Source organism: Anopheles funestus, chromosome 2RL (assembly GCF_943734845.2).
Source record: "Anopheles funestus chromosome 2RL, idAnoFuneDA-416_04, whole genome shotgun sequence".
NCBI classification, from domain to species: Eukaryota; Metazoa; Arthropoda; class Insecta; order Diptera; family Culicidae; genus Anopheles; species Anopheles funestus.
Genome location: NC_064598.1, coordinates 72,835,631 through 72,907,719, shown reverse-complemented (window position 1 = coordinate 72,907,719; position 72,089 = coordinate 72,835,631). Strand labels below are relative to the sequence as shown.

Genomic DNA, 72,089 nt, shown 5'->3' with positions numbered 1-72,089 from the left:
TAAAATGAAAACATCAACTCAAACAAAAAACCAAAACATTTTTCCATTTTACTTCCATCCATTTTGGTGAACTTTGTGGTGCTTATTACTTTTCACCCTTTTTATGGTGGAATGGCATCGTAATGTACGATTCCAAGAGCAGGGACATTGTGGGTTAGTTATAAAATGCACATTTCTGCAACCCAATTCATCATTCAGAAATGAAAACTACCTTCCTCGTATGGCCAGTGACGGTAGAAATAAATTGAAAAACTTTAACACATTCCTCCGTTCACCGTAAGGTAAAAATCCTTCAACGTTCCATAAACGTTCCAGCACATTTGAATGATTCTATATTTATATATACGTAACCTTATCTACAAAAAGACTCCCCATCACTGGTACGGAAACTCTTCACCAGTTGACGATAGGAGAAAAATAATCTTCTTTTCTCGCATATGTGTTTTACCACAAAAAGGAAAAAAACTACGAAGCAAAAAAACACACACAAACCAAAAAATAACAAAAAATAAGCTTCCCTTTCTCGCTTTCCATCAGTGTGGCGAGCGTTAGTTTTCGCCAGTGCTTGATCTCTGAAATGAGATAAAGTTACAAATTAAAAACTTTCCACCAAAACCAACACACGAATGCATTCACGGTGTCATGCTTTATGTTAGTGCTTACCATCCGAGTCCACTGGTATGGATTTTTCCCGTTGCATAAATGTCCGGGAGATGGGGAGGAAGGAGTAGAAGGGAATGAGCAGTAGAATGAGGGGTATGGTGTGGATTGCAGTGGTAAAAAATAAAAATAAATTTTGAAGCTTGATTTCTCGGCGTGGAGAAGATGCTTTATGGTGAGGGAGGAACTCATGTAACATGAGAGAAAGACACATATAGTTTAGAATGAACTATTTTAGCTCCATTTACCTGTATGTTGAGAAAATTGAAAATTGAAACTATTTAAAAAATGTAAGATAAATTATGATAAATGTAGCTCGAACATTTACAAATTTCACGTGTACGCCACGTGTGTGTTCATGCAAAAGAAATTTGTTAAAAAAGATCATTTTTAAAAGAACAAATATGGCCCGGTGGTGAATGTGATAAACGGCGTCCACACGACAGGACTATGGGATATCAAATCCCATTCAGACAGTCTTCGCGTAGAAAGGACTGACTATCCTGCTACACGAGATACGTTTTGTAACCTGTTTTTGTACATTGTTTACTTTAAATTCTATAAAACATTCAAAACTTGATTCAAAAATCATAATTTTCTGGTGAGATCTTGAAATCAATGGAGTTCTATCGTAAAAAGATTCCATTTTAAAGCGAAGAAATCTTCTCACAATTTTTTTTTGCTATCATGCACATCATTTTGACCCTTCCACTACACCTTTCCCTTCAAATGTTTCATTTTGTTTTTAAACCTGCACAACTGATCAAAAACCGTGCTAAAACGTGCGATTTGTGTTTCATTCCAGAAACAGTAACCGCGGTGACAGGTGGACGATACATTAAAGGCGATCCCCTGAATGGCTACTACGATTTCGTGATCAGCGAAGGATCGTACAAGTTTTGGGTGGTGATGCAGGTAGCTATATTGCACTATGAACAAGTTGTTCATCAACAACCATGCACATTCCACCAACGCCATTTTTATTTCTGTTCTTTTTTTCTTCTTTTTGTTTCTTCACTTCGCTTGTGATGCCACAACTTCCAACTCCCCTTTTTTGTGTGGTTCCGGAATATCCGTATGTCTGTCCACACAATAGCTCTTCACCGCCGGGCTTGTATTGTACGCCACATTTGCGGCCATTTACTACTCGAAAGTGAGCCCGCTCACGTCGGATTACGATTATATCGATTACCTGAACGGAGCGCGTTCGTTCGCTGGCGGACGTACGACGATGGTTGGACCGGCAGGCGGAAGCACACTGTGGGATACGGTGGCCAACAGCCGGTGGTTCGGACCGGCGGCCCAAACGTTCGAGATCGTCCTGCAGGCAATAGAGAATGCACCGAAATAGTAGCAAACGCGTTTCGGAAAAGCGCATTGATATGAAACATTTAATGTGTTTTGCTGCATCGTGTTGAACGTACCCTTGAATGTTTTATCTGAATGTGTGTGGTTTTTCCGATTTTAAGTTTGTAAGCAAAAATACTTCGCTAAACTATTTACTTTATAAGTGTAATCGTCAGAATAGAGAATAAATGGAACACAGGGTGACACAAAAAAAGAAATGTAATAACATGCATGCAACGTCACAAATGATGGAAAATTATATTTTCATTTCTCGACTCATCTCCACAGCTACCGTTGAGGGTCGCTACATAAAAGGAGATCCCCTGAACGGGTACTACGATTTCATCATCAGCGAAGGTTCGTACAAATTTTGGGCCGTGTTTCAGGTGAGTAAGAACGATGATGCGCATTCGATCGATTCGATTGAACGATTTACGGTGGACGGTGGTACTGATGAGAATAAATTGCACATTGCAGCTCGTGACGGCCGCGGTGGTCATTTACTCTACGCTAACCGCTATTTACTACTCGAAAGTGGCACCGCTTACGTCGGATTACGATTACATCGATTATCTGAACGGTGGCCGTGCGTTCGCCGGTGCCCGATCGCTCGATGGTGCTGGCCGGCCAGGTCACACGACCGGTAGACGAACGTCCGGATGGAACTGGGATGCGTTGTCCACTAGCAGCTGGTTCGGTCCAGCTGCCCAAGCGTTCACGATAGTGATGGATGCGATCGAACGGCAGCCTAAATGATGCATCTTGGAAGCGAGTTGCGAGTAGCAAGTGCGGTTAAAAATAGTAGCTTCAAATTTCTATGAAATATCCGAACACGGTTTGTAAGTGACAGGTGATGCCGTGCAAATGCTTGGATATTTCATTGCAAATTCCGAAGCATGCTGTACGTGTTTTCACATTCGTTCAACTGTTTTCATACTCATAATAAACGAACGGGTATTGTGGTATTTTGCCCCGAGAACTAACTGAAGGAAAAGCGGTATGACGCAAAGCAGCAAAATAAGATAAAGCTTTTAGTAAGAGGAGAAACCAATGCGAAAACTATGAATAAAAAGTGCATTTTTTTATTTTTATATCCAAAATATGAATAGGGTTTACTTAGAAGCGAGTTGACAGGTTCAATATTTCAAAATTTGACAATTTCGTCTGAAATTCCAAAACAGCTAACAAAAGTCCGTCTGGCTGATCCGCAAAAAAAGATGGCAATTAAAGAGGAGCAAAAAATAATAATCATGAAAGCTTTCTCGTATCGATAGATAAAGGATAAAAATTGGCACTGTCAGCAGAGTGGATGTTCGCTGTACGGGAGTGTAGATAGTAAAATTTACATTTTAGGTAAAGAACGCTCTTCTGTCCGGCTCGCGTACATCAGTGCCAATTACAGCAGTTTCCAAAGCTTCAAACGAACCAAACCCGAACAAACAAAAGTCAAAGAAGAAGGGACGGAACAAAAAAATTAGAACATTGTTTGTCAAGAACGTACACGTGGAAATGAAAGAAATAAAAAAAAAATACACATACAGTACATACAGGAGAACGGAACGGAAAAGAACGAGAGTAAACGAACGAATAGTAGTTTTTTTGGGGTGTTGTTGTTGGATAGTACGAGATCCTAGCGACGAAGGGCCGGACCGATGTTGGACAAGAAATTAATTTGATTTTTAATTGGTTTTATAATCGAACCGAACACAAACAATCGAAAACGCGATGTGCAAAACCCGATGTGCGGCGATCGTTTCATGTTGGTATGCGTGCGCTGGGAAGTGTCGGTGAGTTGGGCGAGCGCAAGAACGAGCGCCGAACCAGCGAGCGAATGATCGTCGTGGTGAAAAAAAACGGTGGTGGTGGTGAAAGTAATGAAGTAATAACGATTCTTCCGCGGTAAACGAATGCCGGCGGTTCCAAGCTTGACGGTGCGATTGGAATTTGACGAAAGAGTTTTAATTATTCTCGTGCGTTCAAAGCGGGTTTTCCACGTGGGTAGTTTTCTACCGGCGGCTCGGTAGAAACGGTCGACATAAAACGACTTCCACGACAAACGACTGCAAGCAATCACGCGGTTTCGAAGTACTGAAGTGGTTTTTTTTTCTATTTTCCCTTCTACCCTTGACGGGCAAGAGGGACTATGTGGATCAAAGATCTGATAAATTTGCACCAATGATCAGGAAACTCGGCAGGTCGCGCGACGACTCTAAAAACCTCTTCATCCTGATAGGGTAATGGGCGAATGAAGCAGTGAAATGGGAGTTCGTACAAGTGTTCGGTGAAGAAAATAGATTGCTGTAAACAATTATCCCGATTTCTGCCCCACTGCACCGTGCAATCGGGTTGGAAGTTGACGAGAAAAGGGGGGGTGCTAATTGAATTGGAGCTAGATTGAAATTGCGGTAAATGAGTACGACACGTGTTTCCGCGAACAGGCGCTGGGTGACAGGCGTTCGGTGGGTTAAAAGGTTAGGTAAAAGGGCGTCAGATTGCGAAATGCAAAATGGCACCGTTTGGTTGTTTTGTAACATGCTATTATTTGTAAGTTTCCGGGGAAAATAATTGATAAAAAATATCACTGATTTTACATCGAAGATATGAGAAACATTAATCAGACGTCATTACATAAATTATATTTTAAACAATATTATTTTTGATTTATTTGCGCTTTTGGTCACAAACAAACGGATGGTAGTGCAAAAAAAACAATTTCAATTGTGTAATTATAAATTTAAACCTGCTTGTTCTATACTGTCGTGACCGTTTTCGTCCATCATCGACAAGTTGTTTGTGCGCGGACATGATAGAAATCTTCGCCAAAGAATACCGCACACAACCGCACGACCTCAAATTCGTCCCAGATTCGTCCTCTCATCTTCATTCCCCCAAAACAGCTAAGACAGCAGAAAACCGGGAAATACCGGGATGTTTTTGCAATCAGCTTGACTTTTCAATTAATCAAAACCTTGTTAAGTCAGGCGACGCGCTCGGTAACCGGAGCGCCTTCATGCGCGTAATGAGAGAATTGGATTAAAAATTCGCACCCTCGTCAGGATTTGGCGGTCCATGGTAATGGGGCGGGGGAGGGGGTGGAGGGGAGGACGGTGGTATTTTTGTCCCGCGTCTTACAAAACTTTTAACCAACATCACCGTCAAAATTAAGCCGAAGGAAGGTTTTTTTTTTGCTTGTTGGTGGCTTTTGGTTGGTTATTCACTTTTTATAGGAAGTGTTACTGACAGTGTGTGACTTCCCCCGCAAATGAATCGATCCGGGTTGCCGATGAAGATGCCGATGATAACGACACCGACGATAATGATGCGAGAGTGTCATCGCCGTTGAGTGTTTGCCGGAATAAATTGAATCACTCGCAGGCAGATGCGCTTTTGCGAGGCCGGCTGGTGACATCTAATTTGTTATTTAAATCATTTCCACCCGAATGGGGTTGTTTTTTTTTGAGTGCCTCCCTTCACAAATACTATAATTTAAAGGATTTTAAACATTCAAAGACTGATTCCGAATAACGCTTTCCGTGCTGAACCGTTTTTCGATTGTTGGGCGTGGAATGGAACGAAATTTTGACAATACTTCAAAGTAGGAGTGATAATATTTGCTTTGTTCCGTCGATCCCCGAGATGATCCGAGAATGGGTACTGGCCATCCTGGCCACCATGACAAACAAATCTATCATTTAAGGAAGCGAAACAAAGTCGACCGAGATCGACGATGGCGGGAACATGAAATGCATAAGCGATAGTAGTTGCCGGACTGGTGTGCAGAAGGCCATGGCCATGGGTTCGGTGTGGAGGTTGCTCTAGCTATCCTTAAAATATTTACACTGTCAACATCCGGTTCCGATGGGATCGGGCGCAAAAGGAACCTCAGCAGGTCTCGTAAAATTTATGACCATACCAACGGATGATGACCGGCGGCTAGAGTTTGTTGCTCGGGCCAAAAGGTAAGGTTATCATCGGCCTGGGATAAAATCTACATTAAGGGATATTTTGTCGTCGGCTTCGTTTGCTGACCGGGATTTTGGTGGTACCGTATTCCGAATGGTACCGTACCGCGGGTACGTCTAGTGACAGCCAGTTTCCTATACCTGTTCCTTCCCAGCAATGGTTGCAATGGTGATTTATACTCGAACGCTTAATGATAGCTTCTTTCGTTTCGGGAAATCATCATATTTTAATGAATCACGTGGAAAATGAAGTTCCAAATCGGTTACGGTAAGCATATTTGCAGCTAAAACACATAACGCATAACCTACCGGACACAAACTCACACGCACAAAGGTTCGAAAGGCAGGAAACACCTGACTGGTACCGGTGACACTAATTACTCAAGCATGTATATTTATTTACTTGCAAAAACCGAACCATACAGTTACGGGCCCCGGCCGGGGGGTTTCGGGGTAAAGCAACGAAGCCCTACCTACGACCAGATGTCACGGGATTTGCCGATGGAATCCGAGGAAATTTAGTGCAAAAGTATGTTAATTGTTACGGTTCGATTGTAGCTGGAATTAGAATGAAAATTTGATTGCAGCCCTGCTTCGTACGGGCTCGAGGCCTGGTCATGCCCCCGCAGGGATCGGCCATGGTCGTTGATGTTGGTGGAGAAGGTGGAATTTGTGGTTTGCCATTGCCGAGCATCGAATTATTTTAGTGCTAGTACGATTTCGAGCTAAAACCACAGCTTCCCGTTTTTCGTGTCCCGTGTTCGAACGGGCAACAGACGGATGCATTCTGCCAGTGCTACTACCAGAAAACTAATTTCATAAATTTCCGAGCCCTTCGAGTCGAGTTGATGGTCGTTTGGTTTTTGGCCGTTTGCAAAAACGGACGTAGTACGGGACACATAATGCTATTTTAAGTATGTGCAGATTGAGGTTTGTTGCTGAAGTGAACACAGCGCTAGGATTGGTAAGCGAGAATGCTGCTGTGATTGGTAGCCTGCAAGCTGCTTTCGGGCCACGACAGGTAAATGGTGTTGTCAAATTATAATCAAAATATTAGCGGGAACTAACGTTTGGCTGTGCGTGGAAAACCGTGGGGCATCTTTAATTTTATGTTTTGCTCTATCACATTACAATATGTAAATGAATTCGTGTTTTGTCCAATTTATTAAATTATACTAATTTACAAAATATTTCAACATACAAAGTGGCGGAATTCACACAATTTAAAATATATAGGAATAACAAAAACGGGTTGAATATTATATGTTTTGCAATGTTTGAAATTTACAATTGTTAAATAAATTAGGTATTAAATTTCCATTTCTCTCATTGAAACTTTTACATATTTTTTACGGTGATGAATTCAATTTGAAGAGAATTAACATTTTGTTATGTTCAAAAGAATATTATTTTGTTATGCTACGAGTGTTTTAAACACCTCCATAAGATTACTTTTCATTTTAACTAATCCTTATAAAATTTTGTATAGATATACACACCATAGAATTTATTTCTCCTGTGTTAATTAATAATTCATTGATATTTTATTTCAAATTCGCAGCGATCTTTATTCCTTTCGGAAGTTTTGTGTACTTTGTGCTTTTGGCCACTGCTCTTTTAAGCCACTTCGTGCTTGAATTTCGGAAGCAGATTTCATATGCTCTTGATGCGCTAAAAAAGATTACACTTAACTACTACCTTAATCCGGAAACAGAACTCACTCCGAATGTAGGGAGCACTGGTTTCGATAATGATTAGGAAGTGGAATGCGTAACTGTACGTATGAATGTAATGTAGCGGACACCAGGCAGCGAAGGAACGATGCTGTAACCAGATCATGACGGCCCTAACCCATGCTTGTGTTTGTTTTCCTTTTTTTTGGGATGAGAAACTACACTGCAACTGTAATTTTGAACCTCCGCAATGATTGGATGTTTGAAGTGTCTAATCATACCAGCTGAAGATAAGTGATCATATCGTCAACGAGGTCAAACATACAGGTCTCATATTTAATTTTTTGAGAATGAATTTAAAGAAAGAAAATATCCATACTTAATAATCTATTCATAGTGTAACAATTTAAATAATTTAAATATAAATAACCCCTTCGTGACTATTTGTTTTTTGTTTGTACAATAATTGTTTTGGGACAACCTTTAAGCAATTATTGTTTGGCCCAAAATGCAAATTGATTAATAAATTAAAAAAAATTAAGTAAAAATACTTCATTTTAAAAATCAAAATTTCTGACATATTTAAATTTATGGCAGATGATGATATGAAGGTGCGCTGCATGAAAGCTTCACTCCATGTTTCAATAATGGTTGTTTTTGTCAAAGTGCGGGCCAAATGGAGTGTATAAATAAAGCTTTAAAAATGTTTTACTTGAATTTAAGATAAAATTACTACAACGGTACTAAAACAATGGTGCAAAAGATGTTTGCCATGGAAAAAAAAGAATCCAATAAATCAAGAAAACCGGAAAAATTAAATTGTATAAGTCGAATTACAAAGATTTTCAAATGAATAAATTTCCACACGTTTTTGAACATTTCAAGATGGACTAGGAAGTTTCATGCCAATTCGATTGCAACTTTGTAGCCCTTTATGAGTTAAATTCCCTCATAAGGCCACTCAGTTACGTTACAGTAGAATGTGTGTACGAAATTGCAAATCACTCAGCTAGTTTAAAGTAGGGCATTCTGAATAAAGAAAAAACAAGCTCTCGCTTACTCGTAAAATTCCGTTATTGACACGTGACGTCCAGGAATTCTATGTAGTGTTCGTTCTCGCTTACCACATACCTATGAATGGTAATCTACCCCTCAGCATTGGATCTCTTTCGCGTGCTACATTACAAAAGGTACCGTTCTGGGACAGTTCTTCAAGTGGAGAGAATCATGCAAAGCGGAAGCATAAATCAAGGCAGCATCGAATCAAGCGAAGGCAACGAAGTCCCACGCAATCGCCATCCCTGATCTTATTGTGCACGAGAAACCGTTTTTATTCATTCAGCTCCCAGCCGGACGAGAACCCAGCGAGCTTACGCGTAACAGCCTACCCCCAAAAAACTTACCCCTGAGCAAAGCTCACCGAAGGGCGAAACCAGAACGATCTCGGTCGAACCACCAACATCAAACGAAGGATGGGAACGGTGCCAGTGTGGTGTGCGGTGCTGTGGTGTGCAATCATTCTGCATCAGATAACAGTTTACAACAATGGAATATTGTAAGAATTATGGGAATAAATTAACTCGTGCTCGGACATTACGGGACCACGCTAACGGGTGGTGCTCGTTGAGTATCATCGGTCAGCAGAATCATGGCTCCCATCACCTCCCCCCCCTTATGGAGGCTACCGTGGTGAATGAACGATCAAGGGCATCCGAATTCGAACGCTGGGAGGACAGTTTCGGATGAAACTGAGATGATGAATTTTTCGCGATAACGATAACGGCGCCACGGTACGGGTCTGATCTATCAACCATCAGACGTGGGGCGAATAACGACAGCTATTCGTTCCGGGAGCAAATCCGGGTAGACGTCATCAGTGTGGTGCGGAAACTAACGGAAGATGAATGATTACTTAGCTGAGAAACGAGGTCAGATATTGTGCAGAGGGTTGATTTGTCGAAACGAGCCGATGATAGTATGGGAGGATAATATTGTAGATCACGCTTTTTGGTCAAAAGTAAAAATAACAGACTCTGGTCGGCCTGAAAAGGGGCACAGGATGTAGAATGTCATCATTGCTACTATCGGACAGTGTCGGATGAAAAAATAATAGTATTGACATGATGCAGGAAAAGACGACTTGTGTTAGAGCATCTCATTCCATCTAAAAATAGCTACTTCATGTAAAATTGCATTCCAAACGATTCTCAATGATTTATTCACCAGAACTGGTACCTGGATCGTGTCGTTGGGCAAAAGATTTTCCACAGAAATGTTACTTTTCTTGCCTGTAAGTTACATTTTCGTTCTCATATCCTCACAAAAGTAGTTTTCATTGGAAATTGCACAGCGATGCGTTTGATGTCGTTTGCATCTGAACATGCTACACACGTTGAATGCAACTGCACAATGCTTGTCCCAATCACAGTGGCAATGCTTGGAGAAATGCAATTATGCTTCAGGATGTGTTTGTGTGTGGGTGTGCTTATGTCATGACCCACATGCAAATAGCTTTTACAACTAAAACGATGTTATTTTTTTCCCTTTCACATAATTTCTCTTTATTTTTCACATTTTTATTACATCATCACCATTCCGTGCTCATCGACATTATCATGAGCAAAGTCATCACTATCGTTGTCATGTTCGTTTGTGATTAATGATTAATGTAATAATCAGTATACCGAGCATATGTTCCATCAAACGGTAGGCAATTGTGGTATAAAATGCTTTTACAACATTCCAGACATGTGGAGCCTGGATCTGCATGGGGACGGAAAGTTGCGTGCTCTGCAAAATAAGAGTTTCCTTCTCAGACGTTTCCGTCCCCATTTTGCGGGAATCCTTGCACAAAGTTCCATGACTGTCAATGATGTAAACCCTTGAAAGTGAACGCACTTTAAACGAACGCGGGTTTTTTGTTGCTGCTTTTCCACCAGTCTGATACACGGTAGAAGTTGACGCGAGAGAAGTTGAATGCATCCGCTCGGTTTGACTTCGTCGGCTTCAGATGATAGTCCACCTGCCCCACACGGGTATGCCAGCTGGCCCGGACACACCTTCTAGAAAGCGAAGCGGTACTCTAGAGTTGCTACTAGACATTGGTTTAAGGCGTGCAGCAAAACCCTTAACCGGCTGGAGCTGAGCTTTTGTTTTACCAAATCCCTTTGTGACGGCTATTCACAGTTAGGGCAGAGAGGGTGGCGCGTAAGAAAGTGTGACTGTCTGGTGCGAGTCCGCACAAGGCACGATGGTACGGTTTCGAATCACCGCGTTCGCGCTCGGTTGATTCTTTGCGTTCTACACGATACACGGTGCATGTGTGGCACGGGCAAACGGTGGCCACGGTACTAAACGCGACGAATGATGAAATCGGAGACGATACAGAGCTTAATCACTTACGTACCATCGCGTCTGCCGGGTGCCGGAAAACGGTGAGCAGAATAGAACCGCGCGTTGGAGACGTGATCTATCGCGCTAGTGTTGCTTCCGGTAAGTTGTCGGTCGATTTCTTCACCTTACCGTGACGTTGAACTCGGTGCAAACGGTGGAAAGTAGCATCTTTAGGAAAAGCAGGGTGGTTTTTTGTTTTCACTGCTTCCTTTTACACTCTTGCAATTTCTCTGTAAGGCAACATTGTGACGATAGCAATTGTTACCGATAAGCAGGAAAGACAGCACAGCGAGAATGTAACTTATTGATGCGTAGTCGATTAAAGAACACTTTGCTCTTTTGGGAAATGGATTCGAAAAGCTTTAATGGTTTAGGTTAAGGAACGCATTACATTTAGGGTAAATTATGTTAATGTACTCTGTTCAACCGAGAAACGTTACACCTCAATATAAAGATAATTTTACCGAATAGATATTATTTACCACGAATAACTTATACTCTGAGCAAGAATAACTGGATAAGTTATACTTAAGAACTCAGAGATTCGTAGTGAATTTTGATATAAAATCGTCACGAGGCAATTATAGGAATCCTTTTGTGCAATTATAAAAATGACAAGGAAAAAGTAAAAGGAAAAGTATAAGGGGATGTACTTAAAACAAAAAAGAAAATATACAACGTTAACATGTTTTCCAGCAACATGTAGCTACAAATAGACTGTAGACGTGAGTATATCAAAAACATAAGAGGAAAGTCTACTGACGGAATTCTTTTTTCCGTAAGATCGGTCAATTAGGAGATGCCAAAACGTACCTAGACAAGGCGGTCAATATTATACAAATAAACCAACTGAGGCAATCGCCTCAGATGACCCAGAAATGTACGTATTAACCCCAACCGTCCCCTCGTAGCAAGATATTATTATCAGGCTACGTGGAAAAAATAAGTCTAGAATATGGCCTACCCGGTTTTTTTACACAAAAAATAAGCCAACTGAGGCACATCACATCAGAGTCACAAGTAATCTCCTAAAAGAAACGGCTAAACGTGCCGAAAACGAAGGCTGTTTAAAACTGGTTGGAAATGATTGGCAGGTATTTTACGTCCTCTATTCAGGAGATAAGCGTTGACAACTTACGACTCAAATTCCCGATGATGATTCTTCTGGGGAATCCTACACCTAAAAGGGGATAATTTTTTTTGGGAGAAAGGCAATCGTAACAAAGATGTATTACTCGATGGAAGATGTGATCTTTCGCATAGGCCAAAGTTCTTACTTCCCTCAGAAGCGATCGACAAAAAAGTTTTAGTGTCTATAATGAATTTATTGACACCTCGATCGCTTAATTTTCAAAATTATCGATTTTAATAGATCTTCGTATTCATTCGATCTAGGAATCGATCTGGAGTCTTGTAACAGCGATCGATGTAGCAGTGGCAATGAGAGTAACTTCGATCTTAAAAGTATTGAAAAATATTTTGGTTGTAGTGAGACAACCGGCTTGGTATATTTTATGTTTTGAAAAAAAAACTAATATAATTAACGTATTTAGAACTTGTTTCGTGAATCGTGTAGATGGTCAGATTTTTCATAAAATTTTAATTCTCTTTAACTATCTAAGAGTCATTCAAATAGCACCACCACTTCCAATTACTACTTTAGACATTGCTAAATATTCCATTTAGATAAACTCATAATTCCATTCATTAGTTGGTGCTGCAGATGATTATTAAAAATTACTACAAATTACAGCACTTCCAAACACACGCTGTTAATGGGAAATTGATCCGACCGATTTGCACCCTGCACTAGCGCTCATTGCCCTCATGTCATTTCCGCTGTTGCACTTTTGCCGCCACCACGAGTGTTTGTGGTGATGATATCGATATCGTGGAGTATATATATTGTGCTTCCCATTCAACCATTTGCATTAGCATTGCTCCCTGAAGGGGTTTTTACCGCACGATGAAAATAGTGTGCACCGAATTGGGATGAAGGTGGATGTGTGTATGTGGGCGCACCATGTTTCTACCGCGCGTTAGTAGTGGATACTTACCGCATAATAAAGTTCTCCCAAATCAGTGTGGAGGACTAGCGGATCCCGGGGTGGAAAAATTACGCCAACACTGATTGCATAGGGCATCCGGACACGGAGGGGAAAAAAGCAAGGAAAAGCGAATGAGGGGCAGACCACTACGTTGCAACGCTTTTATCCCGAGCAACAGGAGCAGCATGGTATCGTCACGATGGTAGATGGAACACAAGGTGGACGATACCTAGCCGGGAACATAGAAAGACCGCGACAAAACCGTGCGGTTCACGTACACATTCTCGATGACGGTTGTGAATGCAACGAACCGCAACGCAACGCGAAGCCAGTCATCGGCTAGGCACGGTTGAGTTGCGCGTTCCCCATGACAACGAAGAACAGCAAACGAGGGGGTTGCAAGCGCTCGGTGACGGCCACAGTTCCAACGGTACTCATAATTTGTTCCCTGTTCATTATGTTATTTATTTTCGCTTCGACTTTTTCGCTTCTGCTACGAGCAGGTAGTCACCGTGGAGCTGTATGAGGTCTCGTTCCTGGCTCGATGGTTCGATTGGAAGTGCACTACAACAGCCGATCGCTGGTTGTGGTCACCGAGGCCAAACAAGCGTCCCGAGATCGGAAAAACATCATCTATCGTAGGTTGGAGGGGCAAACTTTTATCAACCATAGCAGCGGATAGTGGACTCTTACGGATTCTTTGCAATGCAAAGAAGATTTATGGCCGATTCTAAAATTCCAGTTGCATGTACATGACCGCACATGCCTTTTTGAAGATGTTGTCAACGATCATAGTTTGACGTTTGTCTTTGAGTTTCAAACTCCTAGCTTAACATTAATCATATCTAACCCCGTCACTAAACTAAACGTTTAGCAATTGTGGCGTTGGTGAACGCGATTCATAACATATTTGCGAAACTCCATATAATTGCGAAAAGTGACTATTCGAAGCGCGACTTGACGCCATGACAGTTTTTTGCAATGGTGGCCAGGATAGCTCGAGTTTGTTGGAAATAACAAAATAAACAAATACAAATTCAAAAATTATTTGTTAAGTTATAAAATTAAAAATTATTGTAAAGTTTAAAAAAATCGAATGTCCTTTTATTTTTTTAAGTACGTATGTGTTGTGTATAATTATTGTGAATGTAAATACTATTTTTAAAACACTAGAATGGCTGGCAATTCAAAAAATAATCTCAGCTCATGGACATTTCCCAAAAAAATATTCTATTAATTTTCCAATCTTCTAAATTTAGCAAAATTTAAAAATTGATGTATTTTAATGCGAATTTCTCGAAGTAAGTTTCTTTTCACTCAAATTATGCTTTAAATATAAAAAATTATATCAAAAATAAAAAAAATTAAAAATTTCCTTAGGCTATAGCCTAATCTTTTTTTTTGGGAAATTTAGCAAAATTTATAAATGGATGTATTTTAATGCGAATTTGTTGAAGTAAGCTTCTTTTCTCTCAAATAGTGCTTTAAATAAAAAAAGGATAAAAACTAATATAAAAACTAATAAATAATTAATATAATTAAAAAAATCTATTAAAGTGAAAATTTCCTAAGGCTATAGCCTTGGCCTTTTTTGAGTAATTTAGCAAAATTTGTAAATTGGTGTATTTTAATGCGTATTGATGTATTTTGATGCTAGATAAACATAGCCCACTAAATGCAGGTGTTCGATCCGTTTTGGATACTGTGTCGGAATAGTGCTTATTATTACCGCGTATTGATGGTACGGTGAGGGTCATGAAATGAGAAAAAAGCTGGACAAGTTTGATTTACCATATTCAAAGATTATTACCTTTATGCTACCAGAAGCTTTTGCCCGGTGTATGACGCGGTGGGAAAATCATCTTCGTTCACCTATTTATCTTGTTGCAATGTCTTCTGGTTAACGGAAAAATTATAACAAGATTTTCCAGCGCCAAACACTTAAGAAAAGAAAACGTACAAATCTGCAAGACGATGGTTGTCGATAATGCAGTACTGTTAGCAGCATCCGATGGTTGTATTACAAGAGTCAGCAGCATCCGACGACAAGTTTTTTTAATGGTTCGTTGTTTTGAAACATCATCACTGGGCTTAAAAAACTTGCCTTTCTCATCCACTTCTTCTTCTTGGCTTAACGACCTTACAGGTCACGCCGGCCATTTTTGGCTTACTAGACTTATTTTACCACGTAGCCGGATAGTCAGTCCTTGCTACGGGGGACGGTCCGGATGGGATTTGAACCCGGTCCGGCCGTGTGGACTGGCGCCGTTTATCATATGTACCACCGGGCCACCCCACTGGTTTTGGTCTGTACATGCTTATAAGCATATAGTGACGGGATAAGATTAAATTTAAGGACTAAAACCACATGCTGTATGTACATACCGTGAAGCGTATTTTCCAGTGTATACCTTGGAACCCTGGTATGATAAACGGTGACGGTTCCACACGACAGGACCGGGTCCTCTGAGGTTGTGAAGCTGACCTCTAAGGTTAATGACCTCTAAGGTTGTTAAGCTACGAAAAGAGAAAGAGATAGAGAGAGAGAGAGAGAGAGAGAGAGAGAGAGAGAAAGAGAGAGAGAGAGAGAGAGAGAGAGATAGAGCGTGAAGCAAAAACTGGATTCTAATAATATTAAATACGGATAAAGAAATATCTTCTAAAAATTGCAATATTTAATTTTTATCTACCAAATGTATCTAGCCGAAGATCTAGCAATATATGTATACATAAAACATGTTCGATTGTCTGGTGTCGTTCTAATGACATGATCAACATTCCTAAACTTGGATTGGGACAAGTTGTAAAGAACATCGTTTTAGCAGTCAATCTTCATTGTCTTTGATCTAAGATTATGCCTCGAACTAGGCTAAGAATTTTTGGAGAGATTTTTCCAATGTCCAAAAGGTACTACTGATGTTCTGTTTATCTCTGTACTGATGTATTAAGTTTCTGTATCAATAAAATAGTAGACATAACTTTGAAAAGTTTGAAGTAAGCATTCCCTACTTGCATTGGTATATAGGTTTTTTAGTTGGGAAAGAACCATTACACAACCATTGCATAAGTAATTTAAATGCATCTTGATGTGGCTTTTCCAATACGCCCATTCCAATTTCGAATCTTGCTTCACCTTTCTTAAGAATACTGGTGGAATCTGCTCCTAATCTTATTACGCCCATCCGTACAGGGCATTTTTAACACGCGCGTAAAACACGTGTGTTGGGTGTGTCTTTGCTTAACTGTGAGTCCGTGTGAAGCTTCCTGGTGAATGGGTTATGCGCACAGCAGCTACAGAAACCGACGCACCACCGAATGCTTCATACTATCGAAACGACAATAATGGTTAATGTGCACCGACAGCAAACCAACCAACACGGGCCGGGTTGTTCATGAGTCGGGCAGGCAGCACACTAATGGGCACCCGTTGTTGCGGTCGAGTCCTGCATCCTGTACATGGGACCGATGTTGATAATGATGTCAGGAATGCTGCCACCACTGGCCACCATGTGAACCATGACCTACCGAGTACGGTATGACCTCACCTGCACAGTTCAGGCTTTAGCTGAATAAGAAGCCTTTCGTTGGCGTGGAGCTAAGTTCGCACACATACCCAACAAAAAAAAAAACGGCATCCTGCTCCCAGTGGCGTACCGGTACTCTCTGTAACAGAACCGTAGCTTCTCCGGTATTTATGATGATGGCTTACCCGTCGGTCGTCTTTTTTATTGCCTTACTTCAGAGGAGCTACGGGCCATTAGTGAGCAAACTGCAACATTATTCAAGTATTTTTTACCCTTGTCCGTCGGTACCAAGGATTGCCATCCGGGTGTAGCGTGTAGCACACACCGGCAAACAACGGTAAAGCCGCCCTCTCTAACGTGCAGTAGATCCAATCCCTTTCAGCTCCCGGACGTTTCGTCCTTTTGCGTTAACTTTATAGAATCCATTTCGTCGTGTGTCCATTTCGCTTTCGAGCGTAGCGGATAAACCAAGGGTTGACGGGTTGACCGCATCCACCTGATCGTGGGTTCGGTGGTTTACAGCGCGAAACTCACCGGGTTCGTGTTTTGCTGCACTCGGCACCGTTTTCCAGAGCGTAGTGTGCAGAAAAGAAAAACGGACTAGCCTGTCATTGGGATTGCTACGGACCGACCCGTGGTGGCTTCCCGCTATCGGCTAGACCCAGCACGACCAGATGTCGGAATGATTTCTTTTTAGATCGGATTACGAGCTTCATAAAATTTGCAAAATTGTCAACCTGTCTCCGGTTGCCAGTGATGTGTTCCTGTTTCCGCTGTGCATGTAATTGTGTACGTTGGGGTGGGAAAATTCGCGAAACCATACCAGGCGCAAGGCAATTGGTGGTTGGCAGCTCTAGCGGTTGGAAAAATGGAGGATTTTTTTCGTGTGCTATTTTTACACTCACCATCGCATCTGTTCCCTGTATCGGGCCATTTTCCCCTTTATCAGTTCAGCTTTGGCAATGGTTCCACGTGACCTAAGCAGCTCCCGGATCGGTAGGAAGAGGGTAATGGACTTTTCTGTCTCCCAGTACGCCACGGTACGATACCTGATGCATCATTCAACCACCGGCTACAGCACCAGAGACAGGTCGGTAGAAATCTGTCGCTGTGGTCATAATTGCTGGCAAAAAGTTTCTCCCACCGGTCGGACGGCAGCTTCACTCGAACCTTCACTAACCCTGTTTGCATTGTGTGCGATAATAGTTTGCAATAGAACTTTACATTTCCACCATTTTGTGTGGTGGTACCACAGAAAGGAGATTGTTTTAAAAACCCGTGTTTTTTCTTTCCCTTGTGTGCATCCTCACTTTACGCGCGTTTTAATATGCTGTTTGATTTGTCCCAACCTGAAAGGATGGTTTTGAAGCTTTTCAAATAGATTTTAAACTGGTGATGAAACATTAATGATTGTCCCAACGAGATTTGTACACCGTCAGCAGCGCTTTCGTGTTTGTCTTAAAACTGCATCCAACGAGTCTATTATGTTAAATTCATTGTGTAAAACGCAACAGAAGATTATGTTGATTTTCTAGCAGTTATTATTTGCAGGTGGTTGAGCAAATAATTGCTTTTCATCTTCACTAGCTGATTATACCTTTATTCCCATCCTAAATCGTCTTATGCACTAAGCATTAAAGTGTTATGAAAGAAACGAACGTGTCTATTTGAACTAAACGGTCACTGGAGGTAATGAAAATTATAAAAGAATTTCTTTTTAAGTTTTTCCAGGTTGATCGTAATTCCTAATATACATATTTATACCTCTTTTGCACTTTGTTTGTCTAATTTATTCTTTTCTGAATTAAGTTTAAACAACAATTGAATTGTTTATAATTATTGATGTACTATGTTTTGGATTTAGCTTATGCATCTTCATTTATGTTCGACTTCATTTTTTTCGATTATATTTTTCCTTTCATCGTTAACTTTGTTTTTTATATTTGTTCTTATATACAAAATACATTTTTCTTAATTTATTATTATTATTTCAATTAATATTATTAATTTAGTTCCATACAATTGTTTTCTTATTGAATACATTTATTGAAGCTTTGTTTGTTTGTTAGTTTTTACTTCGTAAGAGTCTTCGCCAGTCTGTATCAAGAGATGAAATGATTTTAATAAGAAAACAATTGTATGAAACTGATGTAATTGAAACAATAATAATGAAATAAGATGAATTAAGATTATTGACGCTTAATTTAACAAAAATAGTGACTTGCACAAGTTTCACGCAATCACTGCAATAATTACGTAAACAAATTGTTATTCACGTTCTGTTGATTCCATCTGTGTTTTCCACTATAAAGAGATTTAAATACCTAGGAATACTTTTTTATTTTTTATTTCTCAAATCTATCTAAAACACTTTTTATGTTGTTTTAAGGAACACTTTCATTAATTTTTCTTTTTATTTCTGCTTTTTTTTCTTATATTTTATCTATTTTATACCTGTTAAAAGTGCGAGAGCAGCTAGAAAAAAAAACTTCAGTGCAATACAAACTATTTAACATTTGACTCGATCTTAAAATCTTAACAGATTAAGTGTTTCATCTGATAGTAAGCATAATGAACTAGGTTAAAAACCACCACACTAGAACGATGCGACAAAATCAGAGTTCAAGGCACTCGGTCAAATTATTCCGTATTATCCGTTCTATTTCGTCGTTCGCGACATGGTTCGCAGCATACGGTACACTACACTCGACCGTACCTGGCATGCGGAAGGAATATCAAATCGAAGATTAATGTTAATTGTTGCGAGTGCTAAAAGCGGATCCCTGACCAGCGTTCTTCAGCGTTTACCCTCATAATCCTCCGTTTGCCTCAACGTTAAGCTTGCTGCAAAAGGTTCGCTTCTAATTACCTTTCCGGGCACCACGGGCTCCACGGGTTCGCGAGCGTGTTTTGCACCGCTCGTAGAATCTTTTCGTTTCGTTGACCGGGTAAGTGGTATAATGAGATTTGTCCGCCAAAGTGGAAGAACGCAGCAGCAGTAGCAGTAACAGTGACGGTCCAGCGTCGAGTATCAGTTACGTTCCCAGGAAGATTTACGCTCTTATCATTATGGTTCTCGTTAACATATGTTTCTCAGCGGAGAAATGCTTACGGAATCGTACCGTTGCAGTGGAAATGGATACTTGTGTAACTATAGCGGTAGCAGCAGCAGTGTTTGGGATACCATGAATCTGATTAGTTGTTAACTGCGCCAGGGAAATGCTATTTGTACAAAACATGCACACACACACACACACACACTGTTCCTGGCTGCAAACAACAGCTGGATTGCGCCGGTTGAACGTTCGCAGTGCTTCAAGTTCAAGATCACTGCCAACAACCTCTCGCGGGCAGGCGTTATTGAAGCCCGGTTTTTCACCGTGCTGCGCCGGTTCGTTGCTGGTTGGGCATCACACTCCCAGCGGCTTCATGCCTGGCAATGATTTAATTGAACGTAGAAGAAATTCTAGTGGCACGTGTTGACGTCCAGCGCGTGATGGATTCGGACAAACTGTCGCTATAGCTAGATGTACGCGTGCAGAAAACATTGGATCTATTCTTGGACAGAACATTCTTCCTTTTGAGAGCATCAGCGTCGGCAAGCTTAGGAGATAAGGGAAAAATCAGCAAAACACGATTCCGCGGATCGATTATTGTCCTCTCCTTCGTCTACGCTTTGCTCAATCATTCTCATGAACACTCAGAACGTGTTGTGGTATAATCGTGCACGTTTTATTATGGCAGGCAACCAAACTTGACTGCCGTATACATACACGAGTCAACGAACGGAGAGAGAGCTCTATGCTAGATGATCGTTGAAGAAAATGGAAGAAGCGAGCGAAATAGAAAATTTTGATTTGCATTTCAAAACCCCGATAATAATAGCAACACAATTTTTATTTTTAGCTCAACTGTAATTAACATTTAATTGCTAATATATTACATATTATACCATTCATCAGACACATTTTTTGAAGCGAAATTCTACAAAGAGATATAAATAAATACAAAAATTACTTTTAACAACAAAACTTATGAGCTTGTTTACAGCGTTTTTTGAAGTAAAAAAGAGCTTCCCCATATCAAAATATTTTATTTACCCAAAACTAATTTCTATACCGAACATTTCAGGCTTCCGCTCTATCTACAACATCACACCAAAGCGAAGAAAATGAGAAAAAGCGCGCTTCAATCTTGGAAGTCATCACCCAATTCACATGGCCTACGAGTTCGCGTACTCACTCACACGCCGGGGCCACAACAAAACAGCACAGCCTGCCCGCAATGAGGCAAACATACCAAACCTAAACCTCGTAAACCTGCGCAGGAAATGAGATTCTAAAGAGGGGCCCATCTTCCAGAGCCCACCGCGGCGGTATGAAGCTGGTGGCTAAACTCTTACAGAAATGGAGGCATAAAAAACATACACACACACATCGTCAAAGTGGCCGTGGTCTGCGGTCACGATCGACACAGTTAGTTACGCGGATGTGTTTGAATCAAGCGACGCGGTCTGGGTTCGAAACGGCCTGAAGGAACGGGTTATGCTCGCAGGCTGCACTGATCTCGAACGAATCAAAGCTCCACACGAACGGTGCAACAAAATGGAATTGCCCGATAAAGGGAGAGAAGATGAAGGAAAAGCTTGCGTGAAATGAGAGAGAGAGAGTGAGTCAAACAAAACGGCCGAAGGAGAGCGTCTTCAGGAGAGAAGCGCACAACGATCTTGAACTTGGAAGATCGCTTTTCCGCCACGATCATGCTCCATCCGTTGGCAGTACGTTGTGTGCCAGTGTCGTCTTTGGAAGTCAGTGTACTTTCGCGTGTACGTGCAGCACCATTTTTAGCCCCGCCGTCACGACCTAACGGTGCATTTGGTTCGTCGATCTTCGATTCTTTCTTGTTCCTTTGTGTGTGTTTGTGTGTGTGTATGTGGTTTCGTTGTCTTATCGAAGGGTGTATTGTGGGCGCAAATAATGTGGCCCTTTGTGTGGAAGAGGTTATTTAAATTGCACCACCGGGAAACGGTAGAATAATCGAAAAAAAGGGTGAACCGCAACCGTTCCGTTGGGTGTTGATGGTTAGCTTGAACAACGGTTCCGATCGCGTGTGCAAGAATCGTTTTTGGAAAAGCCGTACAGAACAACTCCGCTCATGGTGGAAGAGGTTGGGTGGATGAAGGTGCGAATGAAGAGAAGGAAATGGTGAAAGTGCATCGTGGTGAGGAAACATTCCAAAAAACGCAGGGCTACCATTCTTGTGAAGGAGAAAATGCCGCTCAATCATCGATTTCGGTAGTTTGATCTGGAGTGAAGAGTGAAGTTTCGGCCCCGTTGGCAGTGGTTTTGTTGGAAAATGTTTTCGGTGATAATTATTAAAGTTCACAACGCTTACCATTATGTTCACTCACATTTCTCACCAAATTGGAAACCCGTTCCCGTGTCTATGCGTGGTTCGTTTCGGCGAAGAAGTTTTGGTTTACGCTAAGCATTCGAACCGAAACTTTGCAATCATATCGTTGCGTGTCTTGACGGGAAAGGATGTACTTCTAAAACTCCCCACACGGTGACATCTCCACTCACGACGGCAAAAATGGAAGAGTTTTACCCGGAGGAAAATTGAAGTGCACACGAGAGCAAAAAGTACATTTGCGTGTAATTGTGACCATATTTATATGTGATTGTGTACGTGTGACGCGTAGAACGAAACGAGCCCGAAAGAGTGTGCCACTTTACCATTAACCCTGAAGAAGAAGAAGAAGAAGAAGAAGAAAAAAAAAAGCGAATACTAAGACCTGGCGAATTTTCCGAAAAAGTATTCCACCCGTCACGTCACCGTTCGTTTGTCATTTTCCATTCCGGCTGTGCTGGAAGTCCCCCGGTACTTTGCCAAACAGCATGTGAGAATTTTATCCGCTTTTCTGCATACCACTTACCACCACCAAAAGCACCCTTCCACCCTCAAACCTTTCATACATCCCTCCGCGAGACGGGAATGCCATCATTATCGGCGAGTACGAAGTTAGGGAGTTCTTTTCTAAGTGAACCAAACAGCATAAATGAGGTAAAGTAGGGAAGTCGAAAAGAATTAGAATACGAAATAGAAGGAAAGGAAGATACAAACCCTCCTCCCTTTGGTGGCCTCCCTCCGGGATTCTCACCCCCATCGCGGGAGTGACACCCTTCAGTGTTGTGTGTGTGTGCACGATCGTGTGCGTATGTACGCCTCAAGTTGTTGTGAAGCTTGGAGCACAAAAGTAGCAATAAACGAAAAAAAAGTACGGCCTCGCCGAAGAAGTGTTTGTCTGTGTGTAGGAACTAGCATGAAGAAATAACGACGGAAATCACTTGAATATTGCATTAACGGGGTGCCGTTTGGTGCGGTGGTGAAAACGGCGACGAAACTCAAAGCCCATCTGGCGAACGGACTGTCAACCGAGACGCCAAACAGCGAACTCGCCGTAAGAAAAGATCATCCTTCGCAGCATAGCGTACAGCGAAGCGTTTACTGGATGGAGCGAAGGTTGGAACATATATACGCAAAGGAATGCCAGAAGGAAACGGGGAAAATTGGAATGTTCAGAAGCTACTTTCCGCTGAAGTCAAGCAATGGGAATCAGAAGCGATTTCGAAATGAAAAGTTGCAAATACGAATATTACCGGCTGCTGCTGCTGCTACTGAAACAGCTCATAATGATGGAAGGGATTCGAGGGAATTCGAGGATGATTGACACGGTGTGCTTGTGTGGGAGCTGCAAAAGTGCGCTAATATTGGATGGAAGAATGTTGGCAGTGTGAGCATCATGATGCCACGATTGTGTTCGGGCCGGCCCGAGGATCGTTTTGAGTGGAGCAGTTGCCTGTAGAATGGGGCAGCAAACCCATGGTGGAACCATTCTCAACTTGTTGTTCTGCCAAGCGTAGGGACCAAATAACTCCCAAAAGCTGCTCAGAATTCACCGCACATAGGGAACGGGGATGGAAATGGGGGGGGAACGAGGATCATTTGTGGTTGGAAAAGGTAGGAACACTCGAAGTAATATCAGTTACGCCAGATCCAAAGGGTCTCCAAGGTTTGCCGTCGGGATGGTGCACCCAGCAGCGTTAGAGCCCACCATCTTCACCAAATTTATCCCTCCCGCGTATATTGCGCCTCCGTACAAAAAAAGGGGCAAAAACATGGAACCGGCAGTAAGAAAGAAAACTTTTGCGGAAAGGTTAATTTAAATATCAAAGGAATTGAAGGCTACGGTTAGAGCGTATTTCGGAAGTTCCATTACGATTCGTTACGAAAAAAGGCTAGCAAATTCGTTCCGTGTGCCGTATTGAATCATGGAAGGAAGGCAACAACAAAAAAAGCCTCAAGTCGACACGCATGCTGAGGCAAGTTTGGCAAGCTGTCGAAAGAATCGTTCCTTACGTGTGGTAGGGCTCGGTTTCACCGTACGTAGCTAGAAATTGAGCTGTAGAGCTGTTAGATCGGTGTTGTGGTAAAATTACAACACTTCCGATTTTACCACGCGAGAAACGGCAATCGTACCTTTGTGCCGTGGCCGTGGATTGTGAAGAGTACGTTTTTGGCTCTGGTTTTCTGCAGACGGGAAAACAAGATGCTACGGGGTTTTTGCGGTACCACAGTCCCACAGTCTCCCGGGAGACGGGAGAGTTAACGCTTCAAGAACAAAGCTACAGTCAAACTCAAAACAGCTGGAATGTGGTACCACCACCAGCTACATTACAATGCGTCATCGTACATCATCGTTGCTGGCTTGAGAAGGCACTTCATTTCGGGAAAAAGCTCTCCACGCCGTACGTGCCGGGGTTTCCAACAATCGGTCACAAACAAATCAGAGACGCTACTTTGAAGTACCGGCATTAGTACGATCGTGATGAAAGATGAAAGCGATCTGATAACAATATTCGGCGGCAACGGCAGTATCCCCATCAATCATGCAACAGTTTTGCAGTCAAAAATATGGCCACTGTCTGTCACGGCGTATGTTTGGCTGGTATTATGCTATTTGGCATAGTGATACGGTCCAAATTAATGTGTCGTCATGTGAAGAAGGGTTTTTAGGTGAAACAGAAAAGCTTCCATTTTATGGAAACGGCTAACAAGAATGGACATTTTTCGTGTGACAATTTGAACAGTACACAATGACATTTTGGGGGAGGAAAAAAATGAAATCTTATTCACTAATGTACTTGAGTGCAAGTTGACGACATTTTTCCTTGGCACACCAAAGCTCCTTTTCTTAGCAGGGAACTATATGGAAAATTTCGAAACAAAAAACAATTCCTACTGCTTTTCAGGCGCACTTTAGTGTGAAGTCATGTTGGAAAATGGTCGAGGTCAGAAGTGCAACAGTAGTAGAGAAGATTGTCGAACTATGCGTTTGGTTGATTGCAGAGAAATAAAACAATTACTTTTTGCATAATTTTGTGAGCTGCACAGATGAGTCACGCGATAAATAAGATTCTTATTAGGACTTCAAAAAATGGAATTTAAAAAAGTAAAATCTCATCTCGATAAAGCTGCATTGCCATTTTGACCCATTTCAAATGCTTTCATGCCGTTTGTAAAGATCACTTAACGTAAGCCTGACACTGATGATGTGCACAGGACGAGGTTGTGACAACATTTTATGTGCCACCAGAGTACTCTCGGCATCAGCAACCGAGTTCTGTTGCTTTGTTATTTATGCTGTTATTTTCCAGTTTGTCACTCGTCGTGCACTTTGTCTTACATGGTTGCCGTTGTTGTTTAGCCCCTTTACATGTGTAAGGTATTCCGGACCGTACGTTGCAATGGAGTCTGTTTTGCCTGTTCCATCACAAACGTCACAATGTGGCCACTCTGGTTCGGTCTGGTTGGGTTTTTGCGGAAGCCAAAAGGACCATGCTCGTCGTATATCTTCCGCTTTTGGGTGCGTGTGCTCCACATATTTGTGAAATGTATGATGTAGTCTAGCAAAATGTCATGAATGTGACTGCAGGATACTTATTACTGCTAAATTTGCCGTTTGTAAAAGCATACAAAGAACGAAGGTTATTTATTTACATGACAGTTGATAACGATGTTTACGCATTATCGAGTATGGGTAGAATGTTTTTACTCTTAAAGCGTTAAAGTTTAATTAAACTTTGAACTATATCAGCAATAGCAATCCAAATGGTTAATTATAAAGTACGAAGCTTTCACACCGTTACGAGGTTCTTCCTGAGTCCATTGAGTGTACTTTACAATACTTGAATAGTTTTTCAAATCAACACACCCGATTGAGTTGTTGTGTCTTGAAGAATTAAACTAGAGCAAGACATAATTTTCCATTCCATCAGACTCATTGGCCGTCTTGGGGAATGATTTGTTTTCAGCCCTGGGGCATTTTTTTCCTTAAATCTTTACTCATTGCTGACTGGTTGCCAAGTTTCCAGACGATCCATTTTCCCATACACATTGCACGCCACCTTTTTTTTTGTTTTGTTTGTATTCTTCTGTTTTCTGCTGTTTGTTTTGCGCTGCTCCAATTCCCGGCAGTGGAAAATGAACGAAGGCCGTTATGGAGGCAAGCCAAAACGTTTAACTGGAACGGGAATAAGGGCTAGGAGGTTGTAAAAATAGTAATACCTCGTTCTTTCAATGCTCAATCGGTTGCATTTATGGATTGATGGGCTGTGCTTCGAAATGGTTTTGTTATTCTGAAAGGTATCGAAAAAAGCAAAACATGTTTGAATTATTTCTTAAGTTGTATTAATCATGTACATGGGAAAGAGTCTAGAAAGAGAGAAAGATATCTAAAAAACGGCTTTAATGGTGAATAAAGTTTTGTTTCTTTAAATTTCTAAAACATTATTTAAAATGAAAGCTTTATTTAAAAAAACCAAAATCAAATGTATTTGTTTAAAAACTAAAAGCTTCTTAACATACATCGGCAGCGCCGGTGAAACCAAAAACCGACCCTGAACCGGTTTGTAGGCGCGTGAACTAAATCAAGAGACAGCAACGCCGGTTCTTAGCAACCAGCTGCTATTCCCCGTTGCCGCCATTGGTGTCGACAGGTTGGCCAAACGTTGACGATGGGTTAGTGTGCGAATAATCCTGTTTTTAGAATGGGCAAATTTTCATCCCGCACACACGATACGGACACCCACCGGAATGGTGGCCGTTAGATACTTTCACTGTGGAACCATCCCCAACCAGCCGACAGGCAGGCAGACTGAATAATGAAATGGAATGTACATTCAGAAGCTTTTGTTCGAGACGGTAGTTTCGTCGCGTAGGGGATAGTAGTCATCGTTACCGACTAGTGTGAAACTGGAATTTATAATTTCACTCTTCTAGAAGCGAGTATTACTTTTCAAACTGTGCCGATGAGGAAACAAGTTCTTGGTATGGTCGAGTATGGTTTATGATGCTTTTGAATTTTGATTATAAAAGCTCATTTCTAAAATGTTTGCCGCCTTGTAAGATGATACATTTGATAAATAAAGAAAGAATGACTCAGCTTCCTTATGCTTAGTCACTGTAGATTATATTTCATTTTCAGACTGAAACATTTTTCCTCCTACGGTCAGTATCGAAAACAACGCTCAGGCCAGGAAAAAAAATACTTAGATAATATGTTAATAAAAGCATGCTACACGCAAGGAATCGTGAATCCATTTATTTATCGCCAAAGGCACAAACTCTAAGACAGACGATCCGAAGTAGCTCATCTACACCTTCCGTATGGTCTGACACTGTCTGGTATTAGCAACTGGTCGAACCAGTTCGGTCTCATCATACGACCGATGATTGATGACATGGAACTAGTTAACTGCATTTGTAGCACTACATAAACTAGATGACATTATGTGCAGTACGGAACAAAAGGGTGGCTTTACCGCCTGAATGGCTGTTGGTTCTAGGATGACAACCATTAAAAGATGCTCTAAGTACCGAGAGATATTAATCACTTCTTACCAACCGCAACGATACGGTTTCGCTTTTCCTGATCCTGCCCGGTTGCGGTCCGGTGGCATCATCTACACATCTCATTGAGGTCAGCCTTCCGTCATCCTCGACAGTCATTAAAACGCATATACTCTACGTACGTCATAAGTGCAGATTTAATTTCCGACTGTGGTTTTGCAACTCGTTATATCGAGCATTTCAATCATCACTATCGATGCGGTGAGGAGGTCCACATTCATTCGGCCCGGTTCCATTCTTTAGAACCATAGAACCTGTCGTTGGTTTATGCTCTTTTGATCACGAACCATACGCAATCGGTGCAGACTGGCGGTGGCCGGAGGTATCAACCGACGCTGCGCCAGTTCCCACTACGGGCTACAAACCGAACCGACAGCAAGAGTTGACTGCTTTCTTTGAAAGTTCATGTTTGTTGGCACTGTGAGGTTGCCACAAGTGCTACAGGTGAAAGCGGCCGGTAATTATTCCATCGGTGCTAAAGATGATAGTCACTGTGATGTGTGAATTATAGCGCACACTGAAGTGGGCGCCTCGCCGGCCCCCAGATCTTGCACCTTAATTGATGATTTAAATTTGATGAACCTACCGTCGCACTGGGAAGCACTCGAGGTGTATGTTTATATTTGCTATCAATTACTGTGGTTTTACTTTTTCCTAAAATTCGTTTCGATGCTATCAGGGCAAACAATCTTTCCGTTTTGACCATTGGCACAGTTCAGACTTAATGACCGTGGTTTTGCATGCCAAACAAAGGCTTTTAGTGAAGTTTTTTTTATATATAAATATATATCTATCAAAGATATTGGTTTTAGTTTCTGCTAAATAAAATATTGTATAAATTGATTGATTATTTAACTTCATAATAAGGCAATTGAATTGTTTTAAATATTTTATTTTTTTATACAGCATGAACTAACTATTGAGTCGAATGCTTAAAGAATTAAAATACATAAACCATTAGAATTACCGATTGAGCAATTTCGACGTGTCTTTCAATTCCAAAATTTTGAGGCAAAACTATTCAATCACATGATAACTATTCTACCAAAATAATAAAAAGTCAAACATAATTCAGCAGGCATTATTAAAATGTGTTAATATAACTCTATTTGTTTTAAAATTTCGACTAGAACGTGCCAACGATAAATTGAAATGGATTTTTTCTTAAAAATCACTTTTATAGATAAATGTTGTTTAACCCCAAACATTGCCAGGTCGAAGATATGTTTTCATAAAACTAAAATTAAATTAAAATTATTCTTAAGATTAAAATTCGTAGCTTTTACCTTGTTCAAATAAATATGTGTGTTTTCAAAAATCAATTCTATTTTTCTTTATATTTTGTTAATTAGTTGATAATTTTTCTGTATTTAAATCTTCTTTTAGCTCTATTGTAAATTCAGACAACACAATTCAATTCGCATTTGAATAATTGTTCTTTAATTAATGACCGTGGGAAATTTTGATAAGTGTGATTAAACCTACGTTAATTATTTTTAATATTGAATGAACCAACATGACAAGAGAGATAGAAAAATCCATGAAGCACCTTCATTGTACTGGGAAGCACAATTTTATTGATTGTGGATAGCATTAATCATGGAGGAGAAACCATGGCACGATTAAACTTCCCACCGTACGAAAGAAAAACTAAAGAAAATAAGCTTCAAACTGATCGTTTTACAATGTTTGCACAAATCCATCCATTGCGCTCGCGATGAATCATAAGACGCGTCAACTGTGTGCATCACGCAGCAAAAGGAAAACTGGTATGGCAACGACGACGTCTATGGCCGAACCGGCCGGCGTTTGGTGCGTCAACGAAACGGAATCTTCACCGTACTGGTTCGCCAGTTCGCTATTTTTTAATTAGAGTAAAAGTAGGAAGTAAATGAAAATGCAATCCACGACGGCTGGACGGTGGCTGGTGGGTAAACTGGTTGTTGTCATTTCCCAGCAGCGCTTGAGGAACGAGCCAACAACAAGTCTGGCCATTGACCATCGGTGGGGTTGGACAATGTGTCGCGGAAAATGTGTCGCACTGTTAGTGGCGCAATACGCAAGTGGGAAGCACTTCGGACTGAATCTCATTGTTCTGGTAACCTGCTTTCCGTATGCCATGCGCCATAATATGGTCTGGGTAAACAAGACCAAGCCAGTTTGTGGTGTTGATGGAGTGTGATGTTGATGTTCGTGCATCCTTCCTTATTGCTATTAGGATAAACAATTTTATGGAAGATTTTGCAGAAGAAAAGTTTAATGTTTTTCGCTGATTGACTATTCCATTTACCGTGGTTTTGCTTATGTTATAATAAATGATTTAAAATACGACCTATGAAAACATTTAAAAAAACCTTATATTTTTTTTTCTTTTTTTTAAATCTTAAATTTAACTACATTGCTGCATTTATTGCAACAGATTCCCGTTATATAAAAGTCGATCAATATTACCAGCAAAAAATAAAATAAAAGTCCTTAAATTCCAATAGAAATAAGGCAAATATTTCACAACAAACATTTTGCCAACCTTTTTTGCATGTACTTTAGTGCTTTTTTGTTTGTTGGAACAAAAAACGTTCCTTCGTGCCGTCGTTCATCGAGGTAAAAAGCACATTATCCCTTCGATCGAACGATGAAAGTGTGAAATTTTCCGATATTGCCAAGTAAAAAGTTGACCATCGAAGTCTCGTTCAATGAAACCCGCTGTCACACGTCAGAAACCCAACGCTCGGTTGCGGTAAAAATGCAAAGTACGACAAAACGGGGCCCAGTAATTTTTGGGGGTACGGATATTCGGGCCATGACAGCATGACTCCGTGACCTGAACGGAGAATGGGTGCAGACAAGTTTTTGTTGTTTCCCAACCGGTACACAAGTGTGAACATTTCCACGCCGGCAATTGACTCCATTAAGGAAACGAAGTTCGGTCAAACGTTCTCCGGGTTGCCGAACGGAGCAAGAACGTCACCGGCAGGCACCTGTGGTTAGCCCGGGCCAGTGTGGAAAGATACGGGAAATGAGAGTGGTGCTGGTCAACGACGTCACACATCGAAATCAAGCGGGCAATTAGAGTGCCATTGAGTACTGTCTCTTTGCAGAAGGGTCAATTTTTCCTCGGTTGGTTTGAACAACTTGCAGGCATGAGGTACTTGTGCTAGTTTCTGCACCGGGCACCAATATCGGGTAATTGTGCAGATGAAACTTTTTCCTCTGCCAGCTAGGAGCTGAAACTATGTAGATAGTTTAGGACTTCACAGACCCAACCGTACATGTGACACGTACGCGTTTGATCAGTTTATAGACGTGGTGGTTTCGATTGGTTCGAGCAGGTGTTATCCATACTTCATTTGAAAAGAGTTTTTTGCTGTAATATAGTTTAGCTTTCCGATCATCTAAAGCATTTCTAAGGTGTTCGTGTATTTGAAGTGAGAAAAAAAAGAAACAAAACTGATATACATTGAACAGAAAAACAAATTTGGAACCTCCATGCATCACCGCCAGAGACTTTCGACGAGCGAATCTAATTGGCGGAAAACGTTTCTCAGAGCATTTCCCTCACCGGTGATGGTAGTTAAGGTTTAATGATACGTTTTAGTGCTGCGTGCTTTTTTTATCGAAAGTGAACCAAATTTTAATTATTTTATTCATCTGGGACGTGCGTTATTTTGCAGATTCACCTGGAGAAACTTGCTAAAGGTGCAACGTTAAAAGCGCCAGTGCTACACGGTAGAAGAGTGTTCCATTCATTATCTAACGATGGATTAGCTTTGAAAGGGAAACACGAATAACAAAATACAAAAAAAAACAGGAATAACTTTGGTGGCGCCGGAAGATTGCACAGTGTAGGAAAGTGTGTCACACTTAATGCAATGGAGCATCCGCACCAGGTTTTGCTGATGGAGAAGAAAAAGCATGCCGAAGCATCCTCCATGTTGCAGGTGTAGTGCGATGTATTTATTCGAGTGTGTGCCAGTGAAAGTGAATAACTAAGTGTCTGTGTGAAGGAGGGAGTTTTTTGGTTTTTGGTGGAATAGTTAAAGAAAGAAAAAGAAAAATACGGAAGTATTGCTGATCTAAGTAAAAATGGAGCCCATCTATGGAACTAATAAGAAATATCTACAAAGTATTGCCGGCAGCGAGTACTATCGGAATCCGAGCACATTGAGACCTATGGTAAGTATTATATTGAACTTAGTTTTGAATTTTAGAAAACAAATTATTAACAAATTCAAGTGGATTGTCATTGAAGGACCTGTTTCTGGTTTGCAAATATTATTAAAAATAAATGTATTTTGTTTAAATTCTTAAACCAGATTTAAATTAAAGACAGTTTATTAAATAATTGCACTATTGTGCAAAAACATCAAGCTTGAATAATTTATTTAAAAAAATTGTTTTTATGCGTTCGAAAGCAGGAAATGCGCTCAAAAGTTCCACTAGGAAAAAAAATTACTCCAATTTTGATAAAATCACCAGCAGAGCATCTGCAGACAGGGTTGAGAATATACTTCTTTTTTCCACCGAGCATGAAGTAAACAATTTCCAGGTTGATCGTAAATTTGATGCGCACTCCGTCTTCTGGCGAGTGTACCACAACTTGGGGGGCTTCCGTCCAAAATGTTGCTCATCAAAAGCAAAAAAAAAAAAAGGAAATCAGTTCCACTTTCCCGTAACGTCCCTAACTATCCTCATCTTGGCAGGCGTAAAAGCTGACCGAAACGGTCAAAACGTGCCCATCGTTTTGAGGTCGATTTTCCCCCTCCTCAGCGGGAAAGCCTCGGTTGGGGGTTTTGTTGGTTAATGGAAATTTGGCCGCAAGAAGTTGAGTGCATTGATTTTTTTTTGTTGGTCAGTATCTTGCTGCTGTGAGCTTTCACGTTTGAGTTTGTACTGCTTTTATACATTTTAGTTATTTATAGAATAGATGTTGAAGTTATTTTCTTAGTGAACATGTTCTTTACTCGTAGGAGGAAAATTATGTTAAGCAAAAGAATGTTCTCTTCCGAGAAAAAGTTGGTAATAATAGAAAGTATGAATGCTTTCCTAGAACTAATTATCGGAAGGTAAGCTGCGTAGCTTAAAATTACCTTCTTTAAATAATCATTATCTTAAGCAATAATTTTTAATTGAGCCAACAAATTTTCCATGATATTAACAACGATAATATGAAGGTGCCTGTAAAACATAGCATTTAAATTTGTTAAATTTTTCTTCATTTTACCCATTCCTATTCACATTCGGCGGAAAAGCTACAATAACAATGAAGCTCATTCAAAGGGAACGCTTCTTCGCACCATACCGGGCGAAGTAAATCAATTTGCCGAAACGTTTTTACGCCAAAAAAAAACAGTGCCTAGATCAACATCTTGATCGTATCACGCTGGGACGATGAAAGTTAGCGCTAGACTGATCGGAAAATCGGATTACCCAGGCGGTAAGATAAAGCATCGAATCCCGGGCAAAGAGGGAATGCTGATCGGATTTCCGGAAAACTGTGCAGCCGATGGGCAAATTAGAGGAGGCTTTCTTTTTCATTCGCTCGCAGAGGATTCGTCGGAAACTAAAGTCCGAGATTGGCCGAAACCGATTGTCGGGATGGATGGAAGGCAAAGCTAAGTGATCACATAGGTTAGCGATTGAATGCCAACGGGGCATGATAAGCAACAAAAAAAAGAGCCAGATCAAATTTCGGCGTACGATGAAAGCCAACGCATCTCTCCGGTTGTTAATAGATCTGCGAATCTGAGCCGAAGCTCAAAATATAAAAAAGGAGATTTTGATGACACACCAACGTGGAGTAGAAAATCGGATAAAACGGAGCGAAACAAACCAAAAAAGGCTCAATGTTTGAACACCAAATCGATGCCCGTTCTCAGCTATACCTCTGCATGGCGTATGGGTCAGAGTGGGCGAGAAAGTGTTTCAAATCAACTGTGTGCCAGATTGATGCTTTTCGTTGCTGTTAGCGTTCAGCTGGACGGACGGACGGATGGTGGTTGTGGGCAAATTTACATAATTAAGTTTATTAGATAATTGACCTGACCTAATGCGAATCGGGTTAGTTGCTTTGGTCACACAAATAGAAACCTCCGACGCATAGCGGCCACCGTACCGATGCGCTGCAGCAAGGTAAATCGGTCAGCGGGCCTTCCACCCGCTTGGTCTGACCGTGGCAGTGAAAAGCGGGCTCCATTTCAAGTGGCTTTTGGAGAAACGAATGGTTTGCTGTGCTGCTGTGGATAGTGAGATGCCGGAACAGTTTCTAATAGCTCTACCGCAGATCGGTAACCACCGTACTGAACGGGGTGGTCCAAAAGCCTTCTGTTCCAAATACCGTGAGATAAATTGTCTGACCGCTAAGCTAACGCCTCGGGTATTGGATGGGCGTGGCAGAAAGGCAGGAAGCATACGGGGGTGGTAATGGAAATTCTACGTGAACGAAAGAAGCGTACGTGCCAAAAACTTTCTCCAATATGTGTGTCTTTTTTTGTTTTTCGTTGGTTTTATTTTCATTCACATCTACGAGGTTGGTTTTCGTGGATGGTAGAGTAATCTGTGACGTTTGCACGTTCGCAGTACGACGTACATGCAATGCCAGCGAGATTTGGTAGCTACAGCATAAACTGACAGAACTAGAATTGTAATGGGGCCATTAAAAAAGGCAGCTTGTGTTTAAAACAAAAAGATTGATTGATTTTTGTAATTTCAGAAATAATTTTCCTTCATTTTCCTGAAGTAGTTTTGAACGTTAAGGTTTGTAAGAACGTTGTAATAATTTTCTTCTGTGTCATTTATGATTTACCTTGAATTTATTTCGCCCTAGTAGGATAGTCAGTCCTACCAACGGGAATTGGCTCGGATGGGATTTGATTCTCGGTCCTGTCGTGTAGAGACCGGCCCTGCTATCATCAATGGTCGGCTCAACCAAGGTTGTAATCTTCACCATATCGTGAAGAATAGATTGAATAATTGCAGAATAGTTGGATATAGCATATACTTGAAACTTTATACCTTTTATGATAATTGATAAAGAGAAAACTTGATACATTTTCTCGGAAACTTGCAGTTGCAGCGAGCCCAGAGAATCAACTATTGACCGTTACACTCTTGAATCTTGGAATCTTAAGGCGCATTACCCACATTACTTTAATGATCCATTTTGTGTCAAGGTGATCTTCTACTTGTTGGTCAGGTCGAGACTTGAGTATTGTTCAGTAATCTGGTCTCAAAATGATAGAATCCACAGCGGTCTTGCCGAATAGGTACGAAGGTCTTTCACATATCTGGTGGTTTTCCGCATACGCTCTTGTGAACCATCCTCTGTCCTACCCGACTATGAGTCCAAGTGTCGCGCTTTGAGCTGGTCTCCTGTTGAACTGCCCTGATGCTCCTGATCTATGATCTGCTATTCTTTCGTTTACTCTTACTCGCTCCCTCCATTACCTCTTCCTTTCAAATATCCCCTGTTTAATTCCGTATTCCTGTTGGGCGCAACAACCTTCTGTTACGTGCCATTATGTGTTCAACACCTCCTGCCACCTGTTTGAACACTCACCGATTAATATGGAAAAACATTTTCCTCTAGTTTTTATCTACAAAACCTTGGCTAAATGGTATAAAATTGAAATTGAAAGGAACCGAGATTGAAGCTCTGAGAAGTATGGCATTTGATGCTTTTGGACAAAAATGGTCGTGGTCAAAACGCAGATTGGTTAATCAAACAGAGGCTAAATTACAACTTATAGACAGAAATTTTAGTTTAAATCTTCGGCTTTGGTGGGACTACCATAAGAATCATTTGTTATGAGTTGCTTCAAGTTGTCGAATTTAAATTTATGATTATTTACTGCCAATAATTGGACAGAAACCCTTCACCGAAGTTATCAAAAATTTCTTTAGGTATGTAGACAATTTTAAAGGCATCATCATGCAGTTCAGATGGAAGACATCAAGGAGTTACTAGCTTAGTCTTACGTGGCATAGTGGATAAATTGTCGTATAGAGAGAATTGTAAAAACTTAATGTAAGAATTGTTCGCCAGTTTGGGAAAAATCTCCTAAAGACAGAAGAATGGATTTATTTTTAAAATGATCTTATTGTAAAACATGATACAATGTTGTTACAACATTACCCATTCCAAGAATATTCATTAAAGCATAAAAAGTAACAAATTTCCCTCCATACTTTTAACAATAACTGGAACGGCAAAAGCATGAATAACGAATCACACGTTAGTTAAACCAGTTCCCATGGTGTACATGAGCGTAATTTTTATTGATCGAATAATGTATTGCGACATGGGGACCTATGAAGTTAATGAACTGTAACATATTGAAGTCGATAGTTTATTTGCACAAATTGCATTAACATTAACAACCACCATGGAACACCACTTGTAAAAACGATTAGCACGATTGGCGTAAAAGCGGCATTGTAATAGCTTAATTACGTTGTGTAGCACATTAATGCGCGTTGTGTCTCCCATGTTACACATATTCGATTGGAAACCGCTTAGCGAACACTAATTTGTTCACTTGATTTTCTACCACACTCTCGGCGCGCTTACACGCAGCGATGATCGATGACATCAATTTAAGTGCTCAATCCAATCATTGCATTTGAATTCATCCTCGGCATAGATCACCGCTTTGCCGCTTTAGAGCGGTTTATTCTCTCCAGCATCGAAGCTGTTTCCGGGCTGTATAGTGCGGCAAAGTTTAACTTGCTAGCAGAGGATCAGTCGATACGGTCCATGTCAAGTTTCACCACCGACCGGTGATTGATTTATTACTTCGCCGATCAAAATACTTATCAATTTAATCTAGATTTATGACTACCAAGGTACGTAGCGATGATGCTGAACGACATCAGCAACGGTAGGAGGGTTTTGTCGCTGTAAGTATACCGGCAAAGGATAACGCTAGGCTCTGCTGTACTCCCCTGATCGGCAGTGTTTGAGCTGAGCTGAGTCGTAGAAAGCGCGACAGAAGAAAGAGCAAAAAAGAATGCATCAGTAAAGAACGCAGCGAAAGCGCGCGACCAGAGAACTTTTCATCCTAAATTATTCATAATCGTTACAGACCACTGCACCGGGGAAGAAAGCTATTCCGATGGCACTGGTTTTGCACAAGCACAACAGTGCTTGCATCGGTCCTAGGAAAGTCAAACTTTGGCTAAGAAATCAACGCTTTTACTTTCGCTTTTTGTCGTTTATTTCTACCATTTTTCGTCCACAAACGTTTTTCTACAACAACGGTTGCGTGTTTCATAGCTTTGCTGGTGTTACCGTTCGAGAAAAGAGAGACAAGGGGGAGTTTTCTTTCTTTCTTCGTTGCAATTCTGCCTGCTTTAGGGTTTTCCAATCTCGTACCAACATCGTTCGCAATACCCGTTACAAGCCCGCCGGTGTTGGCAGTGATGGAAATGGGATGGAATATAAATTGACACTTTGGAAAGTGTAAAGCTATTTCGCGGGAAAACTTTTATCCGAACTGCCGGGAGTGTGCCAATATGGTTGGGATTGGACTGGATGGATGGATTTTCAAACCCAGCACGGCACGTTTTCGCAACGGAAACCCCCAGCGCCAGACGGAATTGTGCTAAAGTTTCGCAAAAATGTCCTGCTGCTACACGGTGAACGGGAAACGGTTGAACGGAAGCGGAAATATTTGCCAGCCCGGTTACGGAAAAGGGACACAGGTGGACAAAGGAAGCTTCGACGAAGTTGTGCAACTAATGTTCACAATCGTTTGTGCAAGTGTGGGCGAAAGGTAGGGGGCCACTGCGCTAACCTTCGTCGCGTCGTTGTGGTCGAGTGAATTACCGAAATTGATAATTTTTAAATTATTTTCACACTAAAGTGGATCACCAGATTGCTGTAGCAAATGGATTCATGTGACAGTTGCCAGTGTAAATGGAATTTGTCGTACGTAAAGGGGGTCTGTTTTTGCGGTATATACATTTCTATTGTTGGCGAAGGGGAACTTTATTGGAAAATATTTCCAAGCAATTTTGATTTCAAAAATTGCTTTTATTACGTTGTACATTTTTTTTACTTACTTGTTGTTGCGTTTTTTGCCCCAAATCAATATCTCTCTTCTATAACCGCCCTTTTGTTGATTCCGACAACTCTTTGGCGTTTCTGCAAACTAACAACAACGCATCGTATTTTAGAAAATTTCAATCTATAGAGAGAAAAAAATCGAATACTGACAGTTCAATCAGCATTTCCTAGAGCGTAGCAAGTCTTCAATTCAATTGCAGATTTCGTTCCACAAATGCTAAAAAAAAAGCTAAACCCTACGTTAAAGACTCCGCACAGAAAAAAGGTTTCAATTAATTGAAAACTTCACACAAGAACTTGTCACGATACTGAATGCGTACACTAGTGATGCATCTGCAAACCGGTTTAGTGGGTAGGGAGAGAAAAAAATGGCCATACAACACAGTACGTTTCCATCACAATGAAGCGTTAGTTTTCATCGTACAGTGGTAAAAATGAGAACGGCCGGGTGTGAATAAAGCAGCAAAAAAACAGGGGCTTTTCTAACTATGACCCGAACAATTGCGTGCTGCATGATGCTACTGTTCGTGCCGGTGCCAACTCGTCTACATCATAGCAGCATATAGATGCTTTGCCCACAAAACCAATGTGGTTGAGCGGTTTAGGTCTTTAAAGTCTCCGGATGCATCAATGCAATTCGTATGCCTGGTAGGTGAAGATGGATGGCATATGGAGCATACAGAGTTCTTATCGTGTTTTTTTGCTGATTGATATCGATGATAAAGCATGATGTGAATTGTGGTATTCTTTACGATTCCAGAGAGAAAAAAACGGATATCCCAGAACGAGATGGTTTGGGTTCAAAAAGTAATTGGAAAGAAGAAAAGCTATGAATGCGATGTGAAAACTTGATTCTTGTTTAAAGATTTGCCAACGAAATAGGCAGGAAATTGGTTGTGAGAAGTAAATGTAGGGTATATATTCATTTCACTCAGTTCAGTAATGTATAGATCGATTCGCAAAGTACACGACAAGAAAGCCGTATGCATAAGTGTATGGATGTGAATGGAATACTAACTATGATTTGCGAATGTTGGAACATTTATCATTTGATTTGCGCCTTGTCTAGAAGAATTCAGGCCAGAGGCGAAAGAATGGCATGTTTGACATATTTCAAATATTTGGTTCACTAGCTTGATTTTGCACCAGATCGTAGTGTTAAGCTGTGCCTTCGTTTCGTATTCTTTGCACGTGATGTAAACACCGAAGAATGTACGAAATGGATGAAACGTGGCCCTTCTGTGGGAAGATGACTGTTTACTTACAGTCAATGATTTAGACCTAGGGAAAGAATTTGTTTTTAATTTTTCGTATGTAGTATTGGGAGTATAAATAAGTTCGGGTGGATTTTTAGCGAAATTAAAAGACTTATTATGAAAAATTGGTTACTGTTTCAATCCTCAAAGTATTGTCCATCGTTGATTATTACTTTTTCCCTTCTTTTTGGCAAACTAAGAGTTTTTTGGACGCTATCCTTTCATCGATCCATTTTTTCATTTCTCCATAATTGGAGAAGTTCTGTTCAGCTAGGCCATGTTCCATCGATCGGAACAGATGGAATTCAGAAGGTGTGTTGTCTGGGCTGTATGGTGGGTGGTGTAGAACATGTCATTTAAGTGTTTCCTAAGATTTTTTCACCGGCGATTGCCACATATGTACGAGAATTATTATGCAGTAAAATGATTTCTGAATGATCATTTTTCTTTAAATACTTGGCTCACACACATCAATTGGCGTCTATAGACATCTCCTGTGATCTTTTCGTTCGGTTGTAGTAGCTCGTAGTAGACCACACCCAGCTGATCCCACCAAAAAGACAACATGAGCTTAGCGCTATGAAGTTTCGGTCTGGGTGTCGATGACGAAACATGGCGTGGGTAGCCATATGTATGTTTAGGGTCACCATAAACTTTCACTAATATAAGATGACTTTCTTTAGCCGATTTGTTAATGCCGAAATAATGAATCAAAACTCCCCACAAAAACACTTTATTCGGTAGTAATGTTGCCATTTTTGAAGTTCATGGAATTTACATTGTTTACACTTTAACAAAATAACAGACAGTGGAAAAGAAAGCCTGAAGAAGACACTTCAAATTGGCGGTGTAGTCAGATCACATCAATGTAAATTTGAATAATTTGCGCGGCTTGTTATAAAACCGCCCGAACTTATTTATAATCGTAAAATTAAAGTGCAACACAAATAGATTGATTTAGAGTTGATGAAAATTTTAAAACAAAAATTCTTTCTAAAGTAAACCATGCTTTTACAACAATTTAAAATATACGGACATGCTGCTCTAAAAAGAATTTACGTTAATTATAGAATATAATAATGATGTTTTAATTGGTATGAAGTTAAAAAAGCCTTTAAAACTTAAAATATCTGGTTAAATATTGCGCAATGATCACCTGATTTGATGCTATTACACATTATGAAATTCATCGCTCTGGTTATTCCGTTTTCTGATCAAAATTCTGGGAATAAGTACTACTTTTCCTTTACTTTCCTCCTACACAGACAACGAAAAACGGTATCGCAAGAAAAATCTGAAACCATCGTTAGCTCTTAATGTTTTAATTATTTATTTCTAGCTCGATGATTCGCGCAACACCACGCGACTGAAACGGTTCAAGAACGTGGCACTGTTATTGCGGCCTGAACGGCAAAATAATGAGACTGCAAAGGAATCCAACCCACCGTCACGAAAGCCAAAATGGTTCAAATGACACAGAGCGAGCTTCGCCCACCTTGCTCTTCGCTCTCCTCTGCATCCTCCCCTTTCGGTAACTCCTTCTCTAGAACTTCTCAGCCTTGATCTCATCAGCTTCCAGCATGGAGTGATTTATTTGGCGAATCGTGAATCAGCTGGGTGAAAAAGTGAATACCACCGGCGGATTTAATTATGTAAATTTCCCTGACGAAAAGAACTATTTGCGGAATATCAAAACCAATTTTAGCCTAACGAGATTTATACTGTTAGCGCCGAAAATAGCGATGGTCGGAAGCGGGTGTGAGAACCAATTGGTGGAAGGGTTGTTTTAACCGCAAAGCTTCAATGGCGCCTCCATCCTTTTTGGGGGGAAAACTGTGAACCATAATATACAAGAAGTTCGTTAACTTTGAAGGCGCTATCGATGTCATGGTTGAACGAGAACGGTTGCCACTGAGTGAGTTATGGGTAACAATTTTTCTAAATTGTATTTTCCACCCTCGAAAAAATAAAAAAAAACACCATCGAACTGAGTCCGTTCGCGTAACCACTTGTTAACCAGCGGTTGGGCGTGTTTCTCGGTGTGGCACAAGTTGGTGTCTGGTGTCTGCTGCTTCTTCAAACATGTCATTTTTTCAGTCGATGAAGTTGTTTAGGACGCTACGACTGGTGACGCATTTAGAAACACATCAATCCTGGAGTTTCCACTCGGGTTCGTTTCATGTATCATTGCCTCAGTTATGTCAAATGGGACTTTAAATGGATGACATACTTTGAAAGCCATTGTGAAACAGACTGGGCACAGCCATGAAAAACACGTCGGTCTGAAATTGAAACAAGCCACGATTCGGTCAGAAATTGTGAGAGTGTTATTCTATGGATTTATTTTCAACATGTTGTAACTTTCTAACATGTGTTTTATCATTGAAATGATTTTTCTGGAATTGATGTGTTAAATTTATTAAAAAAGAAATTTTTTACATTAAATCTGTTTTTTACATTTTTGAAAAGTTTGTATACTTAAACACACACATTTGTATAATGTGAAACTTTTTCTTATTGTTAAGCAACCAATTTTTTAGAACAAAAAAACCTCTAAAACACTCCATACCATTGCGAAGCTTCCTCATCGTCTTTGCCAAGTTGACGCAGCACGCTTCAGGACTTATGGTTCTGTATCGTTTCAACACTGCACGATACTTGAGAAAACGAGGATGAAAAGTCATAAAAAAAATTCACCATAAATAAATGGCTTTCGGTTTTTATTACGCGTGAAATCTGTACTTTGTGTCAGAATTGTAGATAACACTTTGCCATCTAGCAGCAAATCACTCAACGCTCCTGTTCAGCGTCAGGAACGACGTGTGTGTGTGTGTGTGGGGGGAGATTGTGGGGGAGGATTTAAAAATAAAAGTGGAGTGGTATGACTCAAAAAGCTGCAACATATAAGAAAAAAAATCAAAACTGCAAAAGATTTTTATTCTTTCGGCAAGAAAATGGGATCCCTCCTGCGATTTCTTGCCTGAGTAAAAACCAGGCCAACCGCAAGGACACGCACCCACCGGTGCGACAACACAGTCGGAATGTGTTCTAAACTCGTGTAGAGCGCCCGGCATAAGGTAACTTGCGGTACCGTGAAATCAGACTCACCTGTGAAGAAGCGCGAAATTGCCATCATAAAATCCCGAGATCGTTCCTATATTTCATGGAATATTTATTATGACCGTGGCCTCGACCCTAGCCACCGTGCTGCTGCAGCTTAGGAAGTATAATGATCCTAATCAAAATAATTAGCTCTTTTTTTTGGGAGCTGAAGCCACGCTGGCGATTCTGACAAACGGGAAGGAGTAATGTTGGTAGATTATTGTCATGTTTGCCTCTGATAGAGGGAGAGCTTTCCGTTTGTCTGGTTGAGGAAGTTGATTAAATTTTACAGCTCAACGAATGATTTTTAATGTCGCAGTCGCGACTGGTGAAAGATTTTATTGTTTGTAATCATTTCCAAGCTTAATGAATGCTGTCCAAAAAATCTGGTAAGATAAGAAAAATACCTATAACCTTTTATCTGATAATCGTAGCATCGCTGACTGTATTTATTTCTCCATCCGTGGAAAAAAATTGATCCACTTTGAGCTTTTACCCTTTGTAATCTCCCACCTGTGAGGAAAAGCAATTTGCGCATTTTCCCATGCAAGCATCGATTTCTGGTAACATGCACCTTCCCGCCACTTGATGTTCGCTCAACGGGGGAGCAACAAGCAACTGGAACCAACCGGAAATCAGCCCCCCGCGAGTGTAAAATGGGCAGTGAAGCGTGGGGTAAAATGGTTGCGCTCTCTCCCGTCGTGAAACTGCACGATGCTGACCGATGAGCGGAGTTTTCCTGCTCGTTACTGTAATGGGCACGGCCAGGGCTAATATCTTCATCACTTTGCTAATTGACCGTACAAAAATTTATTGCCCCATAACGATGCGCCTTTTGGCCGGGCGCATTCCTGTTTTTGACTAGAACCGGTGAAAATAGATCGACACGGTTTGTGATTAAATTCACGGTTCCGATGATCTAACCGTGCTTCGAGCAGGCGTAGTGGTTAAGGCGACGATTGTTTGATATTTTGGCACTGTTGCTCAGTTGCTAGGGTGGGAATAAATACACAAATGAAATTCAAAGCATGAGACGGCAAATATTTGCTGGTGATCATTCAAATATTCAACAAAGGCGGTGATAGGGGGCAGGTGGGACTCAAAGTTGCTTTAAAGATGAGATGTCTATACGGACTGGAGAATTGGTTCTGAAACCTTGGAATAGAGAAAGATTACAAATATTATTGGGGTTGTTTTTTAATTCAATTAGGACGGCCAACAGTCATATAAGTTGTACTTAAAAACTAATTCATTTCTTCTTAATTTCTGCATATTTCGAGATTTGTTGAGGGACATTGCCATCTCTCAACAACGGAATATACCTTACCTTTCGTCCTGATTGCATCGTTTGCAAGACCTCAGAGCCGGGCTAGTTTGTTGTTTGGTCTACTTCGTTCTTCGTCCGTGAAAGGGGAATGGATCACAAGATTCTGCTCTCTTTGGCGAAGACGAACGAAATCCTCGCGTATTCGTAGTACATCAGCCCCAGAATGTCGCGCATCGGCACAGCAGGGTCGAATGTGATCAATGTCATAAAACCTTAGAGTTGGACATGCCTATAAGTTGATGGTGCGCATTCATCGCATAAGGATTCGAAATAAGTCTGGACATCACACGGATGAATGCGCGCTCTACCGAGAGCCGATGAAACCAGGAACGCAAGGATACTTGTGGCGATATAGAATATAGGAACCTCCAGAGTTCTTCCAACATGCTCTGCCGACGAGTCATGCATATCATGCATGTGAAATGTGAAGAAACTCGTGGGGAGGAATCGATCTCTCAAGAAAGCTTCCGTCGGAGGAACATCGTTTGGCCAAGAGATCTGCTCTTTTATTTCCGGGAATACCCCTACGAGAATTCGAAACGCCTTGTTGAACTGAGAGCTCAGGATGTGCAAGATCTTGCGAGTGAAGTAATCGGGGGTCTTTATAGCCTCAACAGATTTCAGTGCTTCGACAGCACTTAGGCTGTCTGTAAGAATAGAATACAGATCTGGATGACTCGCGCTTATTAATAATAGTGCATAAAGCTCGTAAAGCGTTTAAGCTTATGAAAAGCTTTGATGCGTGTGTTAAAAACACCGAAGCCCGTGCCTGCCTCAGAATAGAATCCATCTGTGTAGAACTCTTTGACATTAGGATGACCATATTTATCCAAAAAAAAATGCTGGAAATTGTCCTCCAGCGAAGATGAAGTGGAATTTTAATTATCCGAATCGAACTGTTGCTATTTTATTTTTATTTGTAATTGAAGTGAATATTAAAGGTGCAAATTTTAATAAAATAAAAATGGTTAAGCAGAATAAGGAGCTGTACAGGTATGCAAATTAAATAGTCATAAAATACTTCTTTTAAACCAGGAACTCACCTTAACATTCCGGCCAGCAATTACATCAACGGAATTCTAAGTATTCTCAGCATTTCAAAAACAAGTTTCCAGTGAAGGATAAATTTGATCCATTTCAATTGGAGTGCTTGTCAGTCGGTTGCCACAACCACGATCCGTACATAACGGCAAGGGCAGTGCAAATTTGCATTAATCAAATCATGACGACGTGATAGATGAAACATAAATCTTTATTTCCCGCGGGACAATGACGTCTAATGGTGTCCGAGGCACGAACACGAACAGTGCACCATGGCCATGACTGGTCTCCCACTGGGAGTGTAGGTTTTCCGGCATTTCGAATCCGGGTCCGAATCCCGAACGGCGAAAAGGATACCGCGTCCCACATTACATCCGAAACCGTTCCGCGATGAGATGCGTCCTAATGGGGACGCATGGTTTCATGGTTTCATGGTGGCATTTGATGTTGTTTGGGTGTGTGTGCGTGTGTTTGCATATCCTTTTGCCTGCAACCGTACCACTTTTGGTCGTTGGTCGTTTTGCCTTTCCACCAGGACAACCAGTGCATTTGCAACAAAGTGTGGGGTATCGTTTCGGATGCGGATTGAAATTGATTTAGGTGCACATGACCCTTTAGCGGTGTTAGTAGCGGACACGGCGTTGTGTGTCAATTTACAGTTCGCTGCAGCAAAATGGTCATCATTAGCTGTGTGGAGAGGCCTACTACCGATGCACTTTCACACCGTGTGCATTGGCTTTCGTCGACGGTGGCAGTTTTGCTGAAGAAACAGATTTTAACGTGGTGCAGTTCGCCCCCCGGTGGAGTCTCGTTCGTGCTGGTGGTTGTGTTGATGGTCGCATTATGTTTGTTTGATTTTGATCGGTTTTGCGTGATGGAACTGTTACAAATGGGTCGACAGTTTTGTGGGCAGGATTAAAATTTGACAACCCGTGATGTTGCCAATCGGTACCATTAACGGTAATCGAGGGTTTCGTGTTTACTGCGCCGATTGCTGATGGTGGGTGTGTGGAACGTGGAAGAATTGGCACATTTGGAGCGTTTGATGTAGTTAGAATTATTTTGGCAATTTGCTGTGGTACTGAAACAGGTCACTAAACGAGCGGCAGTGTACGTTTACATTTTGGTGATACGATTGTGTTTAGAGTCGTTTGGTTCCATTTCGAATAATTGTAAATCAGTTTAATTACCATATTTACTGGCATCCAAGTTTGTACTACCATGTAATTCTATTCTTTATTGTACATTTTGGTACATGTAGTTTTGGAACAGCTTGTTTGTTTTTAGATATATGATTCAATGGATGGTTTGATTCCTACATGGGTTAAATATTCAATTTTGAATTCTAAGTTAGTAATAGGTGTTTTTCTTCAATGCATTTAATGAAATATTCGCATTTTAAAGGTTTCTCATTAAATACAACTTAAAAAAAAAATATTTCCGTTATAGCGCCTTATAATGTCATTCCTTTTAAAGGACCCACTTTGAGCGTTTCTCAGAGAAGAAACATAATACACAATATAGCATAACCAGTTTAAAAATTTAGAGTTATTCACCTTTATCAGAATCCGTACAAATTTTCAAAACCATCAAACATTTTCGTAAATTTAAAGTAAAGTTTTGAGAAGCGATTCGATGCTTTAAGCTGTAATAATAGTTCAATTAATTTATATAAGAGGTTTTGGTTTGTTCTTTCGTAAGTTTAATCTGTCTTCTGTTCTTTCAAATTTTAAACGATTAACTTTTTCACTTTCTTAACAGTTTTGATATTGTCGCAAGGTTGCATAAATCGTAAGATAGTTTTGGTCATTTTTTTTTAAACGACTAAGTTCAAATTTATTATTTTGAAGTGCTACGCTCATTATTCTCATGTGAATAATGAGGTATTTTTTTGGCTATCTTACATTAATAGTATTTTTTTTAAAATACTAAAAATAATTACAAATCCAATCTCTTGTGCTTCGTAGTCAACTATGACACCTAACATGGAAATACTACCTCCTAAATAAGTTAGAAATAACTTCATATATGTAGCTCTTTGTAATTTGGAATACTTCAAAAGTAAAATTGATAATAAAAAAATAAAATGAATATCAAATACTAGACGATAAAATTTACTCACGTTTGCCAGCAGTAGTTCAGTTTTTGTTATTCTGAACGTTTTAGGTTATTTATTATTGACATTAGACAAATAGAAAAATTATTTCCGAGTTTTTGTTATTTTTTGATATTTAGATTTTATTTGTTGATGTGCTAGTAAAACCGATATTTTTGGTGAAAATATCGTTTCTATATATACCCGCTACAACAGCAGAATGCATCTAATATAAATCTGAAAAGTAATATAATGTAAATATTTTTCTGCACTCAGTAAATCAGCATTGTTAGTTGATTATTTGCAAAGTAATTTTAGGATTACATTCGGTGAAAACTTCACGTGGTATTTGTTCTATATTTGCAGCTCATATTACATTCCATTAGATGATCAAAAAGAGTAATATATCAAATAAAACTGTTGATTCTTTGTTGAAAATGAAAAAAAAAACTTATTTTCAGTTATTTTTTTCAAACCATTGACTATCGTTAGCGCAGTTCAACCGTGAAGAACTTGTTGCAAACGTAAAAAGCAAATCGCTACACAGCTTTAAACAAACGTTGAACATTGAGTCAAAAATGATAGCGTTTTTCGCTCTCTATTCGAAGAACAGCACGTCAAGTGGGTGCTGCATTTTGTCGAACACGGCGGTAAATCGCAAAAAGAAAGACTTTTTGCACCCATTGCAATGGATACATACATTCGGTGCGTGTGCAGTACCAACGTTAAACGATATCCGTCGAAACGCATTCAATTGATCCGACCGAGCTGCGTGTCCAGTGTCATGATCGAATAATATTTATCCGCACATGCCACTCTTGCAGATGCCACGCGAGACCTGTCGATGTATCATCCTACATTTGGATGAAAATCAATGTTAACATTATTATTCCATTATTCTGGTTCGATAGATTTCCATAAAAGCGTCGATGGAGCTCACACGCGCGCTGTGCTCCGTGTGTCCGACGGTGTGCAAAGGCTAGCCAGCTGGAATATCGATGCATAGGGTTTCCATGGGCGTGTATGCAACATTGCAAGGGTTCTGGTGATAGATTATTTCTTCCACACGACGTTATGATTTCAGCATTTCCTCTCTTTACTAAGCGACGGAAAGCGGGTATTATTGAACGTTTGAAAAGTTGCTGTTTTGTTATGTTACTTGGAATCCAAAAACAAGCACATGTAAATGGACCTGATCCAATGTTCAAAAATATGTTACGGAACGTTCGCATTGCTGTTGACCGGAGGTGCAAAATGCAAAACCCCAGTCCGGGCAGAGTAGAGCAGTCGTTTTTAGAAGCAAAAGCCTGACACGAACATATTTCTATGTCAACCGTAGTGTGATACAGTGTGCAAGGATCAATAAATTTGGAAGACCCGACCGTTGCATTCCGGTGACGCCGAACTTCGATCGAAAGTGACCTGATTTTACGGAGGGACCCAAAATTCAACTTCGGTCCACCGGCGGGACATGCCACCTTCCACTCTGGAGGGTTTTCCTAATTTAGTGTAGATGTTATCGCAATTATAATAGATTGACAGCTTAATCTACCTGCGCCGCCCGCCCGTTACGGGTGGGCGGGAGTGCAAATAATGGGAACACTTCCACCGGCACGGCAAAGGCAATAGACACTGGTGCATGTGTCCGGACTTTCGAGATCGATGATTCGCTTACGGTTTCGATAGTTTGTCGGCTATACGATAATTATCTGTTTGTACAAATGACTCGAAAATGATTGAATAGTGAGCGGAGTGTCTAATTGGTGTCCCACTGGTGTCCCGTACCCGTGGAACGCATTGTGACGGGTAAACGATTATATTGATTAGCCGTGGCACCGGTACGGACATTTCATTTGATATTGGACAGCAACGTAGTGTATCAACGGTACAATTAATGTTGAGTTATGGTGCCGATTCACAAATCACTGATATGCACCCCCCTTAGCCCTGGTGTCATACAGGGAAGTGGGCTAATGGCAGACGAAAGGTTTTCAATTCTGTTGGGATTTGTGTGCATCTGGCCTATTAAATTTTAATACGTTACGCCGAACCCGGGAAACAAACTATGATATTAGACTAGGGCGGAACATTAATTGGTAATAAAGCTTACAACCGCAATACAACATTTTTATTAAGATGTAGAAAAAGGGTTCGCAGAAAAAAGATGAAAAACAGTATCTCTATGTAATTAGATTTTACAAAATTGTTTTATTAGGAAAAAATAATTAAGATTAAAAAGAAAGTTTTGGAAATAGATACAAATTTTTACAGTTAAAACAAACTGCACATGAATATAAAAAACGTAGTAGAGATGAGAACACACACTCTTTTCAGAGAGTTGAAACAGAGTAAATGAGTGGTTATAAGAATTTGAAACTTTTACTAACTTTTTTGAGAGTCATAAAAATTACTCAAATTAATCCTTAAGTTACTCCTTAGCGTTTTTATTCACAATTTGTCGTACAAACCTTTTGGATTTAAATTATTCAATAAGAGTGAGTAAGTGTTTTACTACTTTTTACTTTTTACTACTACTCAAATGCAGTGAATAGTTATTTAATTCGCTGCAATTTCAAGTAAAGCTGGTTAATTTGAAGGTAATTATTCGAAATTTAGTATATCATGGCTGGCTGTAAATTGTTTGGCGTTAACCGTATTTAAATTAAACAAAACATAAGTTACATTTTATGAAATTAACATTTATTTTTGGGTTATACCTAGTCACTCTTATGGCATTGAGAGTGAGTGAGTAAACCGCCAAGGAGAGAGTCATTAGTGGGCACAGAGAGTGAGTGAGTAAAAATGTAAAGGAGTAAGTAAAAGAGTCATAAAAACTCCATAAAAACGATTAAACTCACTCACTCACTCTTACTCAGTGTGCTCATCTCTAAAACGTAGCGCAAAAATTGACTGGGGCTGGTCGCGACTCCGGCTACGTGGTAAAAATAAGTCTAGTAAACCAAAAGTGGCCAACACGTCTAAGTACTTCTAAGATACTACGCCTTTTTCAAGATTTTCCTATAACTAGTATTTCATATAACATTGTCATATTACAATGCTATAGACTCTATTATATTTTGTTTAAGATTTGAATTTGTATTCATTTTTGTATTTGCAATTTTACTAGAGTGATACAGAAGATAAAATAGTTTTATAATTTGTGTTAATAAGTTTTTTAAATTTAGTTTTGCTTCAAACCTGACATATTTGTATGTTGGTTTTTGAATACACCTAAATTTATTGATTGTCGGTTTTGTATACACCTAATTTTATTTATGATAAATTATTCCCAATTATTCCACCAGCACCACCAACCGTAGAGATAAATTGCCCTGGTAGAAATACAATATGAAACAAACAAAAAAAAAAACACTTTTAGCCTTGTTTTTTGCACGTAAAATTCCCTGGGGAAAAATGGGCAAAAACTGAAGTCTGCCAATCAAACCAATGAATGGAAATCAGTACCTTCGCTAACAAGCTCGTCCACGGTCAATACGTGCTGCTGCTCGCGCAACAATCGCAACTGGGTTCGATAAATGTCTACAATTCATTACCGGGGGGTTAACGGGACTTAAACAGTGCTGTTGGCCTGCTCCTGATCTACGGAGGTTTGGTTACGATTGGCACATCACTTCCCAACCGTGCTGCCCCTTTTAGTACCAGATTTCGGTGTCGTTTCGGGCCTAGATCAAGCAACCAACCGGCTTAAGAGTTTGGTGGAGAGTGCAGCGGCAAAAAAAGCAGAAGAAAAACCTAAAACGCAGAAGTAATAAATAAAACCAAAACATACAACTACGCAAAGGAAATTCCCCGGGATCATCGGGAAGCGAATAAGTAGGTCAAAATGTTTATTCAACAATAATTTGATGCTAATGATTTCTCGGCTGAGTTCGCCGCCTGTGCACATGAAGAGGAAAGAGAACCGCGATTGCACAACAATTCACTAACTGTGAATTTCCCTCCACTAGTTTGGCCCTTCGTCACACACACACAGACACATACAGGCAGAATACTACAGTTTCGCGTGTTGCATGCCTTTGGCTCGTTTTTTTTCGCGCTCTTCTTCAGCACACAGTTCCAGCAGCCCGTTGCGAAAATAAAAGCATTCCCGTCGACCGTCCGACGGGGAACGCCGTAAACCTTCGCATTCTTTGCCATCTTTCGCTAAATGTTGAGTTCTTTTGCAATGTGCTGACGCTCGGAACCACCTCCGACCGGCAGCCCTTTAAACATTGCTGCTCAATACTAACGGAAGCCGTGCTGGTAAAACGGGAAATGGTACCAAAATATAGAACATTGTAAAGCTCCACACCGCTTTCGGACAAAAAACATTGCATTTAATTTTTAATCTTATTACATACACCTTTGCCCGATGGTGGCGAGCATTGCTTAATTTTTTTCGTTCTACCTAAGCGACCCAACGAAAATGCCGAAAACCATCAGACGGAAAGCTTACAGCGCGACCAGTGTAGCCGTGTCCGCGGTGGAAAGTGACCACAAAATTGAGCGTGAATCAGAAATTGGATCGCATTATTATTATGAACGCTTTTGTGTATACCCTGGTTCGGATCCGAGGTGGGTGCTAATTTGGCCGTGGCTCGAATAGCTGGTGGCGCCCATTGCATTGGGTGGGCCACCATAAAAATGGTGGCCGTTCTTTGACCGTGGGCGTCCAGCGGCAACTTCAAGCGGGAAGTTGCCTGTGTTGACCGCATTATGGACAGTTATCGAAATTATAATTAGACAGCTCTCGAATCTTCCGTCAGGGTAATTTTATTATGCGCTTAATAAACGAAGTTTTTTTTCTTTTGTTCCGAACTGTGCGGGAAAGAATTTGGAAAAAGAAGTGGTCCTGTAAGTGTTTCAAAACACTTGGGTCAAAAATAGTTTGATTCTTTCTTTGCTCCATCGCGCGTGTGATCTGGGAAGAGGGGAATGTAAGTTTTCTCCCTTTGCTTGCGTGTGGATAGTATTACGACATCTATATTTCATATCACTGACAATTGACCGATAATGACGTTAATCGATTGTAATGCGCGATGGTTCATATCGAACAGTTATTTGGTAAATGGTGACGATACGGAAGGAAGAACTTAATTTTTCTTTTGACTGATAGTTTAATGACGTATTAGAAAGAAGAAAAAAAATCTCACTCGTTCCTTCTTTCGCACGACAATGAACGGTGTTGGTGCTTCCTTTGTTTGTCATATTCATGAGTCATTAATCAACAGGAAAATTGTCACCCATTGCCATTGTCAAACGGTGCAAGCACCAAAGGGACCCGCAACATAGTTAAACCTCATCGTTCACGGTTGATTGTATTGTCTTTTCTGCTCGACATTTGTCGCTAATGTTCATTGTCTGCGTAACATAAATATTCGTGTGAACTCATAATGGAAAAAGGGTCCGCGCGGCAAACGTCCCCCGGTGTGCCCCTTCTCGTGGCAGCGCGCCAACGCTGCGGTTACGCTCTAATTTTTATTCCTTCCCATAAAACCCTTGTAGCATTGTAGCTTTTTGAGACTACCCGGGACCTTTTTTTATTATTGTTTCTTCCCGTCGATCCATTGCGCTTCCGCAAAAGGCCCGAAGTTCAGCACTGACGTGCTCTTCTTTTTTACCGCTACACCGGAGCGTCAAGAGAGCAATATTAAAATGCGTTTGAAATAGGTCGGCACTTCGAGGGTGCTTTGCACCTGTGCAACCTTTCGCTTCCCTCATTACCATAACGGGGCAGCAACGGGTTGGCAGGTTGGCGTCGTTGGTCGTGGCAGTTGAACGAAAAGAGAGAAGGCAACAACAAAAAAATAATAAAAGGGTCTCTCGGCCAGCTCACCTATCAGCACGGGTACCCTCACGCAGAATCGCAGGCAGAAGCAGGCAGATCGTTTTGATTCCTTTCCGCAAATTTCCCGGTCTCATTAGCATCGATAAAAAGATGAAACATCCCGTGCATCCAAGTGCTCTGCACCGGCTCAAGCTGCGAAGGGGTCAATTCCCGGTCGCGGAGTTTGAATTTTTACCTTGATGGGTCATGGTAAGAAAAAAAAGTCACCTCTTCACCAACCTTTTTCCCACTTTTTCCAGCAGCGCAAACAATGTTTTAGCGTGTCTGTTTTTTCCTCTCTTGGTTTTGTTTACGATGAAATAATTATCCACAAGAACAACGAATTAGATGGGTCCCACCGTACATTTAGATGCCATAAATGGCAAGAAAAAACCATTTGTTCTGCGGGTTGATGTTGTTTCTCCTTCTAAAGGATGAGTTTTCACATCCCGGGGTCCATTTATGATCGTGTTGATGGAATTATGGAAATGAAGAACGATTGCCATTTGTTCGTCGTTCGTTAACAGTTTTGCTCTTATCGTATGCTGCTATAAGCACGGTTGTGATTTTGAATCGTTGCGGTATAATTTTCAAATTAGTTTACTCAAATTAGTACGGTTAGAGAAATGTTTATGGCAACGCAATATACTTTTATAGCAGAGATTGTCTTAGTAGACAAATTCATTCCAATGTTTACAATTGAATAGATTCATGAGAGCGAAAATTAATAAAGCCATACAATGTTCGTTGAAATTTTCCTCAAAAAACAGTTCATTGACCAATTCTTTCTCGTGTTTCGTGTTTCATTTGCACAATTTTATTCCGTATAGCTTTAAGTAGTTTTCCATTGCTTCATTTCAGCTTAATTGGTGACCACCGTTCAAAAAAACGCAATGTTGGTGGCAAAATTTTAAAGATTCTCCCAATCAGTATCGCTTGAACAGGTTTTTTTTTCTACCATTTGGTTGCCTATCAACATTGCCTCAACGTAAATGTGCTTTGGGTTTGCTTTGCTTGCACGTAACACCCCGTAACGTTACGTTCAACTGCCTAGTAGCCGTGGCAGAAGAAAATGAATTCTGACAGATAGAAATTAATGCTACTTTAGGCCCTCACTTTACCGCTAACTTTTAATCTATAAATAAGCCCACACCCCCACCCCCCACAAACAGGCCCCAACCCTCGGCAAACGGTTATGAATCCGAACTCGCCAATCTTTTTTTGCGACTGTCCAAGCAAAGGCCGGTAAAAATTTACGGAAGTGAAACCGACACAGAAGTGGTTCGGCCGACGCTGCTAGTGGATGGCGGTAGAAAAATTCAATTAAACTTTTGTAAGAATTTATATTGTCTGAAAGCTAGTCGGTACGGTTCGCTTGGCGTTATCTCGTTACCGCTGGTGATAACGGTGGTCAAGATCATGGCAAGGTATTTACGGCACGGCAAGGGTGTGCAACATGTTGGGAAATGAAAATTAGTACTCTTTTTAGCTGGCTTCCGGTGCATTGGAAAGCGAAATGGAATTTCGTTTAAAAATGGTGGTCGAGTAATGTGCCTTAACATTTAATTTCCGAATGGTGCTTTGCTAAAGGTATAACATGTTCAAAATCCCAGTAAATGCTAATAGCTGTGTCTATTTGCGAAAAGAGTATTTAATTATTGATATAAAAATAAAAATAAAGTGCTTATTCAAAAGTACAAACAGTGAAGCACAATTCATCAAAAGATCATTTTAATTTAATTATTGACTGGACCTCATAAGGCCTCTCTTTTGTTGCGCTTGCTATTAAGGAATGGAAAATTCATGCTACAATTAGCCAGCAATGAGACTGTACACGATCAACAGCTTTAGAGTGATTTGAGAATAGTCAAAATTTCACACAATGACACATTGTAGAATGTTTCAATGGATATAATATTTCTTGTTAAACTTGGTTCCTGTCGCTTATTGTTTATTAATTTTTAAATGCTGTTTAATTTAAGTAAAAATGTTTCATTTCTTTCTTTTTTAATTAGGAATTAACAATAATTTTAATTCATATTTTTGTACCTCTTTTTTCATTCTACACCTGAAGATTCTCGTTTTAGTTTTACGTTGCATCACATACATAGACCGATGTTATTTTTATCAATATTTCTTATTTGTTTAATATTTAACATAATTATTAAGACTTCTTTCAACACAACAAAAATGCTAATGCATGATAAATATTTGTTTATTTTATGCTCAAGATTTTTATATGTGCTCTTAACTTGATTTGAATTACTTTGGCTTCTACAACAAATCTATGTTAGTGCACTGCTTTCGCATTTTGATGCATGATAAATAATCTGTTTATTATGTTTCTTTATGACCTAGTGCGTATTTTTTTATTTTTTTTTATATTTTTCTCTAATATATATCTTATTGTAAGACATATTTTGTAATATATATATACCTTATTATTTTTAACTAATTTTATTTATTTTTGAGCTGTTTGCATTGTTTTTTTATAGCAAATGTTTCATATTGAAACAACAACTGTTTCATATTTCATCATACATGTCAGACAGAATGCATCGCCTGCCAGCCCAAGCTTATGTAATGGTTCGCTTGGCGGCATCTTCTCATTCGCCATCAAACATAATATGGATTTCTCTTCCGTCCTCAGAGGATTTTTGTGAATATTCTGCCACACGTTTTTCCATTTGCACTGTGGGAATTTATTTTCTATTTTTAGTATTTTTTTTACTGTTGTTTTTCAAATATTTGTTAATGGATTTTGAGATTGAATTCTCTGTAAGTGTGTTTCACATTAGGCTATTTCTTTTATTATTTCTGTTGGGCAATTATCATCTATTTCAATGTATTTTTGATAAATGGTGAATTGGCCATGGATTCTATGTCCATTTTAGATATCGTTAAACATTTTTTTCTTGGATATATCTTTAAATAAGTTGTGCTTTGCATGTTAGTGTGGGTATGGTAAGGTTGAGTCCTCCTTCTGTTTTTTAGAGATAGCTAGTCTATTGCTTCTTTCAGTTGCTCATTCCATATAAACTCGCAAACCCAGTTAATTTGATCTTTTCCCAATTTTATGTTATAAAAATAGAATACAAATTATTCATTAATATACCATAAGCTCTTCAAGTAATGCTCATGATACATACGTTAAAAAAACTTAATGTATTATGCAAAGCATTTTCTCTTTATTTTGCTTCTCTCAGGTTTTATCCTTCTCGATTTTTTTTTATTTTCGTTTCTGCAAACATACCACTTATCCAAAAGCCAAATAAGTTAATTTTGTTGCAGTAAATGCAGTAAAAAAACCCCCCAATGCATCAATACAAAGTAAAATACGTAAATCCAGCGACGGATTGCCATAAAGAATGTGTATCGTGCTTTATTCCCTAGCGCATAGAGCTGTTCCGTGTGTCGTGTTTATCAGGTTCTATTTGCAAAAACGCTTTGTCCGTGGCCTGTAGGGAGCAGTGAAGCAAACAAAAAAAAAAGACGAACCAAAAACTTTCAACAGTAAAAAGTAAAACCGTACCATTATCCAATGAACCATCCACGGTGTCCCGCTTTGTACGGGACGGTTGCGCGGAAGCGCACCACGGTCTTTTACGGTTCACGCACCGAAGTACACCGAAATCACCCGCAATCGAAACGTTTCCATAATGATGTCGTACCGTTGGCCAATTGCCAGAGCAAAATCGTGTCCACGAATTCCGGGCACTGGTCAATATTTCACTGCCACCCAGGTCCACCGGTGTCTGCCACAGATCGGCAACCGTGGCGCGGTTATCCGGTACGTGCGCCTGTTTTTGGTCGAGCGCATTACGGCTTATGTAGGGGTGGTGTTTTTTTTTGTTTCGGTTTTTCTGGTCTGTTCTTCTTCTCCCCATCCGGACAGCGGGGCACCACCTGTCTACTGCAAAAGCTGATCTACTGGCGAAACATCGAACGCTTCTCAAATTGTTGGCTCTTGCCGTACATCTCGTCGCCACACAACAAGCCAAACTCTTCGGGGAGCTATTTTCGTATTCGAGTCATGCGCGACGAATGATTGCAGCATTATATTCAATAAAGCATTTTACTGTTGAATTTTTTAATCGTTCTCGAGGGTGATTTTTCCTTTTATTTTATTGAAATAAAAGGAATAAAATATGGCCTACCATTGGCAAGATACCGGTGACGTAGCACTGGAGTAAAATTGAGGAACAATAAAACAAACAATCGAATGGGTGAAGGGAAAAATGGTTGCTTCACATACAGGACAGTTCAAGTAGTTTGCATTTACAAAAAAAAAAATAACGAACTAAAAGAAAAATACTTTATGTAAATTAAATATCTTCAACCAAGAAGAGTTCAGTTCAGTATAGAAATTTTGTAAAACGAATAACAACTGACAGAAATTTTATTTTTTTATAAATTACAAGAAAAAAATACAATGTTTGGAGTAAGCTATTTTTAGAAAATTGAAATTTACATTAAAAATAAAATTCTATCATCAATGAATTTAATCAAATGCGTTTAAAGCAATTGTGCTTTATATTTGGTATTAAGTGTAATTGATCGTGCACATACAGCAGTTCAGGACTCAAACCGCATTTGTGCAAAAGTGTGTACGACGCTCGATGCCACGTATGATGAAAAACGAACATCCTGATAGGGAGGGAAAACAACTGACTGTACTGTGAGCAACGTCCCCAAAAAGAGGATGAAGAGATTGCAAAAGGGGCACAAAACCGGGTACTACAACTGTACACGCAGGATGGTGGAGAAATATGCACATTCGCACGTATTTATCTTCGATCGGACAATGCCGGATCGGGCCAGGCAAACAAGTGTGCATCATTTGGGCCTGAATATACTGCCCGCTTGTACGGTAGTGGTTTGGTGGGTATGGTCCGAGACACGTATGACCTCCAGTCAGGGCATGAAAGGTTATCACCTGCGGATGCCCGTGGCAATGGCGTGGGAAGAAGACCCCGCGTGGACCTTTTTATTGATTTAGGCAGATTGGCGAAGGATGCGGATGTGGTAGACGTTTCGAAATCATTCTTCAATTCGTTCGATCGGATTTGATTTTTTGAAAGCAAGCTACGTACTGTCTATGCTTCGGTGGAATTGTTTGAGAGCGAAACCTTTTTTCTCTTCTTTTTTTTTGTTAAATTAATGGAGTATAGCAAACGGTGTATTTGATAACACCTGCTCTCGTTGTGCAAAATGGGGTTATCGTTGCTGTGATGCATTGGATCTGTTTACTGTTTTCGTTACGACTGGTTGAATTCCCCCTCTCCTTTTGGTACAAGGCCGGCGTTTCCCAAAAACCTTCAACAGACTATTTCCATAAAATCGAACGCAACGAGCAATGCTGTGCCTGCCTGTGGTTGAATGTTCCATTTGTACGATTGCATTATCGAACGACTAATGTGTTTACTGCAACTTATGTCCCGGGGGCCAATTTTACTGGTTCCCTTGGTACCTACCGTATCGCCCGGAGTGTTGAAACACAGCGTGTGTCGAAATCGTTTGCGGTGAAAGTTCTAAAATTCTAAAAGCGATTATTCTGCTATTGCCAAAAAAAGGGAACCGTACACAACATTTGTTTATTTTAGTGATGTTTGATAATAGATAGAATGTACCTATTGGTAGACATTCCAACGTCCAAACATATCAGAATGTATGGTTTAGTTTGGAATTATATTCCTTTGTTTTATACAAATTTTGTTCTACGTGGTTATATGAACAATATCACAAATTAATATAAAAAATTGACGTTTGAACTGTTATTGACAAGACCAAACAAAATAATATCATCATACATTAAAAATTTCAGCCTTTTGAGTCTGACAATACGGTTAAAAGCCGTAATAATTAAACATAAATAAATAAAACGGAGAAAATGTAATTAGGTTTAGCAACCAACACATATTAAAAGAAATATAAAAGTAAAATAAACAGAAGAATACCTTTTGTGCGTTGCTGGATGGTAAATTATTTTTTTACTGATTTTAAATGGGTCACAATGGGCATCGGATCCACACGACAGGACCGGGGATCAAATCCCATCCGGACCATCCCCAAGTAGCAAGGACTGACTATCCGGCCACGTAGCCGAAATATGTAAAACTAATAAGTCAGGAATTGTCGACGTGACCTTAGAAGTCGTTAAGCCAAGAAGAAGAATATTTCATTAAAACTGTCGTAAGAATATGAATATAAATTAAAAATGTAATTGGGTTTAGCGACAACACTTAACATAAAAGTACAATAAAAAGAAAAATATATTTTTTGCTATTTATATTGCTATTTATTACATAGAATTTATAATTTTTTGTTTTTCATATAAATTAGGTCAAAAAACGTAAAAAAAACTATTCTTCTATATTAAAACAATGATTAGAAATAATAGATATGTTTGGAAAAAATAGTTTTTAACCAAAATTAATCAGATTTCATTGTATTTAAACTATTAAGGTGGTGCATCATGTTTTTGTAAGAATTTAATGTTTACCACACAAACACTTATTTCCGTAAAGCATGTTCAAAGGACCAAACAGTGCAGTGTACCTGTTCTCACACATGTCAGAAGGAAAACATTTTTTTCTCTTCTCTCCCCGGGAGCAGCAACATGTTCTTCGAATCGTTCCATGCCAAGCATTGCATATCCGGCCGCAGGGGTCCGATTCGTTCCGCGCGTAGGAAAATAGATTGCATTTGCACTTTTGCACCGCTCTTACTGCCAGTCATACCCGGTCGCGTTGCCAATAATTTGGGTTAGACGATTTGATTCGTTGTCGCCCTACGGGCACGGAGATGTTGTCCATTTTTTTCTGTTTGTCGCTCTTTGCAATAACAGGCACCGGTCCAGGTCTGTCGATAAACCCTTATCGATCTCCAGTTCTGTTCTGTGGTACTTCATCAATCTAATAGAAAAGCTATTGCCTAAATTGCAGCCACCGTAGTATCATGGCCAAAACCACCTCATTCAAAAATACAGCGCCCACTACGAGGGAACGACTTTTTCGACCGGTTCGTGATGGACATTTCTCATGTGCTTGGTGGCGTACTGCAACGGGTGTCTGTCTTTTAGGGTGAATGTTTGGTATAGAATTTCAATCATGGCCATTTGCCGGCTCGACACGGTGAAGCTACGAGTATGGTACAAACACACATACAGCGATACGACGCCCGTGGATGGCATGTTATGGAAATGCATGCACATTCTGCTAGGTCGCATCTTCTGCCATTTCGTCCCTTGATTGAACGCTTCCGAAGTGTTCGCTGTCAGCCCTGAAGGAAAATCACACGCGAACGAGTCGATGCCATTCCTACCACCGTTGGCTTCGTTTGGCATTTAGGTGAGCTTTTTTTCCCCCCCCTCGGCTTCGTTTTTCCACCATTCCCCTTTTCGCCGGATGCCCGTCCTAGGCGAGTAGGGAACAAATAAACCACCGATCGGTATTTATGGTGCCAAGGCGGCTGCACATCCTACGAAATAGAAAAACATCACTTACATAAAACACACTGCCATACACACATACCGTGCGCAAACACTTCGATCGTTCGAACATTTACCGAATAGCATCCATTTTCGCATGTTCGTTTGGTGAATGTTCATTTCGTGTTGGGGGGATTTTTTTTCTCCTTTCGCTCTTCGCTACCTAAAGGAAGAGTAGTGGATATCAAATGAAAAGGAGGTGGAGAAAAAAAAACACGACGGTGGCGCAGTGGTCGGTGAGGTAAACCGCAATGCTCTCGTAATTGATGGGATTTATTTGATCCCTCAACGGATTACCCAACGTCGGTATTCTTCGATTTCCTGTCGGCTGACGATCCGAAACTCGCAGCAAAGCGAAGCACAACTATTCCTATCGATTGGATGTTGGTTTTTGATTTGTGCTTTTTTGCCACGTTCGTGCGCTGCGTAGGTAGAAGCCGAGGAGGTGAAACGGTTCGTAGTGTTAATGTGTACAAGTGTTAAGTGCATCATAGTACCTTGTCTTATGCTGATCGTTTATGACCTTATCTAGGTAACTCTCGGTGGCTGGAAGCCAGTGTTGAGTGAAACATCAAATACTCGATAGAAGACTTGATATCCTTTCATAATTGGTTGGAATCATAGCAAATACAACTATATAACTAAATACTTCCCAATAAATTGAGTATAAACCAATATTCTTTAATAATGCTTTCTTTATCCTTCTGAGGGGATTACTGTACCGAAGCAGAAATGATACGATACATAAACGTGATTATGATGAAAATATCAATGCTTACTATTACTATTAAAATATTAAAAAAAAACAATAATTGCTATTTAAAAATCCATTTTTGCAAGATATTTTTATTCCAAAATTTCCTTTTTTGCTTCATTTCGATCATTTACCGTGCTAGAAAATTAATTAATTTTTAGGGATTTATTAAAGCTTGAAAACTCATTTGTATATATTTCTAAAATATACAAAAAAAAACAACATTATAATTTAAAATACTAAAATTCTGTTGCATTTCTGTTTTTTTTTCTCTTCAGGCAAATGAGTATGCATCCTACCAGAATACACTCGGGCGCCGATCGACGCTGGTGGGACCGTACACGCACATGAGCAAATACTCCTACCCGACAGATGTGAGCCTCAGCAGCCACTATGGATACACATCTTGGGGCTTGTGGCGAGACAGTCGCAACTTGTCATCCTCACTGTACGCGAAGAAGCAGAAAAATATCAAATCCTTCTCCATATTATTGATGTCGGCGGCGTTCATTGTCGTGCTTGCCGTACTTTGTGTGGCCGGTTTAGCATTCTACTTTAGCACGTTCAAGGCAGACTTAAGTGAAAGTAAGTTACCGAATATTTCCTTATCACATGAAACATGCGTTGTCAAACGTGTGACCGGAGCGAGATAAAATTAAAGTGTCATCAAGCCGAATAGCTATGAAAGAATTTTTTTGAAAGCATAATGAAAATTGCAACGAATTATAAAAACGCTGTGATAAACTGTCGCTATTTCTATTTACTAACATCATACAGGGGTTTTGTATCTATGCGCCCGTAACCAGATTTTTAACGCTTTGGCAACATAAAGAATGCACTCAAATAATGAATGACATTAGCTCGGTCGTTGACAGCCCCATACCGTGAAACACCTGGCGTCTCCATCGTATGTCCTCTTATGACATTGTTCCTAGCCTTTTTTTCCATCACACCTCCGAAGGTACGATACTTGAACTGAAACAACATACGCAACCAAGCGCATCCCGTCCCATGCATGTATGCACACGGTGCGCTCTATACGGTTGGACAAGTTGCAAAACTACTCACGGCATTCATTATGTCATCCCGGACTTGATGCATCAACTGATTTAATACCACTCCTTTCCGGCAGCGTAAAGATAGCCAACCCATCCATGAACACATGTATGGAACATCAGCACCGGAACTGTACGAAGTGGGCAACCTGGTGTGTGTGGATGGGTGTGTGTATGTATTTTTTTTTTGTCGGGTTTATCTATGCTTGTCTAGCATCATCATCATCATCATCATCATCATGGCTATGAAGCTCATATCCTTCCGCCCGTCCCAAAAAAGGTCTCTTTGTTGTGGATTTAATGATAGTCCTGTTGTGAACAAATGGTCATCCTGTTTTTTTTTTCTCTTGTTGACCATCCCACACACACACAAGAAACACTGCCACACATCGAGTCTATCGAGTGACCATCGGAATGACATTTTTTTGTTGGCGTGCATTATGCACCGTACAGAGGGCGTACCGGTTCGTTCGCTACGACCATAATTCAACAGTTTTCCACCGACCGCGTTGGTTCGGGTCACCAAAAACAAACTTTGCACTGGAGCTTAATTAAAGTCAGCTGATCAATAGATGAGCCGGGGGCTTTTTTTTCTCTCTCGTTGCTGTTGTGTCGTGTTTTTGTGCCACTGTTGCTCATCTTCCACGGCTGTCAAAAGGTTAGCACGGGCACGTTGGCACCGAATGCTGTACGGAACTAGCGTATTAAGCTCATCAATCTTCAATCAAAAAACCACAACGAATCGTGATTAAAAAAGAGGAGTGCCGATGCGTTTGAAATGTTTGCACAACATAGAACACACGCGCGGTGCGTGGCGGTTAACGATGGCGTTGGTTTGGCGTGCTGTTTGAAGTAAGCTTGTGTTATGTTATGGTGTTTTTGTGCTTTTGTTTTGGCTTGGACTCAGATTTATTATCCCAAAACTGAATGGTAGCACAAGTATTACCCGGCGTAATGGAACCATTTACAAAACCGATGTTTTTGAACGCGAAAATATTACTAATTAGTGGTGAAAAGGTGATAATGAACATGTTACATTTTTAACAATTACTGCCGTGTTTTACAAGTAAAATAAATTTATAAAATGAGATTTATTTTTTGTGTTTTTTTTTGTAATATTCTAGCAATTTTGGCTTTCGATTGTACATTCCGCGTTGCGCGAGGAGATATCTACACGACCGGATTGCGAACAAACAGCACACCGGTGTACCGGCAGAAGACGGCGTTCTATGAAAAACTGATCGAAACATCGCTCGAACGTAGCGGTCTCACCGTTTCCCGCACGGAAATCATGAACTTTGGTGATGGCCCAACGATAGCGCTCAGCTTCCGAGTGTTTTTGGATATGCGAAAGATTAAAATGTGAGTATTTGTTTGGAATTTAATTTTTCTGAACTGAAATATAAGTGAAACAATGAAATGTGTTTCAAAAACTAGTAACTAACTCAACAGTTCGATTAAACGTTTGTAACGTGCAAACAACTAATCACCGATGTACATCCTCTCTTCCCTTTTCGTTTGCTGGGCAACGGCGTTTATGTATGTTTTGTGCGCTGGGAAAAACAAATCGTCATCATCCACTACATTGGACACCGTCAGCACTATCAATAATGTGGAGGAGCACATCAGGACCGCCTTTCTTAGTGAGGTGCTCAATCCCAACTCAGCGTTCAAGAACATACGCATCGATCCGGACAGTATCGAGATTAAGCGGCTACTCGACCAGGAGGTCCTGAAGACGGCCCTTCTAACCCGGAATGAGGTAAGCACTTTGGCGCGCCGGATGTTGTTCGGTGTTGCCGCTACGCAAAACTGGATTAGATAACAGTGATGATGATTTGTTTTTCCTCCATTCGTCCATTCCCATGATCGTGCCAACCAACCGCTGTACCTCTTGTATCCCGATATCTACTCGTACGCGTTGTTGAACGAACGTTCACCATCATGCAACGGTACGCTTCCATGCACTATCACTCATGTCCGATGACTTGCCTTTATCCTTGATGGCCGGCAGCCATTTCCGTCAGTGGTCAAATCATCGGGCAGCGGTGGAAGTTTGGAACAGGACCAGCGCCACGTCACGAAGAAGACCGGAGTAATCGAAAAAACTATCCACAAGTTTACACCGCGCGTCACACCGCTCCCACCGACCGGTTCCCGGCTGCCTACCGACGGGAGTAAAGGCATCGTCGAGGCGGAATCTGACATTGACATGGATAATTTACCGGTTATACAAGGATCATTTGAGATAACGAAAACAGATGCCGACATCACGCAGAAACGGACGAGCGGTAGCAGTACGGATCCGGCCAGTCGAGTGCCGGTAGTAGCGTCGACGCTTAAACCGTTCACCGTTAGCCCGGCCCAGATAACGGTCCGGGGCAACGAGAAGACGAAAGTGACGGAAAGCATTAAGGCGATGGTGGCGGGTACGGATGAAAAACCATCAACTGGTGGACACGGTCCGGTCGGGCGATTTGGTCAGAACGCTGGTGGAAAGTCAAAATATGAAACGGCAACGGCTAAGATTGAAAAAATGGATAAGCACGGTGCCACGACGAAGAAAATTAAAACAACTTCACTCAAACCTTCGACCACGGGTGGAAGCGGCGCGGGACGACGGTCGACGACGGCGAATGGAATGGTTGGTCGTACCACAACCACAACAAGGTCGCCTACCACAACGGCAACATCCACTACCACGACGACAACGACGAGTACGACACTAGCTCCAACTTTGCCCATCCGTAGCACGTCTACCGTAAGCGGCAAAACACCTACGCCGGTCAGCAGTACAACAAGCCGGTTGACAACACTTCGGTATCAGGTATTGGCATCACACGGCTCGTCGTACGAACCATCATCAATGTCGGGGTCAGTCGGATCGATCGGTGCCTGGGATGAGGAGGACGAGTCGGACGAGGAACTGCCGGAGGAGTCATTTGCTGAGGACCATCTGCCAGTGGTGGTCGATGTGATTGGGCTACCGTCGGAGACTGATGGGGATATAAAAAATGATACACTTTTGGAGACCATTTTTCAGGCCATCATTAACGACAGCATCCCGGAGGAATTTGCCTCGGATCGGCGAAGAATTGGGAGTCTCGAGCCCGACAGCATACCGAAGCTGGACGTAAATCTGTTCACCAGCGCACCAATACTCGATAAGCAACCTTGGCATCCAATCAATCCCAATCAGCAACAGCAGATAAAGGCCGACCAGCGGACGGGCCTACCGGCCCGGAAGAAAGTTTCGCTGGCCGAGGAAATTCTCTACCGGAACCGTCCGTCAGACATTGAAAGTGTGCTAGCGTACACGGAAAATCCCAACGGGCAAATTTATTACCAGAGCTACACCAACCCGAGCTTTGGTTCGTCGACGCTCGGCATTGAGCCGCTCGGTGTGGCGGACGTCCGGCCGTATCCGTTGCCGGTGGACAAAATTCATGAAGAGGTGATACCGGATTTCAAATACCTGACGCCGACCGCCGTCGATGCGAGCGAGCAGCTGCTTAACCTCACGCTGGACGACCAGAAATTCGAACATCTCGGGGATGGCGTGATTGCCAAAAAGCCGGAACAATACACCACACCAGACGGTGAGCAGATAACGACGACGGAAAGGTCCGACACCGTCACTCTCCAGACACCGATGAGTGGCTCTTCCGGTGAGAGTCAATCGTCCGATGAAACCTCCACGGAGGTGTACACTTACGGGCCGACGGAGGCTGGAATCGATTCCGTACTATCAGGAGGATTGAACGGTACGCATGATGACGAACTCGTTGACGTTGCGATGGACCTGGAGTCTCGCAACAGTCCGGATGATTCGGAACAGACGACGACCACCACCGGCCCGGTAGCTACCACCGTTACGGGAGTATCTGAGCTAACTGAAGATGGAACGGACCAGTTCTCAACAACGATGCAATCCACTACGCTTAGTTCGAGTGAAGAGATTCAACGAGAAGCCGAGGACTTATTGATGACGAGTACTACCACCGAAACGATGTCATCAAGTTCGGAAGAAATTACTACCAGTTCTGTAGAAGCTACACTCACTCCGGTCCATGCACCGAGTACCAGTCAATCGAAACGACCGTCCGCGACCTACGTCGAAGTGGAAACGGTAAAGTACACACCGTCAACCGTACCACCACCAACGACACACACGTTGCCGGAGCTGTTCCCCATCACGAAATGGGAGTTTGTAAACGGAACTCGTCGTACAACGGCCGAAAAACCGCCCACGAAGAAGGTATTCAATGAAACGCTCCAGGCCCTGGTGGTGGTAAATGTGCAACCGGATGGGACGACCGCACTGCCCCGGACGCCGCTAACGAACATCGAAGACCTGAAGAGCAATCGGCCCAATGCGACCAATCTGCAAAATCTGTCCGACATTTTCGATACGCTAGCGTCCAAGCTGGGCATTCAGCCGGAGGTGTCTAGCAAGATGCCACCATTTTCGTCACTGTCCAAGATTAAGAATCAATATCGTAACGCCGCGAACCGAACGGCCGGTACGGGTGTGACGCGTCCCCGCAATCCCACAACCACCGTTCGACCGAAGCGTAAAAAGAACCGACCAACAGTTACGAAAAATCCCTCCACCTCCACCATTGGTTATGTGCCAAGTTCCACCGCTGGGGAGCGTGTGCGGCTGAGCAGCACTACCGAGCTGTATCCGGAAACGACGCCGATGGCACGGGTCATTCCGACCGTCATTAACGATGAAATTGACGATGTCGTCCCGGTCATGCTGGAGACATCGTCCGAACTATCGTCCGAGCTGGCAGTCGTCGGTCAGGCGGAAGTTGAAGTAATCGATCCGAACCGCTACGAAGAGATGCTAAACTCGATGGCGCTAGGGCATGGGAAGTTATCGGCCACGACCACACCGTCTCCACCCTCTACCCTTGTGACGCTTCTTCCGGTAAAGTCTAACTCGGGTATCCGCAACTTCCGACCGAAAACCAAGCGACCTCCGCCCTACGGGGCAACCACCAGGGCGCCCGCGGCTCATAATCATGGTGATAAAAATGAAAGCAGAAAAATGAACGAGGCGGGCTTAAAATTAATGAATGCAAATAAAACCGACGACGATGACAGCCCAGCGGCCAGCACTGCCCAGCATCACCAGCGACCGTCGTCGGTGGAACGGGTGGAATCGTCGGTGGTGGCGCAACAGGGAAGTAATAAAAATAACACAATGGTTGAAACGGTGGTAAGGGCCAGCATGCGCTTCGAGTCGTAAAGCTAAACCACCACCAGCGCTCCGCATGGGGATGGGGAGGGGCCGGGATTGAGAGAGTGCTTCGTCACGGTGAGCTTCCGGTTAAAGGGAACACGGTCACGGGGGAACAGTTCCGGAAAGCGTCCGATCTGTGTGTATGTGCGAGAGCATGGTGAGTGAAAGGACAGAGTGGAAGATAAAGGTGATAATTGAGTGACGGCAAACGGTGGCCACAATGAGCGTGGTCACAACCAGCGTGGTGACTTCCATCTTCCGTTCTTGACAACAACGGACCACAGGGGCGGTTAGTGCCACGGTTCGTGATCCTATGCACAATCGCTCCCCGGACACGAGCTGGAGTGAGTTTCCCAGTGGTGTGTGCCACAGGGCGTCGATGCAGGGCAGCGACTCTTCAATCATCCTGACCCGGGGAGTAGAATTCCGCGAACGAACAAAAATTGAGATTTGCTTTTAAGACTTCCAACAGGTTTGTCAGGTTTAGAATTTGTTTACTCTTAAGACTGATTCTGTGCACAACGTTGGTGGACAGTGAGTTACATCACCACCAATCTTTTTTTTTAATGTGCACCGAAAACAAACACAAGCTCGGTGGCTTATGGTGAGCACAGGTTAGTTAAGATAAGTAAATCTATAAGTAAGTTACCTACGAACAGCTACAATCTAGTGGTGCTCGTATTGAAGATAATTTATTTCTCTCGACAATCGTACTATTAAGCATCTGCAAATGCAAGATCGAGAGATACACCATGCCGTGTAATCTTTCTCTAGCAGCAGTACTTAGCAGCATCAATAGCAGCACTTTTGCCCGTTTTGGAGTAAACACTTGTACAGGAGTAGCACACAAAGGCAAAGGTTATAATTGATAAGTGTTCTAATTTATTTTCTGTATCATTTAACATGCATCTCGCAAGGTGGAAAGCTTACGCGTGCCGCTGCAACGAGCGGTCGGCTTGACCTGGAGGTTGGTTTTTATTTTAAGCAACACGTGTGACGAAAACAATGATATTGGAATTGATTTTAACTTGTACGCGGCAGGTGCTGTATTTCAGTAATAAAAAGTGACATGACATGAAACTAGACACGTGTGCGGGGTGATTTATGTATATAAAGTTAAAGACAAAGTTTGAAAGATGTATTTTTAGTTAGTAGTGTAATAAGTTCTTCTTGTCGTGATTTTAGCCTCATTAAATTTATTTCCTTTTTTTAAATAGTTTACAGAAAAGCGGTGATATTCTGGTCGATGTCTGACTCTTTTGGTTTCTTGCATCCATTTAAGCTTAATTCCTCTCTCTAGTTTTAATCTAGCTTATCTGCTAACCCTACTACACGAACTATGTTTTTAATAAAATTGTTTATTTACAATATCTATCAAGAACAGCTCTGGAGTTTGTTGTGGACCAGCAGACACAGTATGGTTCGCTGAAGAATGTTGGTGGTTGGTGATGTTCTCCCAAACTCATCACCAATTTACGGAAGAAAACTCCAAGGATACTTTTGCATCCAGAAATCTTTCAGTCATAGTCTGCCGAAGGGTTTTGTTGGTGATGTTGGTCAGGGTCGGGAAAGTCGCAAATACTTGATTACCGTTTTCTTTATTAAACTGAAGCCCTTCTTCTTTGATCAGTGATGCTGCTGTTACATGCATGACATGTAAAAGAGTATTAACTATTTTATCTCAATATATTACCCATCAACAATATACAATTCAAATCGTAGGCCGCAACCATGATGAGTTACATGTCAGAAAAGGGTTCGTCTGTTCGGGAAATTTGATAATCTATTACCATTATCAAAGTGGGAAATTCCGTGGAATATGGTCTTATTGAAAAAAAAACGTGTCGAGAATAGTTTCGAAAATTTTGAAAGGCATGATATTGGTAACATTGAATCACCGCAACATACAGGATCACCGTTTTCTCTATTAAAACCGCTGTTCATTCATCAGTTTTGCTGCTGTTACATGTATGATCTCTAAAAGAGTATTAACTATTGTTTCTCAATATATTATCTATAAACAATATTCAGTTCAAATCGTGTTAAGTTTCATACCATAATATGCTTTTATTGGGCCTCAACCATGATGGGTTACGTGTCAAAAAAGGATTCATTTGTCCGGGAAATTTGATTTTATATTATCATTATCAAAGTGGTAAATTCCGTGGAATATGCTCTGATTGAAAAAAAAACATGCCGGGAATGGAAATTTTGAAAGGGATGATATTGATAGCATTGAATCACCGCAACATACAATAGCCTCATATTGTTCAATAGAGTCATACAATTGGTAACACCCCTCGTTAATGTGGCTAAAAATTGTCAATTTTTTATAATGAATCCATATTTGCACAATAACCGTTTAATAGTAAGAAATATCTTATCAGTTTCATGTTACAAGGAATAATTACTTTGAATAATTATTCATTACATAGTATTTTAGTTTCCTATAATAGGTAAGCAACTTGTTTGTAGAATGATACTATAATTATATTTATTTTCATGTTAAACACCCTTCTTTGTTCTGCTTGATATATAATTTCATTGGTAAACATTTTGTAAAAGGTTAAAAAGCGAACCATTAAACAACCTGCTCCGTGCACCTTAAAGGTTGTGATTGTTCGAATTTGATTTTGTTTTAAAGTAACATTAATAACGCCAGGATAAACATAAATGTAGATCCACAACGTACTCACACAGACAAAGAAGAAAAAAACCCATAAATTAACGAAAGCAAACCGACGCATTCGTCCAATTAACCTCCCATCAATTTTGCTGAACTTTCTATTTGCACCAAAAGGGACCCGATTGTATTCTTGCCTCGTGAACCGCACTGAAAGCCTCACATTTTAGTGCTCACAAGCATTTGCAGCCAGTGCTGGAGGTGGGCATTGGGAACCGGAACTCACCCTCCGGATGGTTTTGAATGCATAAATATCCGCCGTGCCTTGTCCCATCACGTGCCCTCGCCGTGTCATCCTCTCATCCTCCCGAAAGCTGTGCTGAATGAACTGAATGTTGAATGAAATGGGTGGATGAGTAGCAAAAATATCTAACTGCTACTCGACCATCCGACATGAGCACGCATCGTACGGTCTCGCTGTGCTGGATGTCAGTCCACTGTCGCCATTCCTGAACGGACGTTCCATTCGTTTCGTTAGCCCGATAGGAAGAATTGAATCGTAACAACGCAAAGAAACGTACCCCCGAAAGGCTCGCTTGTCGAACGGACGACGACCGGGATGGCCGCCGGAGATGCTATCAATAATTTAACACATTTCTTCGCTTTCGTCGGGTGTCAACGATCAAGCTTGGATAAAAGCTGACAAAAGTCAGCCGCAGTAAAATAACAGTTTCTTTACGAAAGCCTCCACCTCCTTGTACTGTCCGGGTGAGGCAATTCTGTGAGGCTGTAATTACTGACTAGGATGGCACAGTGCACATGGCACTCACCGGGAGTCGTCTGCTCATAAGCTGCCTCTTTGTGCCGACACGCCACAGGGTCAACCGGTGTTTTTATCTTGATGAGTCTCGTAATATTTCCTGCAGATTGCTTTTTACTCCTTTTTTGTTGTCTCTTTCTCTCTCTTGTTCACCCATCATATCACCGATAGGTTTAGGGGAAGGAATTTTGCATGCCAAACGGTTCCCAACCGGTCTTTTATTTGCTTTGGGTGCGTATGTGTCTTTTAATGATGTGTAGAACCCTGGTTGATGTAGCTACTGAAGGCTCATTTTATATCACAGATAGTTTTCCTTTGCCTCTATCCCCATCACATCGGTCAATATTAAATGGTTTGGTTTGATCTACCCTACGCTGTTGAATGTGATGGGTCGAGATTTTATTTACACTGATATCGCTTCACAGTTTAAGAGGTTTTAAAATTGTGTATGCATTGTAAATCAAACGTTCTATATTGTGTTGTACTTGTGATAAGAGCTGAAAGAACAGAAGTCATCGTGAAGAGTCATATTGAAGTAAAGTAAGTTAAGCAGCTTCCTGTTGGTGTTCAGTCAATAAAAATATAACCACAGAAACACTAGTTACAAATTCTGAAAATACTAAAACAAATAGCAAATCGTCCTAATGCAGAAAAATTAAAGCAATTGTTTATTATCGATCGTAATGCTCTTAACAAACTGGGATAATATGGGTTTTCCAGGTCGAGAATATGTTTTTTTTTTGTAATATTTTCAGCTTCACGTGCCGCAGCTTTTATGCCATTTCTGATAACCTTTTTCACGCGGAAACCTATCCATGCCGGTACAAAATTGGATACGTTCTTTACCAAAAGCATGCACATTCCTTAATCTTTAACCGGTGGGACTGTAAGCAGCGGTTTTCCCAACCCTGACTGCCAGATATGAATATTGTAGTTTACATTATTTAGTAGGATCGGCTACATTAAATTTCATATTCATGACAAAGTGATATTATTAAAGTTAATTACAGCGAATGAGCTTTTTGAGTGCGTGCTCCGAACGGGTCTTCGGGAGGCGACAATATGCCAGCCAAGAAACATTTTAGGCCCCATCGGGGGTGGACACCCGTTCGTTGCCATTTTGCTGATGCTGTGTGTGTGTGTGCGTGCGTTTGTGTATGGGGTTTTTGGTGCATGCATACCGGTGGCACCAGCTGGCTATGCCTTGGCTAGGGAGGATGAATTATTAGGACGAAATGTACCCCTTGGTTTTAATGCCGCTTTCTACACGGTTTTGCATATTGTTTTGGGGCTCACGTAAGAACGGGCTTATTATAACCCATTCTTAGTTTGTAACGTTTGTCGTAAATTTGAAGATTCTATCCCACACGAAGCAGAGAGCGAAAGAGGTCATGATACTGTGGGTGAAAAATTTAAAAAAGTGGTTCGGATACGGGGCGAACGTTATTAAGATGACTGTTGGATTTAATTCAAACGTACTCAGCATCTGGGTAAACAAGATCTTTCGTTGTTCCTTAATAGTGACGTGTTTGAAAATTTAATTCAATTACGAAGGATGTTCTATAAAACAAATAAATTTATGTGTAGTTTTAAAAGGAGTACTAAAAGAATTTGGAGTGGCAGTTAAATACAATTTTATTCAAAAATTTCACCTATTTTTCATTTTGTTGTTTGGTAATTTGCATAAACATGAAGTAAAAAAATAAACAAATAAATGGTTTGAACTGAAAAAATGGAAAATGGCTAGCTCCTGTGCGAATTTTTCCTCGCTTTTAGTGCTATATATGCAATTAATTTTTTTAAACAAC

At 40.9% G+C, this 72,089-nt stretch overlaps 2 protein-coding genes across 2 annotated transcripts in view; both read left to right on the top strand.

Moving 5' to 3' along the window:
• LOC125760610 (uncharacterized) overlaps positions 1–4,562 on the top strand; it is a 17,456-nt gene extending 12,894 nt beyond the window's left edge. The window contains exons 3-4 of the mRNA XM_049420900.1: positions 2,296–2,393; positions 2,485–4,562. Of these exons, the coding sequence (XP_049276857.1) occupies positions 2,296–2,393; positions 2,485–2,763 (377 nt within the window). The 3' untranslated portion in view covers positions 2,764–4,562. The remainder of the gene's footprint in view (positions 1–2,295; positions 2,394–2,484) is intronic.
• A 16,129-nt stretch (positions 4,563–20,691) lies between these two features.
• On the top strand, positions 20,692–68,064 carry LOC125766183 (mucin-5AC). The gene is made up of 6 exons (XM_049431905.1): positions 20,692–21,484; positions 31,250–31,751; positions 60,811–61,117; positions 62,712–62,949; positions 63,187–63,349; positions 63,602–68,064. Exons 2-6 carry the CDS (start codon positions 31,662–31,664, stop codon positions 66,842–66,844), a joined length of 4,041 nt encoding a protein of 1,346 aa, XP_049287862.1. The 5' UTR covers positions 20,692–21,484; positions 31,250–31,661; the 3' UTR covers positions 66,845–68,064.
• Positions 68,065–72,089: the final 4,025 nt, after the last annotated feature.

What these genes read in the sequence shown, in the direction of transcription:
- LOC125766183 (XM_049431905.1), top strand. Translation starts at nt 31,662, where the DNA reads ATGGAGCCCATCTATGGAACTAATAAGAAATATCTACAAAGTATTGCC. An exon ending in CGAGCACATTGAGACCTATG is followed by an intron (nt 31,752 to 60,810) that starts GTAAGTATTATA and finishes TTTTCTCTTCAG; the next exon opens with GCAAATGAGTATGCATCCTA. An exon ending in GATATGCGAAAGATTAAAAT is followed by an intron (nt 62,950 to 63,186) that starts GTGAGTATTTGT and finishes GGACACCGTCAG; the next exon opens with CACTATCAATAATGTGGAGG.